Source organism: Oratosquilla oratoria, chromosome 28 (assembly GCF_046742065.1).
Source record: "Oratosquilla oratoria isolate Oo_2021 chromosome 28, ASM4674206v1, whole genome shotgun sequence".
Lineage (NCBI taxonomy): Eukaryota > Metazoa > Arthropoda > Malacostraca > Stomatopoda > Squillidae > Oratosquilla > Oratosquilla oratoria.
This window is the reverse complement of record NC_134804.1, coordinates 42,215,601-42,275,317: the sequence shown is the minus strand read 5'-3', so window position 1 is coordinate 42,275,317 and position 59,717 is coordinate 42,215,601. Positions and strand designations below refer to the sequence as shown.

The 59,717-nt window shown below is 41.5% G+C and overlaps 1 protein-coding gene and 1 long non-coding RNA gene across 6 annotated transcripts; one reads left to right on the top strand and one right to left on the bottom strand.

Annotated features, from left to right (window-relative positions):
* The first annotated feature begins 3,585 nt into the window (after nt 1-3,585).
* Nucleotides 3,586-35,523, top strand: LOC143040341 (uncharacterized). Its single transcript, XR_012967709.1, has 2 exons — nt 3,586-3,742; nt 30,096-35,523. It is a non-coding gene; the product is annotated as an uncharacterized LOC143040341 (long non-coding RNA).
* A 3,150-nt stretch (nt 35,524-38,673) lies between these two features.
* On the bottom strand, nt 38,674-55,148 carry LOC143040340 (uncharacterized). Of its 5 annotated transcripts, none has more exons than XM_076211299.1 (9): nt 55,118-55,148; nt 52,278-52,464; nt 51,469-51,598; nt 49,584-49,805; nt 44,456-44,554; nt 43,121-43,153; nt 42,766-42,887; nt 40,889-41,032; nt 38,674-40,591 (listed from the first exon to the last, which is right to left on the bottom strand). In XM_076211299.1, the coding sequence occupies exons 1-9, from the start codon at nt 55,131-55,133 to the stop codon at nt 40,513-40,515; spliced, it is 1,032 nt and encodes a 343-aa protein (XP_076067414.1). In that variant the 5' UTR covers nt 55,134-55,148; the 3' UTR covers nt 38,674-40,512. The 5 variants fall into 5 exon arrangements, with proteins under 5 accessions (XP_076067414.1, XP_076067416.1, XP_076067417.1 ...); XM_076211301.1 differs by lacking the exon at nt 55,118-55,148 and adding an exon at nt 54,878-54,961; XM_076211302.1 differs by lacking the exon at nt 55,118-55,148 and adding an exon at nt 53,455-53,577.
* Nucleotides 55,149-59,717: the final 4,569 nt, after the last annotated feature.

Genomic DNA, 59,717 nt, shown 5'->3' with positions numbered 1-59,717 from the left:
CTATACAACTTCCTTTACTATATACAAAAAAATAAATAGAATAGCACATAGATGAAAAATAAGAGAGAGGTATGAACTAAGATTGATTAGGTAGGATGGATATTGGGAAATTACTACGAATGCCAAACCCTGAATGAACTATTTGAAGCTTACAGACTTTAGTACAGTTAGAATTAGATAAATAGTAACTGTTGAGTAGATTAGCGTTGTAGGTATGCTATACACGACTTCATTGATTTGACTGCCTTCGAAGTTCCATGCAAGCAATGATGTTGAAAATATAAAACATCAAAAGAAAATTAATATTGGGAGTGTTATATTCACAAAAGGAAGCACTGAAAATTTAAGGAATAAAAGAATGTAAGACCGCTTTCAGATGATGACACCTATTGTTAACTTGAAAAGCTGACAATTACCAGCCATGATGGATCAGAGAGGCTCAACTGTGAAAGTTTGAAAAAAAAAATCGAGGTTGGAGGGCGGCATCCATTGAAAGAATACAAGTAAAAAATATAAAAAAAAAGACCTTTTTCGTTTGCATTTTTGCAAAGGAAGGCACAACGGGTTGAACATCATGGATGGATTTGACTTGTCATGCAAATTTTGCTCGCCACATTCACAGCTTCGGACGCAATGTTTACAGTTTCGGACATTGTCGTTTGTCTCCCGCGCGAGACAAGACGCGAGTTTAGTTGCATCTATGCATTCTACTTGTAGATTCTTCTGAATTGCATCTGGAGGAGAATGACGACCAGAATGGCGATTTCTCTGATCTTAATAATAATAATAAATCTATCGTCACCCAAAACAATATCACATAAACCTGTGATGTGCTTTAAGAATCACAAGGAACAATAGTAGATGCATAAACGGAATATGTGATCTATGAATGCACAGAAGTTGCGTACAATTACGCGCGTCCTATTGCAAGATGGAAAACGAAGCTGCCCATTATCAAAACCCTTCATTAACCCCTTTACTTCCATCATGAGGTGCAGACCTGAGGAACTGACACTCGGTCTCCCGAGTGAGCTAAAGATATTTTTCCATCAACTGTATTCCTTGCCCGTTTTGAGCCGTTGACATAAAAACAGTGTTAGACTGATAGCACAGAGGGATCAGAGAACAGTTGCCAGCCTCTGTTGCGTAACTTGGTGAAATTCTAAACAACAATTGAATTGAAGATCATTCGAACTAATGAAAGACAATTTTACTCAACTGATAGAAACTCGTTCAAGACTGGTGTTTGATCTTTTTATTTCAGGCGTTTATGTCCTTGTATACTTTCTTGTACCCAGATAGGGTGGCACTGTTGTTTTTTATTTGCTTAGAATTTCTATATGTCTACCTAATTTATATATATATATATATATATATATATATATATATATATATATATGTATGTATGTATGTATATACATACACACACCACGAGCATAGCTCCCCTTCCCGTAAGATACAAGCACTGGCGGATCCCATTGTCAGAGAACTATTTAATCGATTTTTTTTAAACCGACTCTCCTTTTAATATATATCTAACGTATTTTGGATTTAATTGACACTGTCCGAAGGCCGAACCGGACCTGTAAGTATTCATATGACAGCGTCATGGTAGTGTTGAAGCGCAATTGGCTTTCGTCGGTTTCAGTTAGAGCATCGTATGATGACGTCACGATGGCAATGAATGCTAATTGGTCGAGGTGATCTCGTATGATCCTGTAGCGCAACGACTGGGAAAGAGGGATGGAAAAACTTGAAGCTGGAATTTTATTTTTGCCATACTTGTATTCTTTTCAGGAAGAATCATGTATGTGCGAGAGTATAAAGTTTTTTTTCCGTTGCAATCTAATTTATTGATCATTTCCTCAATATAGCCTTGCAAATAGCTTCAAAATGCTTCTAAAATTGTTCACATTTCAAATCCCCCAGCTGATTCGGGTCGCTTCGCTCGCTATCGCTCGTTTCCCACTCATATATAGTTCACCCCCAAAAAAAAAAAAAGTTATTTTCTGGATCCGCCACTGGATACAAGGTAAATACACACACACACACACACACACAAACACACACACACACACACACACACATATATATATATATTTATATATATATATATATATATATATATAATATATGTATATATTGTGTGTATGTGTGTGTGTGTGTGTGTGTGTGTGTGTGTGTGTGTGTGTGTGTGTGTGTGTATTCCTTTCGCTAAGAGCAAAAACATTTGTCTCCTCCCTACGAAGCTTAATGCACTTCTTCCTTGCCACATTTATGTCCTTTATAATACCAGGTCCCTTTTATATCAGACGTTATTCCTTCGCATTAGGTCGCCTGTTCCTTCAGGTTCCTATACATTTGTGACTTAAAAAGTCTTTTTTTTTTTTTTTTAGAGAGAGAGAGAGAGTGGGGAGCGGGGGATTTCCACCTTGTGTGTCTTAATTTGGTGGAGCTCTCTGCGGTTTTTTTTTTTTTTCTCCTTTTTTGTGGTTGAGTTTTCTCTGCATATGCCGAGATTTCGTTTTCTTTTCTTTTGAGCCTTAATTGGGTCGACTTTTATCTGCATATTTTGATATTTTTGTTTCTTATTCTTCGCGTGAGTCCTGCTTGCTTTAGTTGATGAATTAATAAAGAAAATATTTAAAAAAAAAATTTAAAGAGCCATTCTTCTCTACGACTTTGCATTTCTGTGTGTTTTGGAATATTTCATTTCAGAATGATCGATTTCCATAAAGGGCATTAAGATATCGTAATTGAGAATAGCTATTATCTTGAGGTTATCATAAACCTTATCCTATGATGAGGCATTTATAGAATTTGCTTTGCCTGACACCGCACCAAAATCACGCGACATGACGTCATAGTCGACCCAGGAACGTTATGGATGTATGAAAAACGGGGTAACAGCCCCCTCCTATATAATAGGATTAGGTTAGAATAGCAGTCCTTGAGAAGGGCACCAAATTGCCTCCACCTTTAGGTTTGTTTATGATATAAATCTAAAGATTTATTTATTGAGTTATTTGCGTATGTACTGATTTTTAGGGATCAATTGTAGAATTTCACCACAACACGTGTTTGGAGTGGAAAATGTACAATTGAGTGTTGCTTTTGTGATTTTTCAATCTGACATTCTTCCTTTGTTGTGCGAGGACTCTACCTGTAATTAACTAGTTAGACCTGGTTGAAACCAGTTTCAACTGGTTACAAAGTGAAGAAGATGTCGATATTCCTAAACATTTACTCTCTTCGTTTGGGTTAGGGTAATTTAGGTTAGGTCAGGTCAGGTCATCGGAGTTAAGAAGGACAATTGAGTGTAGTTGGAGCGGAGAATCTACAGTTGATCACTAGGAGGCTTAATTCTACAATTGATCCATTCTTAATATGCGTATCGTTCATTTATTATCATTATTTGTTTATTAGCATCTATTATTTATTTTTTATTTGTGTTTTATTTGTTTATTAATTTATTATTTATCATCATTGTTTACTATTTATTAGTTATTTGCGTACCTTTTAAACTCGCCGTAAGGAACTTGGTGATCGATCAGAAGAAAGTTTCCAAATAAAACAACAAAAGACATTGGAAAATGTATTTACGTTTGCCTAACAAAATGCAGTGTAATAACCAAGATTCCCCAATATCGTTGACTGTGTTGTGTAAGTCTGTTCTTGCGTCCCTGGCCAGTAGGAAAAGAGGGACAGTTTCCAGTTGTCAGCTATTAACAAACAATTCAAGGTAAGTTAAAGATCAGAAACATCTCTTTTTGAAAACAAACGGAGCCCTGAGCTGTGTTTTACCGATCTTTTGACATACATTCTTCCTATAACCCGTGTTAATATATCTGTAGGTCATACACTAGAGACCAGATAAATCATTAGAGAGGTGAGGTGAATGTAGAAATTGTATTTGGAATAGTCTCTTCTTCAGGATCTGTTATCAAGGTTGAAATGCCGAGGGTTCTCGTGCGTTTTATGCCGAAGGTTCTTAAAATATTCAACTTTCTTCCATTAGCAATACCAGCGCACCTATCCTTGGGGGGGGGGGGGGGAGATAAAAAATAGAAGTGCACATCTACGCGATATACCATTACAAAATTAAATATTATTTTCTAAAATTAAAATACATCAACGTAATATACGTTTTTCTTGACGGAAATTAATATTAGAAAATGTTGTTCAAAGCGATACACAAACGAACGAAGTCGTGGCGACTCCTTGAGACGCCATCTTTGTTTTGACAGATTCGGACGACAACGACGACCCTGATAACCTCTAGAATTACAAGTATTACATTACTAAATGCATTTTAGGTTAGGTAGGTTGGTTCGGTTAGGTAAAGTAGTTAGGTTAGGATAGGATAGACGAATCTATCATACTTTAATTTCTTCAACCTCCGCATCTACCAAAACAAAGATGGCGTCTAAAGCAGTCGCAACTGCTGCGCTCGTTTATGCATTGCTTTTAGCAACTTTTTCTGTTATTGATTTCCGCAAAGAAAAACGTATATTACGTTCATGTATTATAATTTACAAAATAATAATAATTATTATTATTGTTGTTGTTATTATTTTTATTATTATTATTATTATCATTATTATTATTATTATTGCTGCTATATCGCGTAGATGTGCACTTCTAAAAAATTATCCAATATCCCACCGAGGGTGTGATGTCATAGAGGTAAAGGAAGGTAATAGCCGAATGGAGGGGAGTATATACACACACACACACACACACACACACACATATATATATATATATATATATATATATATATATATATATATATATATTAATACTTGTACCACACCATGTAACAGATAGCCAAACATGAGAAATATGTGAGCAGTTTGGAGATAATTAAGGTTCAGTGTAAACTTCCCAATGGTCCCAGAATATTGCCCAAATTGTCCTTGAATCTCTAGACAACATGTCTACCGGGCTCGGCAAAGAAAAATTGAATAATAAATAAATATACAGATAGATAAAGATGTGAGCAGAATCTAGGAATTCATCTTAGCTAGTTCAACTAGATTCCATTCAAACTCGAATATAATTTGCACAAGAGGCCTCGAGATAAGCCAAAGTTAGAAATATAAATCCTGAAGATTTCTAAATTTGGTGCAAATACGAAACCCAAAATGCCTTTATTTTAACTGTTCCTATTACCTACAGACTCCCTGCAAGACTCACAATCTTAGTACAAAATCAAATTCCCACAAATAAACAATAACTGCTGTCACTAAACATAGATAAAGTACCAAAACCCGTACTAACGTGTGACATTTTTCCAAGTAGATGGTGCTAGTAAAATTGATTTAGAAAAAAGTTTGGGTCAATTGTAGAATTTCCTCCACATTGATCAAATGTGGAATCTCCACTCCAACTATACTCAACTGTAGAATTCTCCACCCCAACACACACACACACACACAAACACACATACACACAAACACACACACATACACACGCGCACACACACACACAAACACACACACATACACACACACCACTTCGTGGCGCTGTGGTTAGAGTTCTCGGCTGCCACTACGGCGGTCCGGGTTCGACTCCCGCCCAGGGCTGAAATAATTTCAGTATCGCTGCGCTGTGGGGTGTTACTCCAACTCTCGTGGGCGGGGAGTTGGTGTGTGTGTGCGTGTAAGGTCAAAGTATTACCCATAGATCGGTCATACGAGCTCTGAGGTTAATAACTGTCGAGTCCAACACGTGATCCAAGACAATGGTGAATCACACTGATCAGCTGTAAATTCTCCACCCGAACACAGACTAGATTAGGTTTGGTTTGGTCAGGTTAGATTAGGTGAAATTAGGTTTGATTAGGTGAAGTTAGGTTAGGTTAGACTGGGTTAGGTTAGGTCAGGTAGAAGGTAAGGTTATGTTAGGTCAGGTTAAGCTAGCTTAGGTTATATATCATGAGCCATAATCAAATGTAGAATGACCACCCCCCTGCATCACGCAATTGTACAATCTCCACCTCAAACGCGTGTGGAGAAGAAATGCTACAATTGATCCGAAATATTCAACATACGATGTTTTTGAGCTCATCTGTTTCCGATGCACAATAGTATAAAAGACGTCCACTTTAACCTAGATTTTTTCCTTTGTTTTTCAAGACATCAAAAAATACGAAATAAATGTGGATTTTTGGTTAGTTATTTAGTAAAATAAAGCGGCGCATCTAAGTTTTGTTTATGCCCCCATTTTAAGGTTTTTGCCCTCTCCATGTGACTTCTCAAACTAAACGTCTTGGATCACGTGTTGGACTCGTGATCGACAGTTATTTCCCTCCCGGAAGAGAGCTCAGAGGTCATATATGACCAATCTATGGGTAATATTGTGACCTACACGCACACAGACCCCAAACTTCCCGCCCACGAAAGTTGAAGTAACGACTCGCAGCGCAGCGATATTGAAATTGTTTCAGCCCTGGGCGGGATTTGAACTCGGACCGCCGTGGTGACGCCCGGGAACTAACCACTGCGCCATCGAGTCGTGTACGTGTGTGTGTGTGTTTATATATATATATATATATATATATATATATATATATATATGTGTGTGTGTGTGTGTGTGTGTGTGTGTGTGTGTGTGTGTACGTACTGTCCATATGCCGACAGCTTTCTCCCCCTTATAAGGGAGGTAGCCAACTCAAAGGCACGTACCTACTCCCACCTATTTCACTCCCCTCCACCCCCTCTCATCTTAGCTCCTCATGGATGATGGGTCACCCCAGCATGCGCCAACTGCCCTGGATCAAACGCAATGCAGCAAGACACAGTACATCCACAGCAAGGCCGCTTCATATAATAGGCTACATCCCCCTCTCCGCCCCCTCATGCAGAAAAAGAGAAGACGGGGAGAAATTCCTTCGGGCTGCGTCAAAATATCATTTACACATAAGCATCCACTATCCCCCATCCCTCCCTCCCTTGCATAGCAGTATCATCCATACACAGTTATTCTCCACTCACCCCCATCTGCCTTCTCCCCTCATTTCTCAACAGACATTCCCCTCTTGCTCAGCGCCCCCTTCACCCCATCCACCCATCTCATCCTCGGTCGTTCCCTCAAGTTCACTACATCCACTTCTGCTCTCCACACCTCTTTTACTAATCTTTCATCACTCATTCTTTCCATGTGTCCAAACCATCCCAATAATCTTTCATCGGCCCTATCTGCCATCTTTTCCACTCCTGGTGTCCTCCTCACCTCGTTTCTTACTCTATCCAGCCTAGTAACCCCTATTATGCTTCTCAGATATTTAATTTCGAACACATTTAAACTTTTCCTCTCTGTCTCTTTTAAATTCCAATTCTCTGCTCCATACAATGCCATCAGCACAGTCACCCCTTCCTACAATATATTTTTTGTATCCACTCCCAGTTGCCTATTCCTCATAACACTTTTTATTCCCCAAGGCATTTATTTACTTCTCTCAATCTACAGTTTACCTCCACCTCTATTCCTTTTCCTGCCACATTCGCACCCAAGTATCTAAAGCTATCCACTTCCTTCAGGCTCAGTCTTTTTAGACTAACTTCCAACTCCCTGCCACCCTCTACCCTTGTACATCTCATCACCTTACTTTTACACGCATTTACCTTCAACTTTTTCCTGTCACATACCTACCCAAACTCCGTCACTAACTCCCTTAATCCCTCCTCTGATCCTGCCACAAGCGCAGTGTCAGCAAACAACAACTGGCTCACTTCCCACTTTTCTCCATTTTCTTTAACCATCTCAAGTCCCTTGCCCATTACCCTCGCCTTTACCTCACGCACCATCCAATCCATATACACATTGAACAGTCTTGGTGACATGACGCATCCCTGACGCAGTCCCACCTTTACCTCAAACCACTTGCCCTCTCCATTTCCCATTATACATGGGCTCTACTACTCTCGTAAGAAATCTTAACTCCCCTTAACAGCTTTCTCACAATCCCATATATTTGCAAAACCTCCCACAGTGCCTTCCCGTCTACTCTTTGTCATAAGCCTTTTCAAAATCCATAAAAGCCCAAAGAACATCCTTACCTTTTGCTATAGCTTTCTCACATATCTGCCTTACCACGAACATTTTATCCACGCAACCCCTACCTTTCCTAAACCCACACTATTCCTTACCAATTACTCCCTCTGTTCCTTTCCTAATCCTCTCAATTAAAACCCTCCCATAAGCCTTCCCAACTACACTCAACAAACTGATCCCTCTGAAACTACTACACTCACATTTATCCCCTTTTCCCTTGTAAAGTGGAACTATACAGGCACTCCTCCAGTCCTCAGGCACTCTACCCTCCCTTAGACACACATTAAACAACCTCACTAGCCAGTCCACTATTACTGTACCTCCTTCATACACTCTGCATGACACCCATCTAACCCAGGTGCCTTTCCTGTTCTCATCATTTCCAAAGCTACTTGCACCTCATCTTTTCGTACTTCTTCATTTTTCTCTCCCATTACCGTCATTTTCTTATTGCCTTCCATTGCTACTATCAATTAATCCCTATCTTCCTCCACATTCAACATCTCTCTAAAATATTCCCCCCATCTTCCCCTTACCGCCTCATCTTCCATTAAGATCTGTCCATATGTGCCTTTCACCTTTTCTTCTTTACTTGACCCCCCTCCCCTTCCTCTTTTGATTTCCTCCCAAAACACATTTTTGTTGCTTTCAAAAAATTCTGCCATTCTCCCATTTTACATCTGCTCTCCGTTTTGCCTCCTTTATCTTTTGTTTTTCTTCTCATATTTTTTTCTTTATACCTTTCATATTATTTCTCTTATCCTACTTTGCAACCAGTCCCTGAGTGCTCGCTTCTTCTCTTCTACTACCTTCTTCACTTCATCATCCTACCACTCACTAATCTTCCTTTTATTTCCTCCCGTCTTCCTTGTTCCACATACCATCTTTGCACACTTTGTCACTTCCTTCTTGAAACGCCTCCATTCCTCTTCCACACCTAGTTCCACTTGATCCTCTTCCACATCTAGTTCCACTTGATCCTTCACCATCCCCCACACTTCTCTCAGCTTCTCTTTGTAATCCTGATCCTTTTCCTTTCTCATATGTGTGTGTGTGTGTGTGATTCACCATGGTCTCGGATCACGTGTTGGACTCGTGATCGACAGCTATTTCCCTCCCGAAAGAGAGAGAGTGTGTGTGTGTGTGGTGTGTGTGTGTGTGTGTGTGTGTGTGTGTCACCTAACTGTAGTATACAGGAAAGGAGCAATGGCCGGTAGGTCCTGTCTATTTCTCATCAAATTGTCATATCTAGCTTCAGGTGTGTGTGTGTGTGTGTGCGTGCTCGCGCGTGCGTGACCATTCGTGCATGTGTCTGCGTGCGTACGTGTGTGCGTTCGTGTGTACATGTGCCCGTGCACATGTTAATGTATGGGCGAACATTTCTGGGGATGAATATATGCATTTATTCTTAAACACAAACTTGTTCTCTTATACGAACGTACAGGTGAAGAGTAGGAGAAGGAGGAAGGAAGAAGGGGAGGGGGAGGAGGAGGAGGAAGAAGGGGAGGAGGAGGAGGTGGTTTATATATTGTTGGAGATTAGAATAAACAAAGCAGAGGTCGTTGTCAAGCGAAAGAGTGGGAAAAGGAAAAGAAGTCACGGGCAGGAAATGTAGGACGTAAAAGAGAAGAAAGAGGAGGAGGAGGAGGAGGGGAGGAATAGTAGGACAAGGACGAGGAGGAGGTGGAGGGGGAGGAATAGTAGGACGAGGAGGAGGAGGAGGAGGTGGAGGGGGAGGAATAGTAGGAACGAGGAGGTGGAGGGGGAGATATAGTAAGACGAGGAGGGGGAGGGATAGTAGGACGAGGAGGAGGAGGAGGAATAGTAGGACGAGGAGGAGGAGGAGGGGGAGGAATAGTTGGAGAAGGTGGAGGGGTAGAATAGTTGGAGGAGGGGGTGGAATAGTAGGACGAGGAGGAGGGGGAGGAATAGTAGGACGAGGAGGAGATGAAGGGGGGGAGGAATAGTTGGAGGAGGAGGAGGGGTGGAATAGTAGAACGAGGAGGAGGACGAGTAGGACGAGGGAGAAGAGGAGGAGTTGAAGGAGGAAGGTAACATTTAAGAAGGGAAGGGAAGAAGAACAAGGAGGAGGAGGATGGAGAAGAAGAGGAGGAGAAAGGAGACGAAGAAGGAGAGGTGGATGGGGATGAGGAAGAGGAGTACAAGGAGGAGGAGGAAGAGGAAGAGGAAGAGGAATCGTGAGGGGAGTACATGGAGTAGGGGGAAGAGGAGTAGGAGAAAGAAAAGGAGTTATGAGATTCATAAAAGAAAAGTCAATCGACAGAATAATTTGTACATGAGCAAATTGGACGAAAAAATAGTGTGTGCAAACACCATACAAGAATTTAAAAACAAACTAGATGTTGCGAGATGCAAAGACGGGTTACTACGAGCATAGCTCCCCTCCCCGTATAATACAACTAGGTACAACTAGGTAAATACAAATTACACAAAAAAAGAAGAAAACAGAAGAGAGAGGAGAGAGAGAAGGAGGAAGAGGTTTAAGGAAAAATATGAATTGAATGTGGAAGGGACTAAAATAGCAAGGGAGAAATATGAAAGGGGGGTGTGTGGGGAAAAATCTAAATAGTGAGTAGAAAGTTACGGACATTTAGGGAATATGGAGAGAGAAAGAAATAACGGTAAAGTGGAATATTCCATAAATTCCGTTTTCTTCCGTGACGCCATGTATGACCGCCTCCCGTAACTATATGTGTTCTTTTTTCCCCTAACGTATGTGATATTTCCCGCGTTTAAAGCGTTTATGAAACAAATGCTGAAATAACGTATATTTTTTTGCGATCCGCGTACTAAATAGTGCATCAAGCAATGGGACATTAAAGGATTAATGCCATAGATTAGCAATAGTTTGTTCATTCATTTACGCGCGGAAACTAGCAAGATCCATTAATCTAACTCTTCCTCAATATCCATTCACTATTCCCGTGATACTGTTATATCTGGGACAATTTATCCAACTAAATTCTATCCAGTTACGTATCCATTTGCTCCATTAGATTCTGCATTATGCAGTAAGATCACAAAACAAATAAATAACAGAAAGAAAAATGGGAAAAGCTAGCAAACAAAACAGATGTGAAGATTGATAACGGAAAACGTGGAGAGCAGTAAAACCATAAAAGATTCAAAACATATCCCACCCTCCCTCCAGCACAGTGAATACGAAATAGGAGCCAAGAACACTCAAGCTTTCTTGAACAAACAGGAACAATGTTTCTCGAATAAGAGAATGGAAACTTCACCCCAGAAATTGACAGTAACATTACTACAGACAACCATGGATGATGATAACAATAACAATAATAATAATAATAATAATAATAATTGATAATAATGATTAATATCAATAATAATGATAATGATAATAATAATAATAAAAACCTATGATAAAGTTAGATGACCAAATCCTTCCCCTAGAAAGAAAACAAAATTTTTCTGGAATTAACATTTTATATTCATATGAAACTCAATCCACAAACAAGTATCAAAGACCTGACAGCAAAAATTAACACGAAAACAAACGCATTAAAAACCATCAGTAGCAACAACTTTTGACTAAAAAATAATAAACTCTAATAATCATCTATAAATAGTTCACAAGATGCACCTAGAATACACTTCCAGCAAATTGAACAAACAACTGTAGAATGGAATGCAGAAAAATGACAGGAAACATAAAAAACACCCTTATAGAACACCTACATACAGAAATCAAAATCCTCCTTATAAGGAGAGAGGGTCACCATGTAAATGAAGCTGTGGGAGTTAACCAGCTTATGCTGTCAAGTCTTGCTGTGGATGTACTGTGCCTTGCTGCACTGCTTCTGATTTGGGCAGTGGGATGTGCTCACAGAGATGGCCCCACATCGACAAGGAAGTAAGATAAAAAGGAAACAATTGATTGATGAATTGATGTATAATGGGTGAGGGATCTTGGCCAGTTTCCTCCCTTATAATGAGAGAGAGGCCATTTGGTATATAGATATAGATAAAACTAATCAGTCAGGGCCTTATTCATGTGTGAAGACATTTGATCCAAATGATCAGTTCACAAAGCCGACGTAGCCTCGAGAATTTCCGTCACTGGGCCGAAGTCGTCGGTCACCAGATGCACTAGACCTCCGTCCAGCCTGAGGTTGTGGATTTACAACCTCGCCACCTTACATTACGCCCCTCACGTCTCAGATATCACCCGTCCGCTCCCACGCGCCCGCTAAACCTAAAGCTGAAGTACCTATTAACCACACTGCTAGTGACAGTGTCAGGTCTCCAGTGATACGGGCACTTGTGCAGAGGTGGTAGGATAGTGCAACCCGAGCCTCAAGGTCTAATTAGACCCTTGAGGCTTTGGCCCATCCCCCCACCGTCGCGACCCCTAACTCCTGAATCCTTTTGCTCTCTGGACGTTTTCGTCTCGTTTAAGCTCATTGTCCTCTTCAGTTATCGAAAATGGCGAGATGGGTGACTTGGGGTCTAATGTCCGTCCATCTTGTTCACCTGAAGAGATGACTGTAGACATGGGGCTTAGATTCGATACACCTCAGGGACGATGCCATCCTTTAGCTGAAGAGCATTGTCAGGCAATAGCTAGACACCACACACACACACACACACACACACACACACACACACACACACACACACACACACACACACGACTCGGTGGCGCGTTTGGTACAGCCTCCGACTGTCACTACGGCGGTCCAGGTTCGAATCCTGCCCAGGGCTAAAATAATTTCAGTATCGCTGCGCTTCGAGTCGTTACTCCAACTCTCGTGGGCGGGGAGTTGGGTGTGTGTGTGCATGTAAGTCACAGCATTACCCATTGATCTGAGCTCTCTTACGGGAGGGAAATACCTGTCGATCACGAGTCCAACACGTGATCCAAGACCACGGTGAATACACACACACACACACACACACACACACACACACACACACACACACATATATATATATATATATATATATATACATATATATGTATGTATATATATATACACACTGTGTGTGTGTGTGTGTTTGTTTTCATTTACATATTTTAAATACCTTTTGTATTTAGCCAGATGTAATGCACGGAAAAGAACTACGCTTGTGGATTGTCTTCTCTACGCGCGTGTGGATGTGGGTAGATGGGTGGATGTAGGTATATTATTGGATTGTTTTATCTTCAAACTTATTCCACAGCTCAGCGTGTGATTTACTACTATGATCTTGCATCACATGTTAGACTCATGATCAATAGCTACTACCCTCCTTGATGAGATCTCATAGCTCTTATATTGCCCGATCAATGAGTAATGCTGACATTACACACACACACACACACACATACACGACTCGGTGGCGCGGTTGATAGAGTCCTGGACTGCCAGTACGGAGGTACAGCAGTACCTGGTTCTAATCCTGCCCAGGGCCGAAATTATTTCGGTATCGCTGCGCTTCGGGTCGTTACCCCGACTCTCGTGGGCGGGGAGTTGTGTGTGTGTGTGTGTGTAAGGTCATATCATTACCCATAGATCGGTCATACGAGCTCTGAGCTCTCTTCCGGGAGGGAAATAGCTGTCGATCACGAGTCCAACACGTGATCCAAAGACCAAAGGTGAAGGTGAATACACTGACACACAGCCCTAGGCGGGGATTAAGCTCAGACCGCTGCGCGTGCATGTATTTACCTAATAACCTAGTTGTATTTTACGGGAAGAGAGCTATGCTTCTAGTGACCCGTCTTTGTATCTTTCAGCATCAAGTTTGTTCTTAAATTCTTGTATAGTTTTTGCACTCACTGTTTCCTCATCCAGTCCAGATATCCACCACTGTGTGTGTGTGTGTGTGTGTGTGTGTGTGTGTGTGCGCGTGTGTGTATGTGTGTGTGTGTATTCACCTCGGATCTGCTGCAGTCTCTGTCGAGACAGCCAGACACCACCCTACGACAGTGAGCTCAGAGCTCATTATTTGCCGATCTCTGGGTAGGTCTGAGACCACTCACACACCACACACCGGGACAGCAAGGTCACAACTCCTTGACTAACGTCCCGTACCTACTCACTACTAGGTGAACAGGGGTTACACGTGAAAAGAGACAAACCCAACTTATCTCCGCCCGGCCGGGGAATCGAACCCCGGTTCTCTGGCTTGTGAGGCCAGTGCTTTACCAATCCGCCACCGAGCCGTGTGTGTGTGTGTGTGTGTGTGTGTGCGTGCGCGCGTGTGTTTATCCATTGGTACTGACAAGTTAAGATTGCCGAACACCGCATCAGGAGGAGAGAAGAAGTCTGCGTTCTTCAAGGTCCAATTTAGATCACACGTCATATCTATGTAACCTTCTAGAAAGGGTGTCTATGCATCCGTGTACCAGTGGTACAAAAGTTCGTATTTGTACTACATTTGTACTGCAATAATCATAAGGTCTTTCCATGGGGAACGTGTACAATCCTCATTCAAGGTAGCTGACGCTCACACTTATCATTACATCACTCATGCTCAGCAAAGCACTTGGTCAAGTGATACTCAGGCATCAAGGGTAGTCAGAGGTTTACAAACGAAGAGCATACAGACAGGAGACCTTTTGGTCCATAATTAGGTCGGATGCTAAGAACAGATAGGCAAGAATAAAGTTTCAAGACGTGAATAGAGTGAAAGATACGTTCTACCCAGAGTAGTGGGTTCGTTGGGTTTGTCTGTAATGTTAAAGGTTAATAACGAGTACACGTGTGCGTGAGTGCGCGAGTGCGTGTGTTAGCGTGTGTGCGTGCGTATACTCACTCTAATTCACCTTATTGTGATTTAAAGGACTGAAACTATGCTCATGGGGTCCCGTCTCTTTTATCTCCCTTTATCAAACTTTGTTCTAAATTCTCTAATGTTGTCAACCTAGGTTGTGTGTTTTCTTTGTGTTCAGTGAATCGACGCATCTTTGTTGGTAGCTCTGTTTTTTAACATCTCAGTAGTCTGTCCTTATTTGCTTTTTTATTTGTTTATTTTTTTGGTATGGCCTGCTGATGTCTTTCATCCCCTTCTAACAAATACTCTCTCTCTTTTTTTTTCTCTTCCTCTTTCGCTGTTTGAAAGACAACTAACAACTCACCTCTTCCTCTTCCTTCTCCTAGTCAGGACTGTGGAATCGGAATTAGAGTTAAAGTCGTAGTCAAGAAGTCGAAGTAATTTTGGGTGAAAGAATTCGAAATCAGTTCGAAATTGGGAAACGGACAAAACCCCAATCGGTAGGTTAGATTAGGTTAGGTTATGTCCTCCCCCTCCCCCAATTTTCCTATTGGGGTTTTGTCTTTTATGCAGATTGGGCTTTTGTCCGTTGGGGATTTTGTCATGTGTTCAACATAACCATGACTCCAGCTTCCGACTGACCACATTGTGGACAGCTGCCCAGGATGTAACACTTCACCCCATACTATTCAACACATAATGGAAGACTGCATTTTACACAACCACACGCGCAAACAACACAATATATTATACTCTATAAAGGATTTGTGGGAAACCCCCGTTCCCTCAAGCAGGGTTGCACTGTCATAGGCGCGTCAGGTCTAGCCTTGTGGGCGACAACGTGGGCTCCACGCCACATGGTTGTTGCGGTTTGTACAGCACCAAAGATCACAGCTTCGGGTCGTCTTAAAATGGGTCCAATAGCGTTCAGTTACGTCAAATTGGAGAAAATAAATATACGGTTGGAATAAATTTCAAAGTATTGCAAATACATACATACATATACCAAGGTTTTTCCCCTTACAAGGGGGGTAGCCAAAAATGAAAGGCATAAAATCATTCCCACCCATTCCATCCCTGAATACACTCCACACCCCTCCACCCTCCCTCTTATCTTAGCACCTCCTGAATGACGGGTCATCCCTGCACCTTGTCCACTGGCCTGGGTCAGAAGCAGTGTCGCAAGACACAGCACATCCACAGCAAGGCCGCTTCATTAAATCGGCGACCCCCTCTCCGTCCCCCTTTGCATAAATTGAGAGGACGGGGAGAAATCCCTTCGGGCTGCGTCAAATTTTGCTCACACATACCCGCCCATTCCACCTCATGCAGTCACAACATCATCCATATACAACCATTCTCCATTCACCCCTGTCTTCTGTCCTCTCCCGTCCTTCCTCAACAGACATTCCCCTCTTCCCCAAAGCCCCCTTCACCCCATCCATCCACCACATCCTAGGACGTCCCCTCATGTTCACTCCCTCCACATCTGCTTTCCACACCTCTTTTACTAGTCTTTCTTCACTCATTCTTTCCATGTGTCCAAACCATCCTAATATTCTTTCATCAACCCTATCTCCCAGCTCCTTTTCCACCCCTGTTCTCCTCCTCACCTCCTCATTTCTCACTCTATCTAGCCTAGTAACCCCCATCATACTTCTCAGACACCTAATCTCAAACACATTCAAACTCCTTCTCTCTTCTTCTCTTATGTTCCATGTTTCTGCCCCATACAGTGCTGTTGGCACAATCACTCCTTCATACAGTCTCCTCTTAGCATCCATTCCCAAATTTCTATTCCTCATTACACTCTTTAATCCACCAAGGCATTTACTCGCTTCTCAATCTACATTCTACCTCCACTTTCACTCCACCTTTCCCTGCCACATTTGCACCCAAGTATCTAAAACTATCCACTTCCTCCAGTCGCTCTCCCTTAATGCTCACTTCCAGTCTACTGCCTCTTTCACCCCTTGTACATCTCATCACCTTACTTTTACCCACATTTATCTTTAGCTTTCTTCTATCACATACTCTCCCAAACTCTGCCACCAACTTCCTCAATCCCTCCTCCGATCCTGCCACAAGCGCAGTGTCGTCCGCAAACAACAGCTGGCTCACCTCCCACTTTTCTCCATTTTCTTTAACCATCTCCAATCCATGTATAAGTTGAACAGCCAGGGTGACATAACGCATCCTTGACGAAGTCCCACCTTTACCTCGAACCACTCACTCTCTCCATTTCCAATCCTGACACAAGCTCTACTACTCTCATAAAAACTCTTGACAGCTCCCAGAAGCTTTCCTCCCATCCCGTATATCTGCATAACATCCCACAGTGCCTTTCTGTCTACCCTATCATAAGCCTTTTCCAGATCCATAAAAGCCCAAAAAACATCCTTCCCCTTTCCTATAGCTTTCTCACATATCTGTCTTACCACAAAGATCTGATCTACACAACCTCTACCTGTCCTAAATCCACACTGTTCCTCACCAATTACTCCTTCTGTTCCTCTCCTAATCCTCTCAATCAAGATCCTCCCATAAGCCTTCTCAACTACACTTAACAAGTTAATCCCTCTGAAACTACTACATTCACACTTGTCCCCTTTTCCCTTGTAAAGAGGAACTATACAGGCACTCCTCCAGTCCTCCGGCACTCTACCCTCTCTCCAGCAAACATTAAATAACCTCACCAACCAGTCCACCATCACTGTACCTCCCTTTTTCAGACATTCCGCATGGCATCCATCCAGACCAGGTGCCTTACCTGCTTTCACCATCTTAACAACTGCCTTCACCTCATCCTTCCTTATTTCTCCTCCATTCTCCTCATTCACCACTCTCATTTTCTTCGCACTTCCCACTGCAGCAATCTTTCCTTCCCTATCCTCCTTCACATCTAGCAACTCCCTAAAATATTCTGCCCATCTTCCCCTTACTGCCTTCTCTTCTATTATCATCTCTCCATCTGCACCTTTTACCTTTTCTTCTCTACTTGATTCGCCTCCTCTTCCTCTCTTAATTTCTTTCCAAAACATCTTTTTATTACTTTCAAAATTTTCTGTCAAACTCTTACCCCATTTCACATCTGCTCTCCTCTTTGCAACCTTTACCTTTTGCTTTACTTCTCTTTTCTTTTCTTTGTACCTCTCATATGACTCCCTCGTCCTATTTTGTAACCAATCTGTGAAAGCTCGCTTCTTCTCTTCTACAACCTTCTTTGTTTCCTCATCCCACCATTCACTACCCTTTCTTCTATTTCCCCCTGTCCTTCTTGTTCCACACACCATCCTTGCACACTTTATGACTCCCTCCTTGAACCATCTCCATTCCTCCTCCACACCCAGCTCTACTCTACCCTTTACTCCCTCCCACTCCTCCTTCAGCTTCTTTCCGTACTCCTTCTCCTTTTCCTTTTCATTCAAAGAGTTCACTCTAAGAACCTCCCTACCTTTTGTCCCTTTCCTCTTTCTCCATCTATCCTCCACTCTCAACTTACCTTCCACCAAAAAATGATCTGATATTCCCCCACCCTCTCCCCTCTCCGCTCTATCTACCACCCTTCCCTCCACCACCCTCTCCCATGTGTACTTTTGCTTGACTTTCTTCCGAAACACTGTATTTGCTATCATCAACTCTCTTTCTAGACACATTTCCACCATCAACTCTCCACTACGATTCTTTCCTGGAACTCCACATTTCCCAACCACTCCATCGATTGGACCATTTCCTACCCTAGCATTAAGGTCTCCCAGTACTATTACATTGACATTTCTTCCTAAATCCTCTATGCACTCATTTAGATCTATCCAAAAGGCCTCCCTTTCTTCTACACTCTTCTCACTGCCAGGCCCATATGCACTTACAAAGACCCACATCTCCTTCCCCAGTTTCACCTTCATCCACATTATCCTTGAGGAAACCTCCTTCCACTCCACCACCCATTTACCTATCTCTTCACTTACTAGAATAGCCACCCCTTCCCTCCCTCGCCCTCTCTTCACTCCTGATAACCTCCCACTTACACTCCCAAACTTACACTCACCCTTCCCTTTCAACTTAGTTTCATTCAATGCCCACACATCCATCTTTCTTTTCTTAAACATACTACCTATCTTTTCCCTTTTACTCTCATCTATACCACATTCATGCACATTGAAAGATCCAAACCTTAAGGTGCTGGTCCGAGAACTTTCAGCCCCTCTTATGCCTTCTCTTTTTCTTTTAGGAATTTCCCCTGTGGGGCTACAAGGAGAAGGGTGCCTAGTCCCAATCCCCGTCCCTTCTCGGCTCTTACGATCCAAGTGGGAATACTTGGTGGCAGTATTCTTTTCCCCCACCACAGGGAATTCCCCCATCACAGAAAAAGAATACTCAGAGAAATAGTACAGGACACCAACAAGGGGTTGGAGGACAGCATAACGGAGGGACAGTGGTAGTATAAAAGTGTCATCATTTCTCTATGAACAGAGTTTTCCTCTATCATAGACAAAATGATGTGTGGCAAATACACCGCAAATAAATCATTTAGCCAGTGTAGTGGTTACTACAAACGTCCTAGTTAGAAACGGTAGGTCACTCCTGGGTCACCAATTGTAGTGGTTACTACAAACGTGTTAGTTAGAAACGGTCAGCCTGGAACGAGTCGTAGGGACAAGGTATGGGAAGTTTTTCATAGTGGGGAGTCAGAACACACCATTTAGTTTACCGTGGTATGGTTCCCTTGGGCACATTTGGAATGAGTGTTTCCACACTCTGCGCCGACGGCAAGTATGTTCTTATTAGAAGGCACCCGTAAGATCGCAATGATCACCGCGGTTTATTTACCCTTATGCACCCTTGGGATGAACACTGCCGTGTTCGGTGCAAACAGCTTGGTACTCTTCCTTAAAGAAGCTAGGATATTTATAGTCAATCCCATGACTGATCTACCGTTTCTAACTAGGACAATTGTAGTAACCACTACATTTGGTGACCCTGGAGTGACTATTGTTTATCCCGTACTCTGCGATCACGGGTCCTGAAGGGGTAATTACACGTGTTGGCTACAGAACACTACAGATGGTGACCCTGGAGTGACTATTGTTTATCCCATACTCTGCGATCACGGATCCTGAAGGGGTAATTATACGTGTTGGGTACAGAACACTACACCAGTTTCATGGGTTCTGGCCCATTAACAATAAGTATATCTTAATTGAATTGTCAGGTTTGTAGCGCCCAACAATCTCAAAGCGGCCATCCTTACTTCGAATCTCTGATATAAGGTCGTAGGACAAAAGCTCATAATCATACCTAACCTAGCATAACCTAATCTAACAAAACATAACCTAATTTATCTTAACCTAACCTAATCGAACCTAATTTGACCTTAGCTCATACCCTAATATAAACTAACGTCAACTAATCTAACATGACCTAAGCTCATAAACCTAACCTAATCTAACCTAATTTGAACTAACCTAGCCTAATTTAATCGAACCTAACCGAACTTAACCATACCTAAAATTTAATCTGACCTAGCCTAGCCAAACCTAACTTAACTTAACCTTACCTAAACTAACCTCATAATCTAACCTAACCTCATAACCTAATCTATCATAAGCTCATAATCTAACCTAACAAAAACTGAATTAAACTAACCTAACTTAACCTGACTTACCCTAAGTTCCTAACTTAAACTAACATGACCCAACCAAATCTAACCTTACCTAACACAACATAACCCAACCTATCCTGACTTAACCTAACCAAACTTAACCTAACCTATCCTAACTTAACCTAACCGAACCTAACGTAGCCTAACCTACCTTACCCTAACCTATGTTGTTCGACTACAGGCCTAATTTAACCTAACTTAACCAAAATTAACAAACCTAATTTTAACCTAATTTAACCTAACTTAACCAAACCTGACGTAGCACCTAACCTAACGTAACCTAACTTAACCCAAATTAACATAACATAAACCTACCTTAACCTAATTTAACCTAACTTAACATGAACTAACCTATCCTAACCATACATAACCTATCCTAACCTAGGCTAACATAACGTAGCCTAACAAAACCTAACCTAAGCCAAATTACCCTATTCTAACCTAACCTAACAAAACATAACCTAATCTTACTTATCCTAACCGCTTAACCTAATCCATGCTAACATTAACTAACCTAGCCTAACTTAATCTAACCTAACCTAACCTAATATACCCTAACCTAACCTTACAACCTAACCTAACCTACTTACCCCAATACAACATAGCCTAACCTACCGTAACCTAACATAAACCAACCTAACCTAACATAAACTTAATCAAGCTGCCCTGATCTAACCTAACCTAAATAAACCTAAGATGATAACCCAACATAACATAACTTAACCGATCCTAACACTGTATAATCTAAACTAACTTAACCTAACTTAACCAAAATAATCTAACCTAGCCTAACCTACCTTAACCTAACCCAACCTACCCTAGATTAACCTAATCAAGTTGCCCTAATCTTGTACATTTGCAGTTGGGATCTAAATTGAAGGTTTGGTGAAACAAACGAGATGAAGTTGCGTTCCTTTTTAATGTCTCAGTATTCTCCATTTTACAAACATGGAGCAACCTCCGAGCAAAACTCTGGGGGGTTGCCATATTCTATTTACAACGATAAGTTGGTAGTTGCCACTACACAACTAAATATATATATACATACATATATATATATATATATATATATATATATATATATATATATATATATATATATAATTTTTTCCTATATCTACAAATTGAAATGAATGTAGTGAGTCTGGACACTCGGTATCCATACATGGTATATATTTACATAAGTGTTAGAACCAAAGGGACCGTGCTGCAGCTTACCTTCCATATCGTAAATCAGCTTTATTTTGAGCTTAGTCACGGTGACCCGTCCTATCAGTACTTCAGCATACTAAAGTGCTTTGCCCACAGGCACTGTGCTGCAGCTTACATTCTATATCGTAAGACAGCTTCATTTTGAGCTCAGTCACGGTGACCCGTCCTACCACTACTTCAGCATGCTAAAGTGCTTTGCCCACAGGCACTGTGCTGCAGCTTACATTCTTTATCGTAAGACAGCTTTATTTTGAGCTCAGTCACGGTGACCCGTCCTATCAATTCTTTAACATGCTAAAGTGCTTTGGCCACCGGCACCGTGCTACAGCTTACCTTCTATATCGTAAGTCAGCTTCATTTTGAGCTCAGTCACGGTGACCCGTCCTACCACTACTTTAGCATGCTAAAGTGCATTGGCCACCGGCACCGTGCTACAGCTTACCTTCTATATCGTAAGTCAGCTTCATTTTGAGCTCAGTCACGGTGACCCGTCCTATCAGTACTTCAGCATGCTAAAGTGCTTTGGCCACCGGCCCCTTGCAGCGGTTTACCTTCTATATCGTAAGTCAGCTTCATTTTGAGCTCAGTCACGGTGACCAGTCCTATCCGTACATTAACATCCTAAAGTGCTTTCCCCACCCAGGACCGTGCTGCAAGCCTACCTTGTACCTCGTAAGTCAGCTTCATTTGTAGCTCAGCCACGGTGACCCGTCCTATCAGTACTTTAACATGTTAAAGTGCATTGCCCACCGGCACCGTGCTACAGCTTTCTTTCTATATCGTAAGTCAGCTTCATTGAGACCTCAGTCACGGTGATCCGTCCTACCAGTACTTAAACATGCTCAAGTGCTTTGGCCACCGGCACCGTGCTGCAGCTTACCTTCTATATTGTAAGTCAGCTTTATTTTGAGCTCAGTCACGGTGACCCGTCTTATGAGTACTTTAGCATCCTAAAGTGTTGCCCACCGACATCGTGCCGCAGCTTACCTACCTATATCTTAAATCAGCTTCATTTTGAGCTCAGTCACGGTAACCCGTCCTATCAGTACTTTAGCATGCTAAAGTGCTTTGGCCACCGGCACCGTGCTGCAGCTTACCTTCTATATCGAAAGTCAGCTTCATTTTGAGCTCAGTCACAGTGACCCGTCCTATTAGAGATTTAAAATGCTAAAGTGCTTTGTCCACCGGAACCGTGCTGCAGCTTACCTTGTTTCTGAAGTCAGCTTCATTTTGAGCTCAGTCACAGTGACCCGTCCTGTCAGTACTTTTACATGCTAAAGTACATTGCACACAGTCACCGTGCTGCAGCTTACCTTCTATATCGAAAGTCAGCTTCATTTTGAGCTCAGTCACAGTGACCCGTCCTATTAGAGATTTAAAATGCTAAAGTGCTTTGTCCACCGGAACCGTGCTGCAGCTTACCTTGTTTCTGAAGTCAGCTTCATTTTGAGCTCAGTCACAGTGACCCGTCCTGTCAGTAATTTTACATGCTAAAGTACATTGCACACAGTCACCGTGCTGCAGCTTACCTCATATACCGTAAGTCAGCATTATTTTGAGCTCAGTCACGGTGACCCGTCCTATCAATACTTTAACATGCTAAAGTGGTTTGCCCACCGTCACCGTACTACAGCTTAACTTATATGTTCTAATTGAGCTTCACTTTGAGCTCAGTCACGGTGACCCGTCCTATCACTACTTTAACATGCTAAAGTGGTTTGCCCACCGTCACCGTACTACAGCTTAACTTATATGTTCTAATTGAGCTTCACTTTGAGCTCAGTCACGGTGACCCGTCCTATCACTACTTTAACATGCTAAAGTGGTTTGCCCACCGTCACCGTACTACAGCTTAACTTATATGTTCTAATTGAGCTTCACTTTGAGCTCAGTCACGGTGACCCGTCCTATCAATACTTTAACGTGCTAAAGTGGTTTGCCCACCGTCACCGTACTACAGCTTAACTTATATGTTCTAATTGAGCTTCACTTTGAGCTCAGTCACGGTGACCCGTCCTATCAATACCTTCACCCCTTCCATACAGTGCCGCATACGTAGGCGGCATGAGGAGCAAGTGGATACGCGAGGCTGCCATTTCGGCGGCTTGATTATATTTATTGTAGTTGCCCCTGCGTAATGACATTCTCTCTAAACCAGTGGTTCCCAAACTTTTTTCTGTCATTTCCCCCTGCACCCAGGTCAACTATCCAGATTTCCCCCTTCATGTGTAGCAGGGAAAGAGTAGTTGAAATACACTGTGACTATTTACTAATTTATTTTTCAAATGTACAAATATACTGATAAACAGGCATTCTCTCTCTCAGACATGAGAAAATCCATCAGAGATTTTTTTTAGTTAGTAGGTAGTGTAATTATTTCCCCCTGGTAGCTTCAAATTTCCCCCCAGGGGGAAATTTCCCCCAGTTTGGGAACCACTGCTCTAAACTGTCTTCATCACATTTTCTATGGTTATCAATATTCACGGGTGAAAGAGAGAACGATCGATATAAGCGGTGACTATACTTTATGATGCGAGTATTATTACGACACTCTCTGGAGTAAGTTTGGGCCAAATCGGAGACATGACGGTTTTTGTCCAAATCCGTGGGTTAACCCCTTTGGTAATTTTGAGGGTCATTTTGGCCACTTGTCCCGATTGGGTCACCACCTCAGCTACAGGTCGAGGGCCACCAGGGCTCTTGCGGATCGCACTTAGATACTGCTCAGGCTAAAAGTACGGGCGCCAACAGGCGGAAATGAGAGGGGAAAATTACACAAACACAAACAAATTTGGCTGGTCGCCACAACCTCGCCCTTGGGTCCAGGTTCCCCACGTCTACCTCGCTGTGCCCTGTGGACGACTCTCTCCCTCTGGAGTAAGTTTGGGCCAAATCGGAGACATGACGGTTTTTGGCCAAATCCGTGGGTAATTTTGAGGGTCATTTTGGCCACTTGTCCCGATTGGGTCACCACCTCAGCTACAGGTCGAGGGCCACCAGGGCTCTTGCGGATCGCACTTAGATACTGCTCAGGCTAAAAGTACGGGCGCCAACAGGCGGAAATGAGAGGGGAAAATTACACAAACACAAACAAATTTGGCTGGTCGCCACAACCTCGCCCTTGGGTCCAGGTTCCCCACGTCTACCTCGCTGTGCCCTGTGGACGACTCTCTCCCTCTGGAGTAAGTTTGGGCCAAATCGGATGGTTTTTGGTCAAATCCCTTTGGTAATTTTGAGGGTCATTTTGGCCACTTGTCCCGATTGGGTCACCACCTCAGCTACAGGTCGAGGGCCACCAGGGCTCTTGCGAATCGTACTTAGATACTTCTCAGGCTAAAAGTTCGGGCGCCAACAGGCGGAAATGAGAGGGGAAAATCACATAAACACAAAAAAATTTGGCTGGCCACCACAACCTTGCCCTTGGGTCCAGGTCCTCCATGTCTACCTCGCTGTACCCTGTGGACGACTCTCTCCCTCTGGAGTAAGTTTGGGCCAAATCGGAGACATGGCGGTTTTTGTCCAAATCCGTAGGGCACAGCGAGGTAGACGTGGGGAACCTGGACCCAAGGGCGAGGTTGTGGCGACCAGCCAAATTTGTTTGTGTTTGTGTAATTTCCCCCTCTCATTTCCGCCTGTTGGCGCCCGTACTTTTAGCCTGAGCAGTATCTAAGTGCGATCCGCAAGAGCCCTGGTGGCCCTCGACCTGTAGCTGAGATGGTGACCCAATCGGGACAAGTGGCCAAAATGACCCTCAAAATTACCAAAGGGGTTAACCCACGGATTTGGCCAAAAACCGTCATGTCTCCGATTTGGCCCAAACTTACTCCAGAGGGAGAGAGTCGTCCACAGGGCACAGCGAGGTAGACGTGGGGAACCTGGACCCAAGGGCGTGGTTGTGGCGACCAGCCAAATTTGTTTGTGTTTGTGTAATTTTCCCCTCTCATTTCCGCCTGTTGGCGCCCGTACTTTTAGCCTGAGCAGTATCTAAGTGCGATCCGCAAGAGCCCTGGTGGCCCTCGACCTGTAGCTGAGGTGGTGACCCAATCGGGACAAGTGGCCAAAATGACCCTCAAAATTACCAAAGGGGTTAACCCACGGATTTGGACAAAAACCGTCATGTCTCCGATTTGGCCCAAACTTACTCCAGAGGGAGAGAGTCGTCCACAGGGCACAGCGAGGTAGACGTGGGGAACCTGGACCCAAGGGCGAGGTTGTGGCGACCAGCCAAATTTGTTTGTGTTTGTGTAATTTTCCCCTCTCATTTCCGCCTGTTGGCGCCCGTACCGATTTGGCCCAAACTTACTCCAGAGGGAGAGAGTGTCGTAATAATACTCGCATCATAAAGTATAGTCACCGCTTATATCGATCGTTCTCTCTTTCACCCGTGAATATTGATAACCATAGAAAATGTGATGAAGACAGTTTAGAGCAGTGGTTCCCAAACTGGGGGAAATTTCCCCCTGGGGGGAAATTTGAAGCTACCAGGGGGAAATAATTAAACTACCTACTAACTAAAAAAAATCTCTGATGGATTTTCTCATGTCTGAGAGAGAGAGAATGCCTGTTTATCAGTATATTTGTACATTTGAAAAATAAATTAGTAAATAGTCACAGTGTATTTCAACTACTCTTTCCCTGCTACACATGAAGGGGGAAATCTGGATAGTTGACCTGGGTGCAGGGGGAAATGACAGAAAAAAGTTTGGGAACCACTGGTTTAGAGAGAATGTCATTACGCAGGGGCAACTACAATAAATATAATCAAGACGCCGATATGGCAGCCTCGCGTATCCACGTGCTCCCCATTCCGCCTACGTATGCGGCACCGTATTGAAGGGGTTAACATGCTAAATTGGTTTGCCCTCCGTCACCGTACTACAGCTTAACTTACATGTTCTAATTGAGCTTCACTTTGAGCTCAGTCACGGTGACCCGTCCTATCAATACTTTAACATGCTAGAGTGCTTTGCCCACCGCGACGCATCTTATGTTCTATATCGAAAATCACTTTTTTTTTTTTTTTTTTTTAGCTCAGTGACGGTGACCCGTCGCCTCACTTCTTTTACATGCTAAAGTGCTATGCCAAACAGGATTGTGGTGGTTACAATCTAAATTGTAATTACAAGGGGTTCATTTTTAACTCTCTTGGTGGCCTACCGCCTTATTACTTTAATTTGCTGAAGTGGTTGCCCACCAGGACTGTGGTGGAACTTACATTCTATGTCGTAAGTCAGGTTCACGTTGAACTCGTCGCGACGACCCGTCATATCAGGGCTTTAACATGCTAAAGTAATTTGCCCATCAAGAATGTGGTGAAGCTTACGTTCTGTATCGTAATTCAGGTACAATTTGAAATCATTCACGGTTACCCTTCGATTCACTTTTCTATATCTAGAAAGTACAATGTATAGACTGAGTCTGGCCACACTCAGTATCTACGCATGGGATATATTTACATAAGATAGTAGTCATAAAAGAAATGTTGCATGTATGCTGATCAATGAAGTGTTGATATATGTTGATCTGGTGGGTTGGTAGCGCTGGACGATGTCTATTGCTCTACCAGGTGTTTGGGCGTCGTCCGAAGCGCCTGGCTCCTCTCACCACGGTCAGGTCCGATGACAATGGAGGATCCCTTGGGAGACAGGTCCGAACACAATAGAGGGACCCTTGAGAGTTGTCTGAAGATGTCGGAGATCTCTCTCACTCCACATGCGTGCGTGCGTGTGCACGCTAGACATCTAAAGGATTTACTCCCGTTCAATCATCTTGCAACAATCTAAACCTAAATAAAACTAAGCTCATGTTCCAAAGTAACCTATATTACCCGAACCCAATCTAAGCTTACTTAACAAAACCTAAGCTAGTTTAGTCTATCCTAATCTAACCTAAAATCTTAACCTAACCTATCCCAACTTAATCTAACTTTACCTTAGTATAACCTAACCTACTTACCCCAATATAACCTACCATAACCTAACTCAACCTAATCTAAGTTAACCTAACCAAACTGCCCAGATCTAATCTAACTTAAAACTAAGCTCATAACACAACATAACCTAACTTAACCTAAGTCAGAATAAGCTAACCTAACTTAACCAAAATAATCTAACCTAGCCTAACATAACCCAACCTACCCTACATGAATCTTATCAAGCTGCCCTGATCTAACCTAACCCATGTAAGCCTAAGCTCAACCATACATAACCTAAATTAATCTAACCCAATCTAAGCCAACCTATTAAAAACTAACCTAAGCCAACTGAGCCTATCCTAACCTAAAAAAACAATCTAATCTATCCTAACCAACTTAACCTAAGCTAACTTTACCTAACCTAACTTAATCAAACCTAAAGCTTCCCTAACCTAAGCTCATAACCTAACCTACCTTAACCCTAACATAACCCAGCCTAACCTAACATAGCTGCTGTCATCTAACCTAATTTATATAAACCTAAGCTTATAACCCAACATACCCTAACCTAGCCCAATCTAACCTAACTTAACCAAACCTAACAACTTTTCCTTACCTATCTTAACTTTGTCTAACCTAATTTAACCTAACCTATTCTTAACTATCCTAACATTATCTATTTTAACACATATGCTTTCAACCAAACCTAACCAAATCTAACTTAACCTTACCTAACCTATTTTAACCTAATCTTACCTAATGTAACCTAGCTTAACCTAAAGTAACCCAACTGAAACTAACCTTATCTAATCTAACCTAAGAAAACCTGTAGGAAAGGTAGCATGGAAAATAAAAGATTAACCTTACCAATCCTAATCTAACCTATTTACTAAGGACTTTTTCCCCCTTATAAGGGAGGTAGCCAAATCAAAGGCATTTCCATCCATTCCACTCTCATCCACCACCCTTTTCTCCCTCTCATCCTAGCTCCTTATGGATGACGGGTCATCCCTGCATCCCGCCCACAGCCCTGAGTCAAAATCAATGCAGCAAGACACAGCACATCCACAGCAAGGCCGCTTCACTTGATTAGTGACCCACCCCCCTTCTCCGTCCCCTCATAGAGAAGTTGGGGAGAAATCCCATTGGGCCGCGTCAAAATCTCATTCATACTTTTAACCCCTCCCCATTCTCACTCTTCCTTTCATCACAGTATCATTTATACACAACTGTTCTCCACTTGCCCCTATCTCCTGCCCTCTCCCTTCTTTGCAAAACAGGCATTACCCTTTTGTTCTAAACCCCTTTCACCCCATCTATCCTTGGTCGTCACTCCCTCCACAGAATGGATGGAGTGATGGGACTAGGGATCCTACTCTCTGTAGCCCTGAGAGGTACATTCCTATGAAAAGTCAAGGCAAAAGAGAGTCTGAGATGAGTTTTCTAAACAGCCCCAAGGTTTGGGTCTTTACCTAAGTTAACCTAACCTACCCTGACCTAACTTAACATAGCCAAACATAACTTGACCTAACCTATTGCAACATAACTTAACCTAATGAAAGATAAACTAGCCTAACCTGATCTACTTAAACTAACCTGAGCTCATAACCTAATCTAACCTCACTTAACCTAACATACCCAAATTAACCTAACTTAACCTAGCATCACAACCCTAATCTACTCCAACTTAATCTATCCTAACCTAGTCTCATAACCTTAGCTAACTTAAAACCTATTCTGACCTATCCCCTAAATTAACCACTTTAACCTAACCTGACCTAATTTAACCTAAGTTAACCTAACCTATGCTCATAACCTAACACAACCTAATGTATCTTAACATAATCTAACCTAAACTCATAAGCTAACCTATCCTAAATTAACCCAACTTAATACCACCTAATTTAATGTAATTTAACCTTATATAAATTAACCTAAATTATCCTAACTTAATGTAACCTAACCTAGCCCTAATCTAATCTTACCCTAATATCCAAATCTAACTTAACCTTAATCTAAGTTAACCTAACCAAACATAACTTCATTCTTAATCGAGGTTTAATTTACAAAATCCCTTGTTATCTTTTTATCATTAACATTTTTTCTAATCCATATGTAAATTTAAATTTTGTTTTATCAGACATACTCCATCCTTCATATACTGGCCTAACCTAAACACATTCAATCTGTTCATACACATTTGAGTCATGCCGCAGAATTATGGATTTAGTTTCTCAAATATTTTGCAATTCGTGTTTCTTTATTTCTATTGTCCTTATTAGATTTATGCGTGTGTGTGTATTTACCTAGTTGTAATAGACGGGAAGGGAGCTATGCTCGTAGTGACCCATCTTCGTATCTTTCAGCACCTAGTTTGTTCTTAAATTCTTGTATGGTGTTTGCACACACTGTTGCCTTATCCAATTTGTGCGTGTGTGTGTGTGTGTGTCTTAAAATCATTCCTTGTATTGAGTTTACCAATGTAACACCTCTTGTTTTTTCCAGGTGACCACCAAGCGGCTGTGCAACAGGGAGGACTGACTAGCCGCGCTTCATCTGGCCTCCCGATGCAGTATTGCATCATCATCACCATCGTCCTCTTTCTCTCCCACATCTTCTCGACCACTTCAACTCTCGGGGCGGCCATGTCAATCTAAGCTAATTGCGAGCTGCGAGTGCACGCACACGCATGTATATTTGTACTGTATGTGTGTGTGTGTGTGTGTGTGTGTGAGTGTATGTGTGTTTCTTCAAGCCCTTGAACCCCTAGGAGTATACAAGAGCTCCAGAAGTGTGACAGACTCTTCTACTCCAGAGACTGAGAAGAAAAGACGAGGTAATAGGCACATTGGCTTTCCACAGGTTCGAGTGACTGATGGTTAAGTGCCATGAAGTGTCATGAAGTACTCTTTGTGCCACGCGAGTGCCACTCCTCCCGTTGTATAATTAGAGTTTGGTGTAATCACATCGTGCATATGAACATGCCCCGCCTCTTACCTGTGACCTGAAGTTTATGAAGCTCTGAAGAACAAATAACAAAAAGAAATTCTTTTCGAGAAATATTAACCTTTCTAACTGGTGATACGTTTCAGAGTTTGTTATGGCACTTGACAGATAACTTTATATAGTTTGATGATAGGTGCATCCCCAATAAGAACCAGGTCATCATTAATTGGTAATACCTTCTTCATGACAAAGTCTGATGCTGTCACGACGAAATCTGTAAATTGTCTTACCTTGTTAAGAAGTGACTTAACTACTATAAACGACCACATGGCACCGAAGTCTTTGTGATGTTAAAACTATACAGGTAGTTCTTAATTTATGCAATATATAAGGACCCAGAGACATAGTGTAAATAAATTGATAAATTAAATGGGGTGAGGGCAGATGGTATCCACTACATAAAACTCTAGACCTAACTCATGTTAATTCAAACAATTGGCATAATTCACATAAAATGTAAACCAAATTCACATAGAATAAATTCACATAAGTTAAGAACTACCTGTAGATGAGTTTAAGCGAGGCTGTGTTGGATGAACACGTTTCAAGAATAACGGCCACATCCGAGGTAAAATATTCATAACCAGACCACAATATTAAAAGACACACAAGTGTTGGTCTGCGAATGAGTTGTCATGATGATATTATCATCATTAATGCATTGTCGTGAAACTACCATCTACATTAATTCAACGTTATGATGAAGCTACCACTATTGTTAATGCATTGTCGTGATAAAGAAACCACCATCAAATGTGTTGTCGTGATGAAGAAACCACCATCAATAATCTGTTGTCGTGATGAAGATACAAGCATTGTTATCACATTATGATTTGACTGAAAATAAGGACATGATTAAGAATGTTCCATTTTGCCTCAGACTTTGTGAAACCTATATCTTTTTATGAGGACATCATGGAAATGAGAATTCCCCTGATTACATTTATCCGTGCTTGAATGACAACTGTAGTGAGAAGGACTTTTTCCTTTCACTTTTCTTTTCAACATCTTACCCCCACCCCCAAAATACTTAACCATGTATGTTATACAAAGTTTAGGTGTACTAAACACTACTTTCAACTACCCAAGTAAAGCCCAATGGTCACTATAATGAAGGTATTCAGTTGACGGGGATCTCCGAGCCTTAAATGGGTTAAGCTCCTCTCTTCAAGTGTCGTTACTCCGTTCTTTCACTCAGAATTGAATTACAACTCACGGAAATCCTTTTCACAGTTATTTAAATGTATATCACTGAGGTTGCTTCGGATCCTGAGTCTGGCAAATGACGCTGGGAGTGGGAACTTATGGCCAGTTGTTGCAACTCGGCTCTGTTTCCGACATATAGATGGGCACATCACCAGGAAAATAAAATCCAAATGTGTAAAATGCCATAATGGATTTTGGACAAAGTTATTGTAACTGGGCTGCACAGGTTTCCAGGCGATCAAGTGAAAATAGAAATAAGACGAAGAAAAGAGTTTGGATAAAAGATAGGAAGGTTGATGAATTTTTTTTTATATTTTCATGCCATTTTTGAACATGAGTCTACTTGAGTTTCGTTTTATGATAATCCCTGTACAGATGTCATGGCATCTGACCTTCTCAATTTCCGTGTAAAGACGTACAATATCTTTCTGCATGCCATTGTTTCAGATTTCTGACACTATTCCTATGAAAAAAATGTCAAGAAAATATCCTAACCCTTGTTTGTGGTATATGTATAATTGATCTAACATGTTTAGGCTCAAAACATTTCAACAGGCTTAATTTGTAACATATACACACAAAGTTATCAAACAATACATTCTTAGGCTCAGGACACTTCAACACTTTTATTGATAGGATACAAATCACAGTTCTTTATTTGGTCATAATGGCTAGCAGGAATTTGAAAAATGCAATGCTTGAGCTCTCAAGAGTTAGGCAAATAAGAAAGAACATAAGAACATAAAAAACGATTAGACAACTTTATGGATGGGGATGACAGGTGGTGATGGATACGGAGCTGCCTAGTGTAGGCCTTATGGTCTTTTGCAGTCTCCTTTATTTCTTATGTTCTTATGTTCTTAAGAGTTAGGAAAATAGGAAATGGTTTGTGATGATGTGACCAGTGTGATCACAGCTTAACAGAGTATCTGTGGAAAATACTTCCTCCATGGGAGAAAAGAATGAAGCAGAATGTAGTGACTCAAGGACTTCTACCACCACCAAGACTTGAACTCACAACTGACCAGGTAGCCAGTAGTTGATCCTCAACAACTATTGCATTTTGTCAGTAGTCTGCACCTCTATCCTTTGAGGCAATATTGTGCCGAAGGTAAAGGAGGAATAGTGGATAAAAGTGGCCAGTATTTTACCCTGAGTGGATATGTGTAGGATGGAGGATGGGAGACTGCCCTGGGCTGCACTTCATATGCGGCCAGAAGGTAGAAGACCAGTGGGTGGATAAACCTAGAAAAAGATGGATAGAAAGAGTTAAGGAAGCTTTGGTGGTTTGAGAAGATATGACAGAGATACTGCAACATGAAGTCTACAGAGATATATAAAGATGGAGAGAAATTAGGAAATGAGGACCACTGGAAGAAGAGAGGAGATTGGAGTCCAATCGTAAAAGAATGTTACATCATTTTATTCCGTAAGGGTGTCGCTTAAGTCCCCTTAATGTATTGACTGCAATAAAACAGTCATTACTCCACCAGAGGAATACCCCTGACCAAGACAGGGCTTTATTTTTGGTCAAAATTCAAATTCCCATTCTATGCTTAAAGACTGAACGAGGGCACAAAAAGCCTGAAATACTATAGAAAATAGTGAATATGAGTCTGAATCAAATGTGCTCATAATAATAAGAGATTGATCACCCTGCTCAAGAAGTTCCATCTTTACCTAAGGAATCTGAGGCATTGAAAAGTGGTGATTGGGGTTTGTAATACACAGAAACGGAAGAGTGGACATTATGAAGCACTGGAACCACAAAACTACAGGGTAGCTCAAAATAATCTATCATTCAGTGTATTTGTATATGTTTCCCATGTTTATCAGGAACGAGTACCTTCCAGAAAGATTTTACGAACTTAAGCAACTTTTCCCAGGCCTATCCTGTAGCCACCGCATATAAAGACACAATTATTGCAACTGTAACAGTTGCAGTATCTATAGGACTTACTGTGCTGTGAATGAGATCTAAACCAAAGACTACAGAACAGCATAATCCACTGTGAACATCTCGGCAAGAAATGCCTAGTATGACTACACAGTGTGAATTTTGAAGCCATCGGTGTTTTGTGCAAAAAGGCTCATGACAGACTGACTGACCTTAATGTACCTCAGAGCGACCTGAATTAAGGTAAGCTTACAGGGTCAAAAATTTAGTCATAATGGATTTTCTAGTGTGTATAACTTCTTATTCCAAGATATCAGAACAGTTCTATTCTCTCTCATCCAATATCATTAATGCATTTTGGGTTGGTGGAAATGTGAGGTCAGCTTACGCAGAGGCATGGAGACTCAGTACTGTAGTAAGATCCCAAGATTACACAAAGGCCAGATACCTTTTGACGGAATCCGTTATCAATCAACCTTAATTACCAAATATATAGGTTATACCTCCATATCAAGTTTGCTAATTTGGTTTAATGCCTCATATATTATTTGGCCCTAGGTTTCCGCTGAAATACGAAATGGTTATCCGATGCAGGAATGCACATCACAGTCCATCTGCAAGCTGTGGCCCCGAGGCAATTAATTCCTAATTGTTAGCGACTTGTCAACTTTTTTTTGTTACTTTTCAATTTTCCACCCTCCCACAAGGATAGCCATATATATATATATTTTTTTTTTGTCTTTTTCGTATTTAGACCCATTATGAGCAGAATTGTATTCAAAGACGAAACAAATACATACATTAGTGTATGTGATTTCAGTTCTTACCTTCAAAGTTAATGTGCGCACACACACATATACACAACTGTAGTTCCTTTCTTGTATATCACAACTAGGTACATACAGTTAGGTAAACACATACACACATGAATACACATAAAATACACAAACACACCTACAGCATTACAGGACTGCTTACAGTCAAATGCTGTAAGCATTCCTCAACAGACCGACCGGAGACTTTAGAGCTAGCTACTAGTGAAGAAACTACTCATTAAAGTTCAAAATCTGTATAGATGCTGGAAGAGAGTGACATCCCCTATTTTGTATATAGGCATCGTTATCTTTCTATCACTCGTGTTTTGTTTTTACGTAGGAAATGACTATTTTCACAAATTCAAAAAAAAAAAATTATGGGACTTGTAGGCTGGTGGACATCAGCAAAGGTTCAAACAGTGGTTTGAATTTGTGCAGACAAGTCATACCAAAGCAAAGATTTGCCACACTAACCAAGACGTAAAGCTGACTGAACATGCAGTATTTGAGGAGAACCGCACATGCTGTCTCTACATAAGAACCAGTTCCTAGCTGACTACATACGGTTGACAAAGGGATTCCAGTCAACTGTATATAACGTACGAAGCAAGCAATGCTCTCAACTGCATTTTAAGGTGTGTGACATTAAGAGGTATTCTTGCAAATAAAAGGTACAAGGTGTTCAGCTATGTGTAAGGGGCAGCTTATGAGGGATTATTAACATTGTCCTTCAGCAGGATGGTTTGATACATGTTTTAAGTTGAACACAACGAGTGACCACGTAGGAATTTCAAACAGAATGTATGCAAGATGAGATGCAGTGCGGAATACTCTGCTGTTTTAATGTGCATATGGGGACATAGGAAGATTCCCAACTTGATGTGTGGAAAGTGTGACATTGGAATGTCCCCAGCAGTTCAGGCGTGGCTGTTTATATGTTGACAGCGAAGAAATCTTCGTAAAGGAAAGATGCCAATACTCTGGAAATAAATATTTTTATATGTATGTCTCTCTTCGTTTCATTTGTCTCCTTTGTATCATCAATGGTGTATACATATACAGGTATATTCACTTATTTGATCTTGGCAGTCCTACAACATTTAATAGTATACCCAATATCAAGTATGTACAAGTGATCAGTATGGAGGTTCATGAAGAAAAATACAATAACAATAACAATGTTAGGTAAGATGAATTTATGCTAATTGGGTGCAAATGTGGCAGGAAAAGGTGGAGTAAAGGTGGAAGTAGAATGTAGATTGAGAGAAGCGAGTAAATGCCTAGGTGGATTAAAAAGTGTAATGAGGAATAGAAATTTGGGAATGGATGCTAAGAGGAGACTGTATGAAGGAGTAATTGTGCCAACAGCACTGTATGGAGCAGAAACATGGAACATAAGAGAGGAAGAGAGAAGGAGCTTGAATGTGTTTGAGATGAAGTGTCTGAGAAGTATGATGGGGGTTACTAGGCTAGATAGAGTGAGAAATGAGGAGGTGAGGAGGAGAACGGGGGTGGAAAGGGAGTTGGGAGATAGGGTTGATGAAAGAGTATTAGGATGGTTTGGACACATGGAAAGAATGAGTGAAGAAAGACTAGTAAAAGAGGTATGGAAGGCAGATGTGGAGGGAGTGAACATGAGGGGACATCCTAGGATGAGATGGATGGATGGGGTGAAGGGGGCTTTGGGGAAGAGGGGAATGTCTGTTGAGGAAGGACGGGAGAGGACAGAAGACGGGTGAATGGAGAATGGTTGTATATGGAAGATGTTGTGATGCATGAGGTGGAATGGACGGGGGGATGGGGGGTGAGGTAGTGTGTGTGAGCAAAATTTTGACGCAGCCCGAAGGGATTTCTCCCCGTCCTCTCCTTTATATGGGGGGACGGAGAGGGGGGTCGCCGATTTAATGAAGCGGCCTTGCTGTGGATGTGCTGTGTCTTGCGACACTGCTTCTGACCCAGGGCAGTGGACAGGATGCTGGTATGACCCGTCATCTAGGAGGTGCTAAGATGGGAGGGAGGGTGGAGGGGTGTGGAGTGTTTTCAGGGATGAAATGGGTGGGAATGATTTTATGCCTTTTCCTTTTTGGCTACCTCCCTAGTAAGGGGGAAAAAGCCTTGGTATATGTATGTATGCATTTATAATTATGTCAACATTTCTGAAGCAGTTTTTGTTCAACATTTAGCCAAAATACATACATACATATATACCAAGGCTTTTTCCCCCTTACAAGGGAGGTAACCAAAAAGGAAAAGGCATAAAATCATTCCCACCCATTCCATCCCTGAATACACTCCACACCCCTCCACCCTCCTGGATGACGGGTCATCCCTGCACCTTGTCCACTGCCCTGGGTCAGAAGCAGTGTCGCAAGACACAGCACATCCACAGCAAGGCCGCTTCATTAAATCGGCGACCCCCCCCCCCTCCCTGTCCCCTTTCCTGCCACATGTGACCACAAATACCCAAAACTATCCACTTCCACTAGCATCTCTCCTTTAAGACTTACTTCTAACTTGTTGTCATACTGTCCCCTTGTACATTTCATCACCTTTGACCCACATTTACCTTCAACTTTCCCCTATCATATACCCAAACTCCATCACTAACTCCTTTAATCCCCCCCTATGACCCTGTCACAAGCACATTGTCATCAGTAAACAACAACTGGCTAACCTCCCATTCTTCTCAGTTTTCTCTTGACCATTTCCAGTCCCCTACCCATTACCCTCGCATTTACTTCTTGTACCACCCCATCCATTTACACATTGAACAGCCATGGCAACATGACACATCCTTGACTCAGTCCCACCTTTACCTCAAAGCACTTGCTCTCCCCATTTCCAATTCTGACACAGGCTTTATTACTCTCATGAAAACTCTTGACTGCCCTTAACAGCTTTCCCCCAATCCCATTGTTAGGACTGGCTGGAAGGCAAACGCAGGTAATGAAAATGGGATTTATTTAGAAACTGAAGTTGGGCACCAATAGTAATATGTCTCGCTCTAAGTGCAAGAAAAAAGGGGACGGGGAGAGGAGGAGAATGCAAAAGAGACAGTGAGCTAGCCTCACAGCATGATGCTCCAAAGCAATCTGAATCTATGGTGATTCCAACCAGTTTATATACCCAAGTCAGGTAATGATCCATGCTCTTAACTGGCACAAGGTCAAAGTTGACGCCTGGAAAGTCAGACGCAAAACATTCTCAAGCCGCTGTCACCAAGAGGAATACGTAGGGCTGGTACTGCATGTGTGTTCCTCAAAGAACCATTCTCTGTCCTGACACAGCTGGCTGAAGTGCAGGTTAGTCATCATGGGACCAACAGGGTCTGATCTTGGGCTGGTGAATTGCATGTGTGTTTCCTCAAAGAAGCTTTGTTTGATTCACAAAGCTGCACATGACTCACACAGCTGGGCAGTGTGAGCGATTCCCTTGGGGCCTTGTGGGTCAAAGGTCGTCAGATGGGGCCAGGACTGGGGGAGGACATCTTCCCTAACACCCATATATCTACAAAACCTCCCAGTGTCTCCCTGTCTATCCTGTCATAAGCCTTTTCCAAATCCATAAAGGCCCAACAAACATCCTTTTCACTAAAACTTTGTCACACATCTGCCTTACCACAAAAAGCTGATCCACACAACCACCTATCACTCCTAAACCCACACTGTTCCTCATCACTTACTCACTCTGTTCCTCTCCATTAAAACCTTTCCATAAGCTTTCTCACCTACACTCGACAAACTGACCCTTCTGAAACTATTACTCTCATTTGTCCCCTTTTTCCCTTGTACAACAGAACTATACAGGCACTCCTCCAGCACTATACCCTCACCTAGGCACACATTAAACAACCTCACTAAACAGTCCACTATTACTGTATCTCCCTTCTTCAGACAATCCAGATGACGCCCATCTAACTCTGGTGCCTTGCCTTACCTGCTCTTATGATTTTCAAAACTACTTGTACTTAATTTTCTTAGCGCCTCCCACTGCTACCACCAATCCCTCCTTTTCCTCCTCCACATTCGACAGCCCTCTAAAATACTCTGCCTAGCTTGCCCTTACTGCCTCCTCTTCTGTTAACATCTGTCCATCTGCGCCTTTTATCTTTTATTAATTAAAATTACTTTCATAAGTTGTGGTAAAAAAGATCCAAGTATACAATCATATGGTATTTTATTTGCAATAAGATTTCGTTAACGTCCCTTCCTATGCTGATCATTTCCTCATTTCCCTAAATGCAAAGTAGCTTTTGACTTTCAGTATAAAACTAATATGTACAGAAATTCCTTTGAGATAAAATATCAACTCAAGGATATTTTCTAAACAAGAATGACAAACTCATTGTCTTTTGAAACAAAGGCAAACTGGTACAGTAAACCCTCATTATACCAAACCTCTTAACATTGAATTTTGGTTATATCAACCCCAGCAAGACCTACTGACCATTAGTCTGATATAACAAACAAGGTCGGCAGATACAGTGCAAGGTTTGGTATGGACGACAGGTGTATGGAAAATATAAACACATTTGTACATAGAGTACATATTTTTGGCTTTAATGACCAATCCCTCCATCCAATTAGATATATCAAGGGTTTGATGTACTGAATAATGAAAATTTAAATGATGTTTAATTAAATAAAAGAAAAGACCAATGGCAGATACCTGCAAATGGGGGTCCCATGAGATGTGCATCACAGGGTATCATGTCCCATTTTAAAAAACCCAAAGGCTCAGTCTCTGGACCAGGCCCAAGATCTCTACCTAATTAAACTATTTCATGCACCTTTTCACCATAGGAGAGCTGACAATCAGCAAACTATCTCCCTTCTTCAACTACAAAAAGCTAGCAACACAGAAACATCCCACACTAATATAATTGTTGCCTTGAGTTTCACTCGCTAGAAGCACTCATCCCACAAGTGGTTGGCAACAGTCCTAAAACCCTTCAATAGATCTATCTAGAAAGAAAATTTGGATTATTGTCCGTTTTGAAATAGTGTGGGAAAGTTTATGTCACCAGCTTACAGTAGTAGTAGGAGGGGATTAATCACCATCTGTTAAAAAGGTGGAGGAAATAGAGTCAAAGTTGATATAAAGAATATTTTAGCTCTCTCTGATGATTGAATGTCAGCCCCTTTGAGCTCCATCTCAAGACAAAGGTAAGGATGCTGACAGGATTTGAAGACAGGTAGCAGGCATCATGGCTGTGTATTTGTAGTCCATGAGACTGGTGGTAACGCTTATGATAATAACTGTTATTAAAGACAAGTGACAGGTACCTGCATGGAGGTGATTCTCTCAGTGTCCATCTTGGAGGACAACCATGCGTCTCACTGGTCATTTGTGACTATTAAACATTAGAAAATACACTGCATCCCTGCTGAAGCAAATGTACACTCAAGTGTAAAGATTAATATATGTTACACATACAGGTATTCATCTATTTACACAATATATGGATTCTTTTGGCTGTCACACCATTAGAAAATGGAGATGATTCCTCTAGAATTACAGCTACCATGGGTACGGGAGGGTGGTGAAACAATACCTATCATATCACAAAAATTTATTCATTTTGCAAATAAACACATACTGCATAATGAATGAACATGTTGTTATTCTACTATATAATAATTGAGTATTAGAAAATGATATGAGCAGTTGTTACAGGAAGTGGGAGTGGTTAGTCTATCGGGCAGCCACTTGGTGGCACACAGGAGGTCGCCAGTGTGCAATTTGAAAATGCGACTGGCCCGCTACACATATGTGATTTGAAAAACAAATAAATTTCTAGTATTGCCATGGTGTGCTAAAATGAAAACACATTAATAAAACACGCATAAATAGACAAATACCTGTAGTTATTTAGCTTCGCATACTCCACACACTAGTACTAGTCTTCTGAGGAACATTCAAAGATGAGAGCGCTCCACACAACATCCTATCAAGTCCCTCAGGATCTTGCACTCAATGACTCTGCCTTCTCATAAAATTATTTAATGAATTCATTCCTCCAGGAAATATTTGTGCCATCCACTTCCAAGTTGTCATAGTACCATTTCCTATTAATCCTGTAAAGTGACAAAAAAGATCATAAAATACAAAACTGAAAAAATAAAATAAAATCATTCTTACCCTGAATCACATTATTTTGATAAAATGATTATATTCAGCAGATTAAAATGGCTACAAGGTAAGTCAATCTGACGGCCACTGACCAGTTACCTGCAAGCCATGGGTCTCCTGCAAGGTAGATCTGGGGCAATGGACTGATGGTTTGATTTAACTGGTTACCATTTAAGTGTGATTATGCATTTAGTTTCAAGTAGTACAATAATTCTCTATCACACCTGTGTGAAATACAGTACCTGCATTCAGCACCACATTTTTGGGACCTGCATCTGGGGCATGGGAAGTGACACCCTGGACAAGTACTCTGAAGACAATCACACAGGTCTTTTCCAGTAGCTATTATAGTGCCATCTGGTCCATAGGTAGGCATCAGCTTACGGCTGAAAAAATAGAAATTAAATAAAATAAATATATAAATAAAAAAAAAAGTGGGGTAGAGAGATTTCTCTCTTAACCATGCCCATACAAAAACACTACTTTTTTATCAGTAAGATAGGTACTTTCTACCAAACTTTTAAATATCTTTTACATCCACGAGGTAAGGACCAATGATGGGTACCCAACTGTGGTGGTCTTGCAAGATGGACAACAGAGAGAAATACCTCCTAGCTACACATCTTGAAACCCTTCAAGTCTCTTACCTCTATCAGTCCCAAAGGGCTGATATGCAGTCAATACCCCCATTTAACCACTTTAGTACGATGATGCCTATGTACGCGTCATGAGCCACAAGTGGGTACATGAAAAGTACCAGCATTGGCGTCTTGATTATATATATTTTTTGTAGTTATACGAGTTGCCCCTGGATTCTGAGAACTAGTTTGATCAAATTTTCTGTGTTTATTATTACTCAGAGTAAAAGAGAACGAGTAATACAGTAGTGGCTTTATATTTTGTAATGTAAGTAATGTGATGCATTGTACATATGGCAGCCAATGCTGAAAGCGAGAATTTGACCCATACTGAAGTGGTTAAGGAATACATAAATTTGAGGATAAACTTGATCATTGGAGACGGAGATAGGATCCCACTAAAGTAGCCCCTTTCCTGTATATTACAATTAGGTAAATATATACCATTTTTTCTTATGAAACATATCCTCTATAAAATCAATTCCTATTTTTCACACAACTACTGTAACACTTGGAAATTATCTAGATCTATCAATATAGAAGGGAAGCTCACTGTCTGAGCAGGTTAGGGCATTGTTACTTGCAGCAAAGATCGAGGGATTGGCGGTTCAAATCCTGCCACCAGCGGAGTTGAACCAAGGGCATGGTTCATCAAATTCCATGCTACAAAGTCCTCTGTAAGGGGCACCATCCCAGTCTTCCAACGGGGGGAGTTTGTGACGTTAAACCATATCATATCATTAATATACCAAAAGGCTTCTTCCCTCTTATAAGAGAGGTAGTCAGCCAAGACATCCATGCCACCCATCCCACTTCCGTCCACCACCCATCCGTTTCCCTCTCCTCTTAGTCCCTCGTGGATGAAGGGTCATCCCTTGTCTGGGTCAGAAACAATGTAGCATGATGAAGCACATCCATATCAGGGCCCCATTGTTGTGGAAACAAACCTAGGTAAAAAGTGCCCTAAAAGTTTACAGCAAACCTACATACATTAGAACAACTAAGATTCTGTAAAGAAAATATACCATATATCTCTATATACTAAAAGGTTTCTCCTCTCCCCTCTTATAAGGGAGGTAGTCAAACAAGGTATGCAACCACTTCATACCCATTACCTAAGTGAAGTATATAAATAAAGTATGCAACTGGCAGTTGTTATCAAGTCTGGAAAGTAATACTATGTGAGGATGGAGTGAAATGTTGCACTAATAAGTACAACATTTTGCTTGATGATAAAGCTGTAACAAGCAAAACGTCATATCAATAAAGGCCCCATCCTCAAATGGCGTTTCTTTTGATAAATGAAAAAACATAGGACCGTATTCTGAAACGAATTTTCAGTGCCCAAGACCAAATGACATGACAACTATGACCCATATTCCCTGTGAGCATAAGGCTGATGATACAGAAAGCGTAACTTCTCAGACATCCAAGGATATGGCTGATATGTCTTAATTCAAAAGGAGTGCAGTTATACATACCTATATTTGTCATGAAAATAATTGACCTTCTTCTTCTTCCTCCTAACTCTCTCGCTTGCTCTAGGATTGCCGCTCTCTAGGAGGGCGTTCTCCTCATTCAACATTAATGTTCGAATGAGATTCTGTAGAAATATGGGAATACAACATTTCACTTAAAAGGGTAACAGATTTGCATTATCATGTCACATATGTTCCAAGGTTTAACAAGGTTTCTTATAAACAACTCAATGGAAAGGTTACACTAACGACCTTTCATGAAGCAAGGGTATCATGCAAAATCTAAGAAAATGAAGAGGAAAAATAATTACTATTTAAGGACTAAACTATAACAAGCTAAATATGATGGAATACAAACCAAGTTTTCTTCTGCAGGCTGTTCTGTGACATTCTAAAATTACAAAAAGGGAGGAGCTTCAAATAATGGCAGAGATGAATCACAGCAATATATAAGCAATATGTCAAATCTTTAAAATAAACCAGAAAAAGCAAGCAAGCATGTCAAAATAATAGATTTACAAAAGACATTGGAATCTAATAAATGAAGACAATGGAAAATGCTACATTCTTCTAACAAAATTATTCTAGAAGCTCTAAGGTCTGTTCTAAACACTCACTCATTCACACAAATGCACACATATTCACAAGCACCATACTGAAGACAATATGAGAACAGCCACGAGGCCGGATGGGATCTTAAACATTAACATAAAGGACTGGAAATATGCTTGCCTTCTCCCTTCCACGTTTGACAGGCATTCCTCTTACATCCAATGCCCCCTTCACCCCATCTGTTTACCTTATCCTTGGTCTTCCCCTCCAGTTCCATCCATCTCAACCTTCCAAAACCTTTTTTCCCGTATTCCTTCTCTTATTTCTGCCATATGTCCAAACTATCTAAGCATATTTTCTATCTACTCTATATGCCTCTTTCCACCCCTGCTCTCCACCTCACCTCAACATTTTTCACTCTTTCCATCCTTGTAACAACTACCATACTTCTTAAACCATTTCTCTTCTTTTCCTTTCTGCCTCCTTCAATTCCAAGTTTCTGTTCCATGTGCATAATCACTCCCCTGTACAGTATCCTCTTGTATTCATACTAAATACTTATTTCTCATGATACTTTTCAGTCCCACCAAAAATTGACCGGCTTCCCTTACTCTATAATTCACTTCAACTCCCACTTCTCTATTTCACATTATATGAAAACCTAAACACAAAGCTTTCCACTTCTTCCTGCATCTCACACTTTACTCTCACAACTCCTTATAAATTTAATCACATTTACTTACAGTTTCCTCCTCTCAAATAACATTTAAAGGACAAAAAAATAGCTAGAATCCGATATCATACAATCAATTGTGACAAACCATAAAATGATTTTAGGTAATGAAATTTGTTGAGTATATAAATGATTAACTGTACAATGACATATGCTTAAATTTCCTCACAAAGTAGCATAGTGCAAACAACACTCCTATAAGAACATGACTTTACTAAATTCTTCTGCCAAACTCAATAATACATCAGTCATTCATTAAACAAAACATGTTAAAAAAAAAAAAAATCCTATATTGTACTTTCACAAACAGACAACACTGATATAACATGCAACAATAAATAAGCCATTCTTCTACTACAATGCACTTGTACACTACCGAAAGAATGCAGACACTCTCCTATCACCCACCATATCAGCTTCTCGGTCATCATCATCCTCCCCATTCGCCTTCTTAGTGTGTGACCTTGTCTGTTTAGCTTTGAGACCTTCCTCTTCATCTAGGAGACCCTGTATATGATGGAATTTTTGCACAATCAGAAGCATAAGATGAGAAGTAAAGCATAAGATAAAGGATGCAAAATGGAGAGCAGACGTGACATGGGGGAGGCGTATGACAGAAATATTTTAAAGTAATAAAAAGATGTTTTGGAGGGAATTTAAGAGAGGAAGGGGAGGCGAATCAAGTAGAGAAGAAAGCGTAAAAGGTGCACATGGAGAGATGATAATGGAAGAGACGGCAGTAAGAGGAAGATGGGCTGAGTATCTTAGGGAATTCATAAACGTGAAGAAGGATAGAGAGAGAAAGGTAATTGCAGTGGGAAGCACTAAGAAAATAAGTGATGAATAAGGAAAATGGGAAAGCAATAAGAAAAGATGAGCTGCAAGCAGTTATTAACCCCTTCAATACAGGCCACATCGCACATCTGGCAGCATTAGCTGCCAGACGTTGCGTCATAATACAGGAGTCCCTCAAATAATGCAGGGATTAGGTTCCTGAAATTACCGAGTATGACCAAATCTGCGTATGCTGACTTTCCACATTAAATACCGAGAACCGTATGTATGTGTATGTGTACGTGTGTGTGTGTGTGTGTGTGTGCATGCACGTGTATGTGGTGTATGTATGTGGCGTTTGTGGCGTATATGCATATGTGTATGTGGCGTATATACATGTGTGTGTATGTGGCGTATACACATTGTGTGTGTGTGTGGCATATGTATATGTGTGTGTATGTGGCGTATGTATGTGTGTGTGGCGTGTGTGTGTGTGTGTGTGTGTGTGTGTGTGTGTGTGTGTGTGTGTGTGTGTGTATACATATATATATTACAAAGATTACAAAGGCGGAGCATGCCGACAGGGGACCTTTTGGTCCATATCTAGGTCGGATGCGAAAAAAATCATGATAATAAATGAATAAAAAACTATAATAATGTCAATAATTAATAAAATACATAAATACATGCATAGGCATTGATTGTAGGCAGGCAGGTAAGCGCGATTCGTGTAGTCTGGAGACTATTCGTCAGCGTCTGTCTGTCACCGGGCGGGCGCAGGGGAAATGGCTTCGAGTAACAGACATTTGTGCGATGGTGAAATTAGCGTGCAGCTGGGCGAATAATCATCGGTGCGATGGTGAAATTCTCGTAGTACAGGTGGGTGAATCACCCACCGGTGCGATGGTGCAGATTCTGCCTTCGTTTCCTCACTGATGTGGCGTTAAACATGTACAAGTAAGCATGTACGTGCGTGTGTCTGTGTTCGTATTTGTGTGTACACGCATGCACATTCACAACATACACTGGTTGTCTAACACGTGTCTACGTGTGCGTGTCTACACGTGTGTAAGCGTGTATATGTCTGTTTTTGATCTCCCAAACCAGCACCGCCAGTAACAAGAACCTCATAAGAGAAATTAAGACACGACAAGTGCAGTCATTATCAGACTTATTAGTTGTGTTCCAAATGAAAGACACATTACACTTCAACAGGTTAGGGCGGTGAAATTGTTTGCAATGTTGCCGCATGTGTGAGTATGCATGCCCGACTCGGTGCAAATTTTAAAACGGTTCTCTACATTTGAGATGGTTTTGAAATAAAATCCGCGTATGATTGAATCCGTGTTATTCGAATCCGCGTTATTTGAGGGACTCCTGTACTCGCATTATAAAAAATAAAGTTACCGCTGTATTGCTCGTTCTCTTTCACCCATGAATTTTTATAACCATAGAAAATATGATGAAGTCAGTATATAGAGTATGGGGGTCACGCAGGTACAACTACAATAAATATAATCAAGACGCCGACATCGGCATCCTCGCGTACCCACTTGCTCCTCATGACACCTACGTAGGCATCACCGTATGGAAGGGGTTAAAATGATGAGAGCAAATAAGGCACCTGAGATGGATGGGTGTCATGCAGTGTCTCAAGAAGGGCGGTACAGTGATGGTGGACTGGCTGGTGAGGTTGTTTAATGTTTGTCTAAAAAATGGGTAGAGTGGTGGAGGACTGGAGGAGTGCCTGTATAATTCTGCTTTACAAAGGAAAAGGGGACAAATGTGCGGGTAGTAGTTTCAGATGGATCAGTTTGTTGAGTGTAGTTGGGAAGTTAAGGATGTTTTGATCGAGAGGATTAGGAGAGGATCAGAGGGAGTAATTGGTGAGGAACAGTGTGGGTTTAGGAAAGGTAAGGGTTGTGTGGTAAACAGGAAGGCACTGTGGGAGGTATTGCAGATATATGGGATAGGAGGAAAGCTGTTCAGAGCAGCTGAGAATTTTTATGAGAGTAGTAGAGCCTGTGTTAGAATTAGAAATGGAGAGAGTGAGTGGTTTGAAGTAAAGGTGAGACTTCACCAGGGATTGTCATGTCACATTGGCTGTTCAATTTATGCATGGGTGGGGTGGTGCAAGAGATGCAAGGGTAATGGGCCAGGGACTGGAGATGGTTAAAGAAAATGGAGAAAAATGGGACATATGCCAGTTGTTGTTTGCTGACAACACTGCACAACTCTTTAACAGAAGAACCTGACAGCCACAGAAAATTTACCACCACCACTTCCTTATATGATGACCCATCTCCCCATCCACTCAATTTATTGTTATCTATATGCAAGGGGGGCCGGAGAGGGGGGGTCGCCGATTAAATGAAGCGGCCTTGCTGTGGATGTGCTGTGTCTTGCGACACTGCTTCTGACCCAGGGCGGTGGGCAGGGTGCAGGGATGACCCGTCATCCAGGAGGTGCTCAGATGAGAGGGAGGGTGGGAGGGGTGTGGAGTGTATTTAGGGATGAAATGGGTGGGAGTGTTTTTATGCCTTTCCCTTTTTGGCTACCTCCCTTGGAAGGGGGAAAAAGCCTTGGTATATGTATGTATGTATGTATATACAAAAAACTGCAGGTTCCCACTCCCATCCGCCACCCTTTCCTTCCTTTCACCTTAGCTCCTCGTGAATAACAGGTCATCTCTGTATTGAGCCCACTGCCCTGAGTCAGAAACAATGCAGCAAGACACAGTAATTTATTGCAAATGTATCAAATAGGTGTAAGTCTGTTGAAGGCGTTCAAAAGTTTTAACACGAGTAGTAGAGCAAGAGTGGGGGATGGAAGTGAAATAGGTGGGAGAGGGAGCATGCCTTGAATTGGCTACTTCCCTCATAAGGGGGAAGAACTCATTGGTATATAGATACCCAGTAGAGCATGTGTGAGGGTTGGGGATGGAGGAAGTGCATGGTACTACATGATAGTTGTGTGATGTCACCATGGTTGTTCAACACACAATTTTCCAGATCTGAAGGAATCAATACTGATGCAGTTTTCCCTAGATACATATCAAACTTCTCTAGCTATATTTCAAACATGAGAAAGCTTTAGCAAAAGGTAAGGCTGATTTTTAGGGCTTTATGGATTTGGAAAAGGTTTATGATAGGGTTGACAGAGGCACTGTGGGAGATTTTGCGCATATATGGGTCTGGGGGAAAGCTGTTAAGGGCAGACAAATGTTTTTATAAGAGTAGTGTGCTGTGTCTTTTCTGCATTGCTTCTAACCCAGGGCAATGGGCAAGATGCTGGGATGAACCCATCATCCAGGAGAAGCCAAGAGGGAAGGAGGGAGGGAGAAGTGGTGAATGGGAGTGGAGTGGGTGGGGATGAAATGGGTGGGAGTGGAATTATGCCTTTTGACTTTGGCTACCTCCCTTGTAGGGGAGAAAAAACCCTCAGTATATGTATGTATGTAGTAGAGCCTGTGTTTGATTTGGAAATGGAGAGAGCGATTTGAGGTAAAGGCAAAGCTGTGTCAGGGATGTGTCATATCCCCATGGCTGTTTGATGTCTACATATATGGGGTGGTATGGGAGGTAAAGGCAAGAGTAATGGGCAAGGGACTGGAGGTGGTTAAAGAAAATGGAGAAAAGTGGAAGGTGAGCCAGTTGTTGTTTGCCGACAACACTGTACTTGTGGCAGGGTCAGAAGAGGAATTATGGGAGTTAGTGATGGAGTTTGGGAGGGTATGGGATAGGAAAGTTGAAGGTAAATATGGGTAAATGTAAAGTGATGAGATGTACAAGGGGAGAGGATGGCAGCGAATTAGAAGTCTTAAAGGAGAGAAGCTGGAGGAAGTGAATAGTTTTAAGCATTTGGTGTCGCATGTAGCAGGAGATGGAGGAGTGGGAGTGAAAGTAAATTGTAAATTGAGAGAGAGTAAATATCCTGGAGTATTGAAAAGCGTCATGAGAAATAGGCATTTGGGAATAGATGCACAAAGGAAACTATATGAAGGGGTGACTATGCCGATGGTACTGTATGGGGCAGAAACATGGAATTTAAGAGAGGCAGAAAGGAAAAGTTTAAATGTGCGAGATGTCTGAGAAGTATGGTTGGGGTTACAAGGTTGGATAGAGTGAGAAATGAGGAGGTGAGGAGGAGAGTTGGGGTGGAAAAGGAGATGGCAGATTGGACTGATGAAAGAATATTGGGATGGTTTGGACACATGGAATGCATGAGTGAAAAAAGATTAGTAAAAGCGATGTGGAAGGCAGAGATGGAGGGAGTGAGCATGAGGGGATGACTGAGGATGAGGTGGATGGATGGGGTGAATGGGGTGTTGAGCAAGGAAGGGAGGCAAGAGATAGGGGTGAGTAGAGAATGGCTGTGTATAGACGATACTGTGATGCAAGGAAGGAGGGTGGGTAGGGAGTGGTTATGTATGAATATTTTTATGCAGTCTAAAGGGATTTCTCCCTGTCTTCTTTTCTGCTTTAAGGGACAAAGAGGGGGGTTGCCAACTAAGCAAAGCAGCCTTGTGGATGTGCTGTGTCTTGCTGCATTGCTTCTGATGCAGAGTACTGGGCAGGATACAGGGATGACCCATCATACATGAGGAGCTAAGAGGAAAGGGAAGAAAGTGTGGTGGATGGGAGTGGAGTGGGTACTTGCCTTTTGACTTGGCTACCTTCTTTGTAAGAGGGAAAAAAACCCTTGGTATAAAGAACAGAATAAAACATATCAAACTCTCAGTATACAGATGGAAAATACTTACAGGATCATCAACCATCATTTCTTCAACATCAATTTCAACATCATTTTCTTCTATCTGCTCAAAGCCTTCACTTTCTTTGCCTTGCTCCACAAGTCTCCCATCTTTGCCTTCTTCATACGCTGCATCGACCCACGTAAAGTCCTTCATAATTTGTAGACCTAAAGACCCTCTGGCACTTGCTGGTACATCTTCAGGTTTAGGAGGATGTCCTTTCATCGACTCCTGAAAAAAAATCAATCATTCAATCAACCCCTGGTCTCTTTTGCAGAAGACCCATGGCTTCCAGGAAAATGGTAACAGCCTCCAAGTGGGACCAAGTCACTTAGAGAAGAGAAATTGTGTTGTCTGAGGATTGTTAGTGTGGGGCATAGTAATATGATGTGTTCTGTGTCTTTTGTGTGGTGGTTGTATCTCGGGCAGTATGAATCTTTGGAAAGACCTATTCTGTGTTGGTACTGTCTTAATGCTGGATGCTGTCCATAGTACAGATGTGCTAGTGCTGTTTTTGCCAGCTGTGGTAGGATTTTATCTGTGGGACCTATATCTGGTGGGGTTGGAGTACTGGATTTGGCAGTCTTTCTTGAAGGACTTGTTTAGTTACCTAGTTGTGTATGTTTTGTGTAGTTTATGTGGTAGATTGCTGCAAATATTTGAGTCGTATGATGCCGGTGTTTTTTTTTTGTTTTTTGTTTTTTATTCTGTGGTGCTTGTGAAATGTCGTGTGAAGGATGTGTGTTGTTTTGTAATCTATATAAAATAGAGTTCCTGTCATTTTTATGTGATGTTCTATTGGAAGGACTTTGGTTTCTGTATGCAGCTGTCCTATAGGGATGATTTTGGTACATCTTGTTATTATTCTCAGTGCTTCATTCTGTAGTGTTTATAATTGTTTGCATTCAATTTGCTGATTACTGAAAACCATGATGTGGAGGTGTATTCTAAGGTGGTTCTTATGAAATATTTACCGATGGTTTTTAGTTTTTTGTTGTCCAAAGCCAGTGCTAGTGAAGGTTCTCATTTTTCTTTTTTATCTATCATGTCTTTGATATGTAGGATGAGTGTCATAGAAGTATAAAATATTAGTCCCGGAATTTTTAGGTTTCTTTCTGGTGGAAGGGTTTGGCAATTTTTTTTACTATATGGTGATTTTTTTTTATCCACTTTTCTCTGGACTGAGCAATGTTATACTTGATCTCTCTTTTTTTTTTCTCATTTTTTTGGGCTACTGTTACAGACTGTTCAAATAGGCTTAGGTGTTCTTTGCTGCAATTTTGTATTTACTGTGAAGGGTTGTTATTGTCATGTCCTACATATGAGAGAATACTTGTGTTTATTTCTGGTTCAAGAGTTGGGAGATCACTCATGAAGAAGTTGAACAGTAATGGTGAAAGTATTGAATATTAAGGGACTCCATTGTATAGTCTTTTTATACCTGAAACATGGTTGTTTTGGGTCACTCTGCATCTTCCTGCTATAAACTTGGTTAAATCCTCCTGTCATTGGTATGGATACTTTTCTCAATGATATTTTTGCATAGTATGTGTAAGCGGGAAAAGGCCTTTGGTATATGTATACATGTGAAAAAATGAATGAATGAATAAACAAATAAATATTCAGTGCCACAAGTAAATCACTATCTAAGATCAAACATAAAACATCAGAGTTTGTATAACAGATCTAAACTAATGATATACATAACATGTGATCAGTTTAAAGAGTTCTGGCATATGATACAGTAACCTTGAAAGGAAACAAAGAAGCATAAATTCTCAATGTGGCTCCAAACTCCTTTTGTGTGAGGTGCAGATCTTTTAAACTTAAGAAATCCCTGGTTACATATTCCAGAACAGACATGCAAAAACTAAGCATGAGCTGTACAACCTACCTTGATGTATTCCGGGAGATACCTGGCTAAATTGTTGTACAAAGCTTCAGATATTGGGCACCGCTCTAGTATGATGCTCACCCAACAAGCTTTGCACCGCACCTTAACCCATTCATCTGACTCCTTGCATCTGCAATTAAAACACGTCACAATAGTATTTAATCACTTCACAATCTTAAACCTCCATTCAGGACGCCATCCCTTATTACCTCCTCTTCTACCAATGGGTCCCATAATGACAAATCAAACGACCTGGCAACAGCAGGAGGATGAGGAAAAGGAAAAATGACATCTGCTATGGAAGGGGTTCACAGATAAATAAAATAGTATGGGAACAACCAATATATAGAATACATCACCTGATAAAGGGTTGAAATAAACAGCAACACATACTCAAACTCACTCCAAACATGGCATGACCCCCCCCCCCCAACACCATCTATGTACCAAGGGCCTCTTCCCCTTTTTAAGGGAAGTAATCAACTAAGGCATGCATTCAACCCCAAACCATTCCACTCCCATCCATCACCCATTTGTTTCCCTCTCCTTTTAGCTCCTCCTGGATCAAGAACCATCCCTATACGATGGTGGGTTTAATGTCACAAACTCCCTCCTACTGGAAGGGTAAGACAATGCCCCTCACAGAGAACTTTGTAGTGTGGAATTTAATGAACCATGCCCTTGGTTCAACTTCACCGGTGGCAGGATTCAAACCGCCATCCCCTCAACATTTGCTGCAAGTAACAACGCCCTATCCCGCTCAGCCAGCGAACTTCCAGTATATGTATGCTAAATACAATGGCACTTACCGTCCTCTTTTATTACAGTACACTTTCCATGGGTACTTCTTGAACTTCTGGTAAAACTGACGACATGCTTCACAAACTACGACTCCTGAGATTCGTGTAATCCCACGATGAATTGAATACACACGCTCAAGGTTACAAACACCACACACAACTCTGATGCGCTTCATCTTGTTCCAGTTCTTGAAACCTGTTGATGGGATGAAAATTCTTAATGTTTCAAACAAGTTAACGACATTCAATGATTAACTGCAATATACTGTAACATATATGATGCTTGGATGGGGCTTGGAACAGATTCACATGACAAATAATTTGGTTAACAGTTAATGAACAAGGCTCCAGAACAAATTAAGTTCATATACACAGTATTTTCTTTTTCTTTTTTGTAAATCTCTCTCTTGTATACAATCATTAAACAAGTACTATCTTTAATAATTATAAATAATCTAACATTTTTTAAATAGATCTACAGGTATATTTTCTATTCTACAAGTTTTAGATAAGGGTGTCTCACAATAAATTTCTTTATTTTCTTCACTACTTTGAGCCACTATCTCTTCTTCTGAAAAAAGATGATCTTTACATGAGGGCTTTGACCACCAATGAGGAATCAAGTCTAACTAACTGGTTCATAGCAACTGTACAAGTGGTGTTACAACAGATAAATCAAGATGACTATCACTTCCGCAATATAAAGATTGTGCCACATTCAGTCACTATAGAATGTTATGGCAATGAATCTGCCACAATATTACACCACATTAGAGCAGCTTTCTTATTCCCCTTTTACACTAGCTCTTTCTGATGCAAAAAAATAAATAAATAAAGACCCTAATCTTACACAAAATACTTCCTTAACCACATAATCTAACCTAATGATTCTAACCGCCTAATCTAGCCCGATAATTATCTCAAAAGGTGCAAAATCTAGTTATTACACATAATGAAGAACAATATTAACACAAGGCCTGTTTACCACCAGAAATACTAGTAGGAATGTTTTGCTGGGTCCAGAAACAGCCAAACCCTACCTTATTTTATATTTTCAGTCAATTCTAATTGCATTCTATTTCAACTAATGAGATATGGTCCCCTACATACCCTAAAACAGGACAACTCAACTCAACGTGTAAGGGACCTTGGCATAAATATCAGCAACAATGTCTCATTCACCTACCACAAATTGCATCCGAGCTTGATATATAAGTAATATTCTAGAATCACGTAAACAAGGATATTTTACATGAAATTTAAAAGTCCAGTAGCTCCGGACTTTTTTCAAATGTAAAAAAAAGAAAAAAGTGAAAAATGTGTTTGCATGATACTGGAATAGAACTGAAATGTGATCGGATGAATATTGAGAACCTCCCAGAACAAGATCTAATTCCTATATACAGACCCTTTGAAAAGTACTGGTTTTTCCAAGGATATACTATTCTTGTTAGCTATGGTCACTTCATCAATTAGAGTAAATAACAAAACTGGAATCCCTATAGAGAAGTCTCAATAGCAGAATCAGTGATGTGGAGCAATTCTATTACTAGGTCAAAGTGAAGGTACTTCTTCAAAGAACAAGTGAATAATATATAAAAATTTATGCGTGGTAAATCCTAGAAGGTTTTGTGTCAAAGACTATCAGAAACCTCTAAGGTGTCACTAGTGACTAGTTGAAGCACCGGTTGGACAAACAACCACAGTTGGGCACATTACCGCCAGACAGGTAGTGTGTTACCAAAAAATCTGGGGTGCATTTTCATCAATGCGTTACCGATTCTAATTTCCTTAGAGCAGTCCACATTACTGCTTACATGTACATATACTAAGAAAACTAAAATATGTAATGCACTGATGAAAATGCACCCTGCAGTAATGCGCCCAGCTCTGCAAATAGCTGGCATTAGACAGGATAAACCCCCGACACCTTGCAGCTTAAGAACTACTAACAACTCCAACATCAACTTGCAGAGTATTAAAGAAATAGGGTACTATTCTAATGCCATGCAAACACATTTTTCACTTTTCTTTTTCACATCTGAAAGACCTATTATCTATTGCTATGGATGGAATAGGTTAGGTTTGGTTAAGCTAGGTTAGGAGCAATTGGATAACACAAGTTTCACGTTCAATATCTGTGTTGGCAGGATTCTAGAATTCAACCAGAAACAGAAATGCTGATCACAACAGGATCCCACTTTTGCAGAGTCCACTGAGGATGAAATTTGAAAAAAAGTAAAACAAAGTATTCTGATGTACTATTACTGTATTATAATTGTATTGTCATTGAGCTGATAAAATTTTATTCTGAGGATTCTGTCAATTAAACTTAAAGTCCATTTATGGTCAAGAAAATATTAATGTACCTTCATACAGATTTACTAAATCTTCTACTATGGGCACACTAGAGTCGTGACAAAATTGCCGAACAATCGACAACTACCGATCGGCTTGAGATCACCTAATTATGCAAAAGCAATATTGGTTTGTCCTCTCGAATCAAAACAATTTGGACACTTGGGACCCATTTTCACTTACGAAAATATATACCTAATTTGATTTACATATACATTTGGTGTTTTGGTACTTATTTCGAAAATACTTACAACCACCATCAAATTATCCACTTCTACCACCTCTGGACTCTTCGAACCACTGTTTTGTTGTGTTTACATATGACGTCACGACTCACAAGCCGCCGCTATAAAATATTTGCACAGAAATATGCGTTTTTTCGTCCAAGGCTCCTTTTCGTGAGCGCCACTTCATTAATTCACTATTAATTCAGCCCCTGTTTATGTGTAAATACTCCATATTATCACCAATAAGCTGCGTTAAATCATTACCATCAATTGGGACCATACACAAGGGAGCGCGTAGCTTCACTCGCACGCTTGTGCTAGTCCCGTGGAGCTAGTCCCACGCAGCTGCCCTTTTCACTGCAAATAGCTCTCGACAGGTTCGATTTACTTGCCCCAACCATGAACTTTCTGGGTCCCTTCATCTCCCCAATCCAAGGTTGCCTCTTGTGGAGGCAACCCTCCTAGTAGGATCCACACCAGGGAATCGTGTCGCATGTCCATATAGCCAGAGTTGCATTCACGAATTATGCTGGTAACTGACCTAGACTGAGCCTCACAGTACACTCTCTGGTTTTATATGAAATCATTCCAGCGATACACCAAAGAGAATGTACTGAGGCTGCAGCATTGGAGTCACAGGCTCATTAGGAACTCTTCCAGAAATTCGTCCATGTAAGTACATGGAAGATACCTCATGCTTCTCCGACGGCACTTGGTAACAATGACATCGAAACAACACTTCAAATCGGTATTCAATGCCTATGTCTCACAGTCGTACAAGACAGGAAGCACAGGTCTTGTTAATCTGGGACAAGAGAAACACAAGAGGACATGGAAAATGAACATAGCTACAGAAGAGATCTGAAGAAAAACAGTTTGCCACATAGAGTGGTGGACACTTGGAACTGGGCGAAAAAATAGTGTGCGCAAAAATCATTCATGATTTTAAGAGCAAACTAGACACTTCAAGATACAAAGGCGATACCACGAGTGTAGTTCCCCTTCCCGCAAAATACAACTAGGTAAATCCAAGTGACTTGAAGATTCGAATCTTAATCCTCCTGCATAAATAACGACAACGCCGTATACTTTGGTTGGGTGACTCCATAATTCTAGGGGCAGTGACAATCCTTCGAAGTACTTCCTGACATGACCCACCATTGATATGCACTACACTATCAAGGCATGTAAGGCTTTCCAGGACCCCAATGTTCTCGCCACGTGCATGGACAGACTGAACCATGTCATCCAGTAACCCCTCAAATTCCTGGACCTTCGTTTTGATCCGCGAGACCTCAAGTCCAAGCGGCCCCGCCTCCCTGTGCAGTGACTCGAGGGCTGCAACCAGGACCCACAACGACTCCGCACGGACAGCATCATCAACAAACACAAGGTCATTAACCTTGATGTTGCGAATGGATGTCCCGCAAGACATTGATCGACAATTCTACCTAATACCCAGTCAATGCAGGTTTGGAAAAGTGTAGGAGTGAGGACATACCCTTGCCTCACTCCTGAATTAACAGGAAGATGCTAGACACGCCTCCATATTTTACAACACTCTTTGTCCCATATTATAAGCCACATATCAAGTCAATAATCCTTGCAGTAACCCTACGGATCAGCAGAAGATCTTAGGTCACTCCACGATTCACCGAACTAAACGTCTTCTTGAGATCAACATAAGCTGCAAGAAACCCTTGTTGAAACTCAGTCGGCGTTTTACAAGAATACGAAGCGCTAGGATTCGATCAGTGGTTGACTTACCTGGCGTGAACTCAGACTGTTCAGACTTTATACTTCTTCCATTATCTGAGTGACCCATAGGATGTGGCCGGCAAAACCAGCAGCGTTGCCAAGTCTAAACCATCTTCAAAGAACCCGTGACAGCAATAGATGAGCAAGCACCATACCTGGCACATTGAGCAGTGTAATGCCACGGTAGCTATTGCAGTCTTGCCGGCCCTCTTTCCCTTTCCATATAGGGACAACCAGACCCCTTTTCTAGTCAAAGGGAATGGTACCGGACTGTCAGACAACAGATAGTACCGCACGCAACCCGCGAATCGTGGCATCACCTCCAGCTTTCAGCAACTCCGCACTAATGTTCCAGATGCCGGGTAGTTTTCTATCCTTTACATTACAGCCTTTTTGACCACTGTCGGAAAGGGCACCATCGAAGGGAAGCTGTCCGCTTGTAGGGTCACCCATGAGCAACTGCTCAAAGTATTCGGCAAATGGGATACAGTACTCCACACCTTACACTGGCTCGACATCAGCTGTTCGGATTGTGCTCCTCTGGGTCACAGATCTGGAGCGGAGTTTTTTTCAGGGGTCGGTAAACAGATCTGAGGTCATTTGCATCAAAATGGCCCTCGGCATCCCCAGCAATTCCCCTAATCCTCTCCTTATCCATTCTCATGGGAGCTGCTATTCTGACAGCACGACCTAATTATACTCTCCAATATTTCCCGCGATGCCACAACACTCCTCGACCTTGGGTGCTCTCCAACGCACTCCTCGGCAGCTCTTATATTTTCACGTTTTAAAGTGTCGTTCTTCAGGATCCTCACGTGAGCCAAGTAATTCAAACCGATTACAGATTACTACTACACATTCCTGGACACACGCATCATCCCTGAATTTCTCCTGATGAAACCTAGATGGGTTACATCTCGGGATTCTCCTGAATTTGATACGCAGTCTGAGTGTTGCGACCACAAGTTTGTGATTGGTTCCAAATAATTCAGCACTTCTATTAACCCCGCAGTTCTGTAAGATCTTCCAACAAATGCTAAAAAGTATGTAATCGACCTCCTTGGCCACTCCTCCGGCATTACTATACTATGTCCATTGACGTGGTTCTCGTCTCTGGAACCAGGAACAGCTTCTGGACTTTGCAAAGTTCAGGAGAAAACTGTTGATGTTCCTGGTTCTGCCAAAGTGGCAATAACCACAGTGAAGTCGTCTAGAACAATAAGTGTGTCTTATGGCGGGCACCGATCAACTATAGATTCGAACTTGGCATATATTCCAATAAGAGAGATGAAGGTCAATGTGTGCTTCAACCTCACCAGCATCATATGCTCACCAACCAGAGTAACCTTTACAACAGCGCGTTCCAGTCGGCTAGATATGCCTACAGCTACTCTCGCGCAGTGGGTCCTATCGGTTCTGCCCGACCAGAAGTAAGTGCAACTCTCACTGCTGATCTTGACGCTGACTGGTCTTCTCACCTCTGAGCCACTATATCCAATCCAAGGTTCCTGAGCTCCGCCGATAAAAAGGGTATTCGATTATCTTGGGAGAATGTTCCATAGGCTCAAACGGAGAGCCCGTCGGATGTTCATCCCAGGCCTGGTTCGAGGTGCTTGTGCCTCATTTGCAACACCCCGGCACCCCGCACAGCGGGTTTGGTGATTTTGATGGGGGCAGGTTGCAAGCCCGTCCCCACCATATGTGTCCAGTATGGTTGCCATGAACATAAGCCTGTGATTCACCCTCCCACCACCGAGCCCAACAAGGGGAGACCAGGATTTGGTTATACATATGAATCCAAGAGTCCCAGGGGTCATGAAAGAATATACATACCCACCGCCTTAACACTAGGGGAAGACAGTCGTGGACTGTACGGCGTCGGACCAGGCGGTAGTTGTTTGACTCTGGGCGTGCCTGACCCACAGATTGAAATAAATCAGCCCAGCCGATTGACCTCTCCGAGCTAAGAGGGGGCCACATGTCCTATCCTGAATAGAGGACCAGAGAAGCTTGATGCTAATTCGGGGGTGTGGGGGTAGGGGGGCACCTCAGTGCAGTGAGGCCACGCGGGTTCAATTTCGTTGAGTGTGCTATATAATTCTGCATTTCTTTTCTTCAAGACGCTTGTTCATATCAGAGGCATTGTGTATTAAAGAATCCTCCCCTAGAATTAACATTTAAGTGGATAACCAATATACTCTTTACTGAGCATGTTCTTCACCTTATACGCCAGGAGGCGCTTAGCTACGGCCGAAGTCGTCACTTTTGATTACAAAGGAAGAGCATGCCGACATGAGACCTTTTGGTCCATAACTAGGTCGAATTAATAAATAAAAAATAAACAAATAGGGAAGTAAATAAACAAATGAACAATAATTATAATAAACAAACAGAAAAATAACAACAAATCATAATAATACATAGATAACAAAAATAGAGATAGATAATAATGAATAGATAAATAATGATAAATCAATAAAACAAAATTAATTTTTGGCAGGCGTAACAGCGCATTTCTAAGGTGCTTATCTAAATTAATCTTAAAACTTCAAACTATACTACATTGCACTGTCTCTGCAGGAAGTTTATTCCACTCATTTACTAAACAGTTGGGAAAGTTGTTTCTTCTCACTTTCAAATTATACTTTCTAACAGTTTGAGACCATTATTTCTTGTCTAATTCACATATGGTGTGAAAATTTCATCACTTTTGATGTTGTCAGTTCCCATTAGAATCTTAAAGACATGTATCAAATCACCCCTGAGTCTACACTTTTTTAAGGAAAACAGTCATATGTTTTAGTCAATTTTCATATTTGTATCTGATATTTGGAATCAGTTTTGTGATTCACTGTAGTACTTTTTCTGATCTGTCAGTGCCTTTAATGAGATTCAGTGACCATAAGGAAACAGCATATTCCATATGTGGATGAACCAACAATTTATATAGCTTGTTAATGACAGATGGACTTTTAAAATCAAAAGATAACGCTATCAGTCGTAAAATCTTATTTGCCTCCTCTGAGGCAGAAGTACTCTGCTTAGATAATTTGAGATCATCACTGATAATTATCAGTGATCTTTCTCACTATCCACTTTTGTTAAT

Excerpts from the sequence above, each read along its gene's own strand:
- LOC143040340 (XM_076211299.1), bottom strand. Across the intron at positions 49,806-51,468 it reads ATCTCCCGGAATACATCAAG|GAGTCGATGAAAGGACATCC; the intron begins GTAGGTTGTACA and ends ATTTTTTTTCAG. Across the intron at positions 42,888-43,120 it reads AGCCTGCAGAAGAAAACTTG|AATCTCATTCGAACATTAAT; the intron begins GTTTGTATTCCA and ends ATATTTCTACAG.